The sequence below is a fragment of the Strigops habroptila genome, chromosome 11 (assembly GCF_004027225.2).
Source record: "Strigops habroptila isolate Jane chromosome 11, bStrHab1.2.pri, whole genome shotgun sequence".
Taxonomy (NCBI): domain Eukaryota; kingdom Metazoa; phylum Chordata; class Aves; order Psittaciformes; family Psittacidae; genus Strigops; species Strigops habroptila.
This window is the reverse complement of record NC_046360.1, coordinates 38,488,883-38,545,021: the sequence shown is the minus strand read 5'-3', so window position 1 is coordinate 38,545,021 and position 56,139 is coordinate 38,488,883. Positions and strand designations below refer to the sequence as shown.

The 56,139-nt window shown below is 64.4% G+C and overlaps 3 protein-coding genes across 3 annotated transcripts; all 3 read left to right on the top strand.

Moving 5' to 3' along the window:
* Nucleotides 1-1,688: 1,688 nt before the first annotated feature.
* SLC26A6 (solute carrier family 26 member 6) lies at nucleotides 1,689-7,200 on the top strand. Its single transcript, XM_030501968.1, has 19 exons — nucleotides 1,689-1,743; nucleotides 2,049-2,203; nucleotides 2,468-2,607; nucleotides 2,695-2,805; nucleotides 3,066-3,238; nucleotides 3,325-3,489; nucleotides 3,577-3,729; nucleotides 3,916-3,998; nucleotides 4,086-4,233; nucleotides 4,332-4,445; nucleotides 4,548-4,625; nucleotides 4,754-4,849; nucleotides 4,929-5,035; nucleotides 5,112-5,181; nucleotides 5,333-5,425; nucleotides 5,511-5,615; nucleotides 6,083-6,259; nucleotides 6,386-6,440; nucleotides 6,707-7,200. Exons 2-19 carry the CDS (start codon nucleotides 2,076-2,078, stop codon nucleotides 7,123-7,125), a joined length of 2,415 nt encoding a protein of 804 aa, XP_030357828.1. The 5' UTR covers nucleotides 1,689-1,743; nucleotides 2,049-2,075; the 3' UTR covers nucleotides 7,126-7,200.
* Nucleotides 7,201-7,568: 368 nt separating this feature from the next.
* On the top strand, nucleotides 7,569-15,882 carry LOC115614725 (cytochrome b-c1 complex subunit 1, mitochondrial). The gene is made up of 13 exons (XM_030501964.1): nucleotides 7,569-7,696; nucleotides 8,067-8,207; nucleotides 8,655-8,741; nucleotides 9,697-9,826; nucleotides 10,010-10,208; nucleotides 10,823-10,902; nucleotides 11,050-11,165; nucleotides 11,529-11,672; nucleotides 12,399-12,559; nucleotides 13,549-13,634; nucleotides 14,077-14,165; nucleotides 14,710-14,785; nucleotides 15,620-15,882. Exons 1-13 carry the CDS (start codon nucleotides 7,625-7,627, stop codon nucleotides 15,682-15,684), a joined length of 1,446 nt encoding a protein of 481 aa, XP_030357824.1. The 5' UTR covers nucleotides 7,569-7,624; the 3' UTR covers nucleotides 15,685-15,882.
* Nucleotides 15,883-25,132: 9,250 nt separating this feature from the next.
* COL7A1 (collagen type VII alpha 1 chain) lies at nucleotides 25,133-54,531 on the top strand. Its single transcript, XM_030501966.1, is given in 128 exon segments — nucleotides 25,133-25,307; nucleotides 27,267-27,357; nucleotides 27,470-27,650; nucleotides 27,722-27,881; nucleotides 27,979-28,072; nucleotides 28,158-28,316; nucleotides 28,482-28,645; nucleotides 28,731-28,860; nucleotides 28,944-29,066; nucleotides 29,657-29,806; nucleotides 30,520-30,639; nucleotides 30,739-30,885; nucleotides 31,065-31,181; nucleotides 31,258-31,407; nucleotides 31,589-31,717; nucleotides 31,830-31,976; nucleotides 32,132-32,257; nucleotides 32,328-32,471; nucleotides 32,553-32,678; nucleotides 32,750-32,896; nucleotides 32,973-33,101; nucleotides 33,174-33,320; nucleotides 33,468-33,587; nucleotides 33,674-33,820; nucleotides 33,898-34,034; nucleotides 34,112-34,238; nucleotides 34,318-34,461; nucleotides 34,533-34,693; nucleotides 34,780-34,827; nucleotides 34,998-35,024; nucleotides 35,138-35,182; nucleotides 35,391-35,483; nucleotides 35,622-35,693; nucleotides 35,922-35,957; nucleotides 36,031-36,084; nucleotides 36,282-36,350; nucleotides 36,432-36,545; nucleotides 36,822-36,848; nucleotides 36,965-37,018; nucleotides 37,128-37,190; nucleotides 37,286-37,345; nucleotides 37,453-37,488; nucleotides 37,598-37,642; nucleotides 37,849-37,884; nucleotides 37,959-38,003; nucleotides 38,112-38,147; nucleotides 38,221-38,247; nucleotides 38,347-38,379; nucleotides 38,570-38,641; nucleotides 38,741-38,800; nucleotides 38,905-38,940; nucleotides 39,215-39,295; nucleotides 39,421-39,456; nucleotides 39,524-39,568; nucleotides 39,644-39,715; nucleotides 39,846-39,890; nucleotides 39,991-40,017; nucleotides 40,097-40,138; nucleotides 40,729-40,809; nucleotides 40,948-40,983; nucleotides 41,077-41,112; nucleotides 41,196-41,276; nucleotides 41,418-41,453; nucleotides 41,676-41,747; nucleotides 41,898-41,942; nucleotides 42,116-42,151; nucleotides 42,297-42,332; nucleotides 42,420-42,524; nucleotides 42,625-42,654; nucleotides 42,656-42,660; nucleotides 42,804-42,839; nucleotides 43,007-43,055; nucleotides 43,173-43,208; nucleotides 43,366-43,497; nucleotides 43,609-43,818; nucleotides 43,906-43,941; nucleotides 44,104-44,147; nucleotides 44,278-44,317; nucleotides 44,320-44,349; nucleotides 44,454-44,498; nucleotides 44,641-44,703; nucleotides 44,825-44,869; nucleotides 45,326-45,361; nucleotides 45,566-45,601; nucleotides 45,721-45,765; nucleotides 45,884-45,916; nucleotides 46,071-46,133; nucleotides 46,217-46,252; nucleotides 46,371-46,453; nucleotides 46,533-46,600; nucleotides 46,684-46,719; nucleotides 46,922-46,964; nucleotides 47,155-47,199; nucleotides 47,323-47,367; nucleotides 47,484-47,519; nucleotides 47,626-47,629; nucleotides 47,632-47,685; nucleotides 47,823-47,946; nucleotides 48,040-48,110; nucleotides 48,294-48,329; nucleotides 48,567-48,625; nucleotides 48,755-48,799; nucleotides 48,893-48,928; nucleotides 49,044-49,082; nucleotides 49,169-49,226; nucleotides 49,365-49,436; nucleotides 49,694-49,732; nucleotides 49,734-49,766; nucleotides 49,873-49,908; nucleotides 50,002-50,041; nucleotides 50,044-50,081; nucleotides 50,159-50,212; nucleotides 50,415-50,468; nucleotides 50,544-50,607; nucleotides 50,700-50,738; nucleotides 50,741-50,760; nucleotides 51,001-51,057; nucleotides 51,060-51,119; nucleotides 51,503-51,580; nucleotides 51,659-51,712; nucleotides 51,925-51,973; nucleotides 52,046-52,093; nucleotides 52,249-52,293; nucleotides 52,529-52,618; nucleotides 52,816-52,884; nucleotides 53,226-53,354; nucleotides 53,610-53,789; nucleotides 53,942-54,531. Coding segments are annotated over 127 exon segments (9,144 nt in total). The 5' UTR covers nucleotides 25,133-25,307; nucleotides 27,267-27,275; the 3' UTR covers nucleotides 53,998-54,531.
* Nucleotides 54,532-56,139: the final 1,608 nt, after the last annotated feature.

Genomic DNA, 56,139 nt, shown 5'->3' with positions numbered 1-56,139 from the left:
CGGCGCCCTGAGCAAGGGTCGCCACCAGCCCTCACCCCCCAGCCCTCGGCTCCGTCCTCGGCGCTGGCCTGAGCCCAGCCCAGCCCAGGGCGGCCCCAGGCACCGGCCTCCGGGCTCGGGGCTGGCAGTGCCGGGAACTGCGGGAGCCCAAGGCCGGGGGTGAGGGGCTGCAGCGCAAGGAGCAGCAGCGCAGGGTGGGGACGGGAGTGGTGATAAGGAGGCAGTAAATAGCGCCCGGCGCTATCGGGCGCTATCGGGCAGAGCCTGTGATGGCCTCCGCGTGGTGCCGGGTGAAGGGAGAAGCCACGGGCAGGCAGCAGCCACGTGCCACTGCCTGGCCACAGTGGGATGATGGGCACGAGGGTGGGACGGTGGCACCGGGATGCGGGAAGGATGGGGGGAGCGGGATTGGCCTCACTGCTGACAGACTGAAGGGTCTGAGTGTGGCTGCTGTGGGACCCTGTCGTGCTGTGACCACCGGGAGGGACGGGGTGGCCACGGGTTGTCCCCGCTCTGGCAGCGATGGAACAAGTGGCTCTGACCCTGGAGAGCGCAGTCCCAGTGTCACCCTCTGTGCCTGTCCCAGCCCCATCCCACCACCCAGGGCACCCGGGACTCCCCAGCTCCCATCCTGCCCCCTGACTTCACCCCATACCTTGGCACCACTCAGCCCAGCTCCGGTGCCCGTGTTTCCAGTGCCATGTCCCCATGGGCATGGGCCAAGCGTGACTCAAATCCTCCAAAACTCGTGGTGGTACCAGGTCATGGCGGAGCCCAGGAAGGTGTGATGGGTTCAGTAGGACTCTAGTGCCCGCTGAGGACCTTTGGAACAAGATAACGGCTGGGTCTGTGTGTGCTGTGGAGAGCGGGGCAGTCCACAGGGCGCAGCACACCCGTTCCTGCAGGTAAGCAGGGGTCGGGGCGCACAGAAAACACCCCAATGCCACGGTTGGAGGCTGCGGTGCCTCTCCCTGCCCTGGGCACAGCCACTGCTCCATGGGGTGGGCAGGGGGCACCCGTGGGGGGCACAGGAGGGTGATGGAGGCTCTCTGAGCAGTGCCCTGGGGAGGTGAGTGCCTGGCAGCGGGTACCCAGCAGCAGAACATCCATCCCTGTGCCCGGCACTGGGGCACGGCGGCACCGGCCACGGCTGCCGGCCGGGAGCGGAGACAGTCCGGGATGGGATGTCCGTGAGGACGGTGGTGGCAGCGCCGGGCCTGCCCCAGCCTGGGGAGCCAGCGCAGCAGCAGGGCGCCGCAGCCGCGGGGCTGAGCCAGGTCTCAGAGGTCAGGCTGGTGTTAATCCATGAGGCAGCGGAGCCGGGCTGGCAGCAAGTGGGGCACAGCAGGTCGGAGGGCTGGGGTCTGGGATCCGTGCACCCCACAAGTGGCTCGTGATGCCGGTTGCATGTGGGTGAGCATCTCGGGACCCACCCGCTGGGTCAGCCCCGCCGGCTGGGGGCAGCTCCGAGGCTGTGGGTCCGGGCAGGGACACCTCGGTCCCCCCCTTCCCACCCTGTGGAGGGCAGACCCCAGCCCCGCTGCTCTGTGCCCTCAGCTCACCCCGGTGAATGCAGGGGCTGGGAGGGCGCTGGTGGGAGATGGCAGGCCCATGACGCTCACTGGGGGTTGACATTCCTGCTCCCCTCATGTGTAAAGGGACAAAGTCTGCGGACGGAGTGGCCGGGGCTTTGCTCGGTGGCTGCACTGCGGCACGCGGAGGGGAAGGGTGGTTGGCACCGAGGTGGGTCCTGCATGGGGAGGTGGAGGGGGAGCCCCCCCTGCAGCCCAGTGGGGTGGCGGGGCTGGCGCGGGGCAGTGAGGCTGGTGTGGGTCAGCGGGGCTGGCGCGGGGCAGGATGGGCAGCGCTCACTGCAGGATCTCAGCTCCCCCCTGCCCGTGCACCGGCTGCTGCCCCATTCCCAAATCCCAGCACCCCTGGCCTCAGGGCCCATCCTGGCTGACAGCTCCATGGGGTGAGCGGGGCTAAGGTCTGAATGTGGGTGTGCTGGGGCTGGGCAGGGCTGAGCTGCCCCTGCTGTCCCGCAGTGCTGGCACGCAGAGGGCCGGGTGGCCATGGCAGCGGAGATGGTGCTGAGCCACCGGGCACCCCACGGGGTGCTGAGTGAGGCTGACCTGGAGGAGGTGGCACCGCGGAACCCTCCTGTCAAGCACTCGCTGCGCCACTGCCTCCACAAGAACAGGTAGGACCAGGGGGATGTGACGGGACCCACAGCCCCACGGCCACCAGGAGCCCCGCTCTGGCTGCCCCATCCCAGGGGTGGACATGGTGCGGACCCAGGGGTTGGTTCCCCCAAGCCCAGACACCCATGTCTACACCCTGTCCTCCTGCCTGGAGGGTCACACAGCTCCAGTGGATGGAGCTGGGGTCCCACAGGACCCATTGCTCCCCCCACCGATGTCCCTGAGTGCTTGTGCTCAGCCCGGCTCCGGCTCTGTCCTCACAGATGCTCGGCCTCTGCCGCCAAGTCCCTGCTGTTCCGCTTCCTGCCCGTGCTGCGCTGGCTGCCGCGGTACCCGCTCAAGGACTGGCTGCTGGGGGACATCACCTCGGGCTTCAGCGTGGGCATCATGCACCTGCCCCAGGGTGAGTGGCACCGGGCCCGGGCTGCCGGGGTCCTGCGGTGGGACCAGGCTGGGCCGTCCCTCACACGTGTCCCTGCTCCTTGCCCAGGGCTCGCGTACGCGCTGCTGGCTGGGCTGCCGCCCGTCACCGGCCTCTATTCCTCCTTCTACCCCGTCTTCCTCTACTTCTTCTTCGGGACGTCCAGGCACAACTCTGTGGGTAAGCTGAGCGACCGCCTGCTCCCACAGGGATGGTGGGGATGGAGCGAGGATGAGAGGGGTGAGCCTTCATCCACGGCACAGCATTGCCACATCAACGGTTGGAGGGGACCTTTCTTGTCTTTACCCCTCCAAGAAGGTGGCTGGCCAAACCAGAGCCAAAGCACAGTGGGTGCGCTGTGAGCCCGGCCCATGGGCACAGGTACCTGTGGACCTCAGAGAGCTCCCGGTGCTGACCCTATGCTCCCTGCGGGTCTCCAGGCCCCTTCGCTGTCATCTCCGTCATGATCGGGAGCTTGACAGACTCCCTGCTGCCCAGCGAGAACTTCCTGGAGTCCATCAATGGCAGCAACATGACGGTCAATGAGGAGCGGCGGGACGCTGCCCGGGTGGAGCTGGTGGCCACCATCACTGTCCTGACGGGCATCTTCCAGGTAAGGGGCCCCAGCCTGGCCAGGAACGGGGTCGTTGGTGGCCCAGGGCCATGAGCTGTGCGTCACTTCTGCCTCCTCCCCTTCAGGTGGCCCTGGGCCTCCTGCAGTTTGGCTTCGTGGTGACCTACCTCTCAGACCCGCTAGTGCGCGGCTACACCACTGCTTCCTCTGTGCACGTCCTCATCTCCCAGCTCAAGAACGTCTTCGGGGTGTCCGTGGGCGAGCACTCGGGGCCACTCTCACTGTTCATGGTGAGGGGCTGCTCACCCCCGGGGCTCATAGAGCCCCCACACCTGCCATGGGGCTGTCCCGAACCCATTCCCTCCCATGTCCTCTAGACCCTCATCGAGATCTGCCAGAAGCTGCCAGAGACCAACGTGGGCACCCTGGTGACCGCCATCATTGCCATGGTGGTCATCTACATCGTGAAAGAGCTCAACCACAAGTTTGCTGCCAAGCTGCCCATGCCCATCCCCATCGAGCTCATCACGGTACCGAGAACTCCCCCAGCTCCTGTGGGGACGCAGCCATGGGTGGCCCTGTCACCTCCAGGGTGGGATGGGCTGTGATGGGGTGTGATGGGTGTCTCAGCGAGTGCAGCTCCAGGGCATCCGTCCCCTCCTCCTCCACCCTGGTCCCTGCACAGGGCCCTGCCTCACTCCGACCATCCTCCCCAGATAATCATCTCCACCGGCATCTCCTACGGTGTCAACCTGAACGCCAAGTTTGGTATCTCCGTGGTGGGCAACATCCCCAGCGGGTGAGGGGCCGGCTCTGCAGGTGCTGTGGGGGCTCCACGTGCCCATGGCACCCCTGATTGAGCCCCATCTCCCTGTCTTGGCCATAGGTTGAAGCCGCCCGTGGCCCCTAATGTCAGCTACTTTGGGCAGGTGGTGGGCAATGCCTTCGCCATCGCCGTGGTGGGCTATGCCATCTGCATCTCCCTGGGCAAGATCTTTGCCCTGAAGCATGGCTACAAAGTGGACAGCAACCAGGTGATGGTCCAGCGGGCAGGGCCCCTTCCCGTGCAGACACCAAGCCTGCACATGCAGCGTGGTGCACAGTGCTCCCCGCTGCTGCTCTGTCCCTGCAGGAGCTGATCGCGCTGGGCCTCAGCAACTTCCTGGGTGGCTTCTTCCAGTGTTTCGCCATCAGCTGCTCCATGTCACGGAGCCTGGTACAGGAGAGCACAGGGGGCAACAGCCAGGTGGGTCTGGGCAGCTCCACCTCCTCTGTGGGGCTGGATGAGGCAAGGAGCACGGTGAGTGGTGGGGACGTGCCCCTCACCTCCCGCCCTCCATCTGTGCAGGTAGCTGGTGTCATCTCATCCCTGGTCATCCTGGTGACCATCCTGAAGATCGGAGAACTCTTCCGGGACCTGCCCAAGGTACAACTGGTCCCACAGCCTCTGCACCATGCCCCACCCCTGTGCCCGTCCCATGGCAGGGAAACAGCTAAGGGTCCCCCCTAGACCTGCCCTCGGCATCGTCATAGCTGCAGGGACTTCTCCCCTAGGCCATCTTGTCTGCCATCATCATCATCAACCTCCACGGAATGTTCAAGCAGTTCAAAGACATCCGCATGCTCTGGAAGTCCAACCGGGTGGACCTGGTGAGGCACTGACCGGCGCCGGGGCCCCGTCCCTGGGGAGGGTCCCCGTGGGTGCTGCCGCTGACGTGTCCCCCCTCAGACCGTCTGGATCGTGACGTTCGTGGCCACGCTCACGCTGAACCTGGACATCGGGCTGGGGGCCTCGGTGGCCTTCGGGCTGCTCACCGTCATCTTCCGCACCCAGCTGTGAGTGCAGGGGCCGGGGCCGTGTCCCAGGGGCAGGGGGGGCCCGTGGTGACCGGTCCCCACTCTGCTCCTGCAGGCCCCACTACTCCATTCTGGGGCTCATCCCCGACACCGATGTCTACAGGGACGTGGCTCAATACCAGATGGTAACACACTGAAGGGGGAGAAGCGCTGCTGCAGTGGGGGTGCAGCACCCCGGGGGCTGTTTGCTGGGGAAGAGAGTGGGGCCATGTTGGGCAGGGAGGGAATGGGACCAGAGGCTCCATCCCTGGGGTATCGCCTCCCCATCTCCCTCAGGCACAGGAGGTCCCCGGTGTGAAGATCTTCCGCTCCTCCTCCACCCTCTACTTTGCCAATGTGGAGCTGTACGCTGAGGCCCTAAAGAAGAAGGTAGGAAGGAAAAGCTGCCACCCCACCGTGTCCCCATGTCCCGGCTGCTAGCACCGGGGTGGTGATAGGGCACATTGTTTTGTAGAGTGGCATCAATGTGGACCGCCTGATTGAGAAGAAGAAGAAGGCTCTCAAGAAGCTGAAGAAACAGCAGAAGCAAGCAGAGAAGGAGATGGCAAAGAGGAAAAAGGTGCTTCCCTGCCGCGGGGACTCCCCCACTGCTCCCCTGTGCTGTTCCCTGCCTGGTCCCAGCCTCCTGCCTGTGCATTCACCGCGCTCGGTGTCCCGCAGGTCCCGGTTCAGGCTGGGACACGCAGGTGAGAAGGGGCACTGGGGCAGAGCCGGGCCACGGCGGCACACCCAAGGTCGATGGGGAAAGTGGGGCCGCTAATGGTTAGGTGGCGGAGCCAGTGAGTCATTGGCCATTTAACGGCTTAATCGCAATTAAGAGCAGGAACAAAGGCTGTCCTGGTGCCACCTAATGAGCCCAGCTCAGAGAGGGGCACCGGGAGACGGGTGGGTCTTGACGTATCCGGAAAGAGCGTGAAAGTGGGTGAAGGTGCCCTGGCGCGGCCGAGAGCCAGGGCAGGGTGAGCCGGGGGACACTGCCCGGCCCCCGTGCAGCGAGGCCGGTGTCGTCCCTCCCAGCACATGCAGGATGGGCAAAACGGGCCGGGCGTCGCGGTGATCGAGCTGAGCGGGGCGGAGGGCAGCGCCCCCCCCGCGCCCACCCTGCGCACCCTGGGGCTGCCCCAGCCCAGCTTCCACACCGTCATCTTGGACTTCAGCCCCGTCAGCTTCGTGGACACCGTCTCCATCAAGATCCTGAAGAACGTAAGTGAGGGGCTGGGGAAGCTGCTGGGCCAGGAGCCCCATCCAGGGCACCCCCACGGCCCCGGTGGGGCCCGATGGCTGCTGCCCATCCCTCTTCTCGTGTGGAACGTTTCCTGCCGTTTGCAGATCTTCAGGGATTTCCGTGAGATAGAAGTGGACGTCTTAATTGCCAGCTGCCCGGGTGAGCAACGGCAGTGGCTGCAGAGCCACCAGCCCGTCGGGCACGCCCACCCCTGGGACACCGCTGCTGGCCTGGGGCTCCCTCCAGTGTCCCTCGGGTGTTCTTGGGCAGAGGTGCTGCAGGTTGTTCCACGGACCCAGCCCGAGCGCTGCAGCGCCCAGTGAGGCAGCTGTGTCCCCGCTGGTGGTCCCGGTGTCCCCCGCAGCGCAGGGGGGCCTGGTGCCCAGCCGGGTGCCATAGCCCCGGGTATCTGTCCCTCCACGCAGCGCCTGTCCTCGCCCAGCTGGAGCGGGGCGACTTCTTCAGCTCATCCATCACCAAGCACTGCTTCTTCCCCTCGGTGCACGACGCCGCGGAGCACGCCAGCAGGGCGCAGCGCCCGGCCCCGGTAAGCGCCAGGACTCACCGTCCCCATCTCCGTCCCCGTGACGGATGGGGGCCGCCACGTCACCCCCCGTGTGACCCCGCAGCCGGACCTCAGCACCAGGATGTAGCCCCGCAAGAGGAGGACATCTGCGAAGCCGAGCAGGGACCTGCCACCCTCATGGCCCCGCCAGCCCCGATGGACTCTGAGGGCCGGGGCCGTGAGCTGCCCCCGCCCAGCACCGGGCCCGTCTCTGTGCCACCGCCGGGCCCCGTCTGGGGGCAGCGGAGGGGCCCCGGACCCGGCCGAGGTGCGGGATAAAACCGCCGCGGGTAAATGCGTCCCCCAGGCTCCGTTTAATGCACTTTCCTCAATAAAGGTGACCTCAGGCAGGGCCGCCTGGCTGCTCCCCGCACTGCGGGGCTCTGCGGGGCACGGGAGGCAATGAGGGACACTGCGGGGCACGGGAGGCGCTCGGAGGCACTGGAAGCACGGGGGGGCACCGCCGGCCGGGCCCAGCGCCAGGCCTGACCCTCCCCGTGGCCCCGTTTCACCCGGACCCGCTTCGGGCCCGCGGGGCTGCGGCCGAAGAGGCGGTGCGGGCGAGACCCCCCACCCCACACCCGGGACCCCGCACCCGCGACCCCGCACCCGCGACCCCGCACCCGGCACCGCCGCCGCGCCCTCCCGCCACCAGGCGGCGCCGCCTCCCTCCCGCCCGCCGTCCCACTTCGCGCATGCGTGTCCCCGCCCGGCAGCCGCCGCGCCCCGCCCCTGGTGCCGCGCAGGCGCGGCGCGCGGTCGGTCGCGGCAGGACAAGATGGCGGCTTCCTCGGTGTGCCGGGCGGGCGGTGCGGCCGCCAGGGCCCTGCTGCGGGGCGCGCGTCCCACCGTGAGTCACCGCGGCCGCGGGAGGCGCCGGGAGGCGGGGCCGGGCCGGGCGGTGGGGGGTCCCGCGGGCGGTGGCGCTGCCGGGCCTACCGGCCGGGAAGGTCACGGGGACGCGGCGGCCGGGGCGGGGCGGGGCGGGGCGGGCGGCGGTCGCTATGGAAACCCGGTGCCTGCTGGGGCCGGGGCCGGGCGGGGGGCGGCGGCGTTGCCGGGTACCGCTGCTCGTTTCGAGCCGCTCGGGACCTGCGGAGGGTTTGCAGGCCCCGGTTACCGGGCGGCACCTCCGCAGCGCGGAGCCGTGCGCGGCAGCCTGCGTCCCGCAGCGCTGCCCTGCCCGGGGCGGGCGGTGACGGGAGCCTTTGCGCCTCCAGGCAGCCGCGCTGACTCTGACAAGGAACCGAGGCGCTGCCACGTACGCTCAGACACTCCAGAACGTCCCCGAGACGCAGGTCACCACTCTGGACAACGGTCTGCGGGTGGCTTCAGAGGAGTCCAACCAGCCAACGTGTACGGTGAGCGTAAGGCAGGTTGAGGGCTTGCTTGGAGCAGCCAGCCCTGCCTGCTCCAAAAGCGACAAACCCACTGGAACCAACGCTTTGGCAGAGACCTTCTACTTCTGTTTGCTAACTGGTGGGGCCGATGTAGCAGTAGAAGCTCTAGCCTGGGTTCATATGAAGTCTGTAGTCACGCTCTCGTTCTCTACAAGTTTCCTCAGCCTCACTGTTCTTGTGTGTGTGACCAGGAGGAGTTACACCTTGTACAGAGGGTTTTGTGAGGCTGCTTTGTAAAAAGCCAAAATGTGCACAGGAAACAGTTGCTGGTGCTTGTTCTTATTGTGGTGCTACTGGTACAACGCCTGGGAACAGACTTCTTGTCCCTGCAGTTGTATCTGTGGCCTGAGGCTTGAGCACGCCATTTGTTTCCTCTCGTGATGTGTGTCCCCGATGTCTTTGCCGTAGGTGGGGGTGTGGATCGGGGTGGGCAGCCGCCATGAGAACGAGAAGAACAATGGGGCTGGTTTCTTCGTGGAACATCTGGCCTTTAAGGTAAGGAGCTCCACTGCATCTGCACAGCAGCCCTGGAGAGCTGTTCTGAATACAGGCACAGAGTGGTTTGGGTTGGAAGGGACCTTAAAGATCATCTAGTTCCAAATGTGCTTATCTCTTGAGCTCTCACTTTGGAGGCCGTAGCTGTTAAAAGAAGAGTGTAAATGGGGTCATCTGAATCCCAGAGACTTTGCACATAGTATAGAAATAAACTTCAAAAGGTACCTAGTCTGTGTGATGCTCTTTGTTTGGATATGTGGCAACTTGCAAGCGTGCTTGAATGAATGTAATTGCTATTTATTAGTTGGTGTTTCCCCTCTTAAAGGAAAAAAAGTTGTAAGTACCAAGTGAGACTGAGTCTCTGCTGTGGTTCCGGTCCCCGGCTGCCCCAGCTGCTGTGGAGCACACACAGATGACCACGTTACAAAGCAGGTTAGCAGGCAGAGCTCAAAGCAGCATTTCCTGTAGCCATTTATTTTCCTTTGGTTTTTTTAGTGGACCAGCAAAGTTTAGAGGCTGCAGCTCTTACTGCTCTAACAGTGTGTGTGCTGAACAGCCCTGGGGCAGGAGGCATCTGAGCCTGGGACTTGCTGCCTTGAGTCCAGTGTGTGCCATCATAGGCAGCTGCAGCATCTGGCTTGCTCCTTAAGAGATGAGCTCTGTATTAGAAGTAGTTTTCTGCTCCTACTGATGGATGTGGTCTTCAGCCAGTGTTGTCTCTTAGTGTAGGTCTTCTGCTTCCCTGCTGGGCTTTTAGTGGTCTTTCAAAATACACCTCAGCATCCTTTGGCTAGAGTAAAGCCAAGTGTTAAATCTCTTGCTTTCTGCACTTGCTCTTGCCTTTCCTGAATCATGTGACAGGTTTTAGTGGTTTGGGTCTGTATCGTTCTTTTCCTCGCTTTCGTTCTGCCCGAGAGGGAAGTCTGCTCATTCGTAATTGTGTTTATTCTTTTAGGGCACAAAGAATCGTCCTGGTGCTGCCTTCGAGAAGGAGGTGGAGAGCATGGGTGCTCACCTGAACGGGTACACCTCCCGTGAGCAGACTGCCTATTACATAAAGGCCTTGTCCAAGGACATGCCCAAAGGTAGGGTGGCCGGGGACAGAGTCGCATTTGGAGGTTAAGCAAATGCATGTGCCTGTGTTTCTCTCCCACCGGCATCCCCTCTAACAACAGGCCAGGGGATAAAGTAGCTGAGAGGTAAATTGGAGGTTCTGGTTGGTAGCTGGAGAGAGCATTAGCACAGCTAACGTTGGAAATGTGTTACAGCTGTTGAGCTTCTGGCTGACATCGTGCAGAACTGTGCCCTGGAGGACTCTCAGGTCGAGAAGGAACGTGGTGTCATCCTTCAGGAGCTGAAAGAAACAGACAACAACTTGGAGGCTGTTGCCCTCGATTACCTGCACGCCACTGCTTTCCAGGGCACAGCGCTGGCCCGCACTGTCGAGGGGACCACAGACAGCATCAAGTGAGCATCAGCAGGCTGGGTGCAGCACACAGCCCCTGGGCTTGGTCCTTGGGGTGCACGGCTGCAGCTTGTCAGCAGTGGTGACTGCACGAGGCAGCCCCAGTCTGCACACGGAGGTGATCTGTGCCCATGGGCTTCTCGCTGTGTCGTGGCTGTGCTGCCCCATTGGTGCTGGTGACAGTCACTGTGCCTGTGCACATTCTTTAGAATCCCCTCATGAAGACATGAGGTTGGTGGGGCCAGGTTGAGCCTTCTCCCATACTCGTCTGTTTGATGCTGCTAGAGAAGTTAAGAGCATGGGGTGCTCATTAAAGCAGTGGCCTCGAGCATCCATGCCTGTTAGCTCCATGACCAGGGTCAGCACTCTCTAGGTTGTATCAAAGTCTATCCTTAACTCTCCACCTTGGCCACCGTTTTCCATTCTCTGTTCTGGAATTAGTGCCCAGGGAAAGCACAAACAGTGCAGTCTTGCCTCTAAAAAGTATTGTTATTCCAAACTGAGAGAATCAACAACGTCCCTGCTGTCTATGGACTGTGAACTTGCTTCTCCTAAGCCTCTCATCCCTCCCAGCTCAGAGATGCTGATGTACCGGGTCTCTCGCTGTCCTTTCTAGGCATCTGACTCGAGCAGATCTAGCTTCATATGTTGATAATCACTACAAGGCACCTTGTATGGTCCTGGCAGCTGCTGGAGGTGAGTTGTAGATCCTGGTGATTCGGGGAAGCCTGGGTATTTTCAGGCTGGTGCTCAACCCCCTGTCCCACACCTCTGTAAAATGTAAAATACTGTTAAATTAAGCTGCTTTAAGACTGCGACTCTCTCTCTCTTTCCCATTGCCAGGTATTTCCCACAAAGAGCTGGTAGATGCAGCTAAGCAACACTTCAGTGGGGTGCCTTTTACATACAAAGAGGATGCTGTGCCTGTCCTCCAGCGCTGCCGCTTCACAGGGAGTGAGGTAAAGCTTGAACAAAACAAGCAGCTCTTGCCAAACTATTGACCGAATGTGAAGCAGTTACAGCTGCTGCTGAGAGGAAAAACCTGTTTGTGTACCTCTGAGGAGCTGCTGATGTGGCATCTTGGTAGTGGCCCTGTTCTGTTCTCAGGGCTTATTGCCACAGCGTGTTGGGTTTTAGATGGGACCCAAATCCATTAGAAATGTGAGGCTGTTGCTCACATCTGCTGGAGAACTCATATTGGAGCAGATGGTTTAGCTCAGTAGTGCCTGAGACTATTTAATTTCACTGGGGTAATATCAGGTGCCCCAGTTTGTCAGCCTGGCATTGCACAGGCTGCAGCAAAGCCTCTGCTCATGTTCTAGATCCGTGCCAGGGATGATGGTCTGCCTGTTGCCCACATCGCTCTTGCTGTGGAGGGGCCAGGATGGGCTGATCCAGACAACGTTGTCCTCAATGTGGCCAATGCTATCATGGGACGCTACGACCGCACTTTTGGAGGTGGTAAGGTAAGAGGCTTGTCAGTGTGACAGGGAGAGCCTGGGGCCTTTCAGTACAAGTGTTCTGGAGACCCTAAGTGAAGATACCTTATGCTGTGCTTAGCTCCCAGCTGTGAAGCAGTGAGGAGTCTGGAAAGCAGGGTAGCAGTGTAATCAAGGCTAATCCAGCACAGTTGCTGAGAGGAGGTGCTGGCAGCTGAACTGAACCTTCTCTGCTGAGTTAGGAAGAGGTTTAACCGATGAATTCTCAGCAGCTTATTCCTACCCTCACAAACTAACCATTCAGTGAGGGTGGTGATGGAAGCAGGACAGAGTAGTCTGTAGTCTCATGATGCAAGTTTGCTTTGCAACTGCAGAGCAAGTGGAACTTGTTTAAAACCCTGATATTGCATCCATTCTCATCTGGAATCTGTCTGGCCTGCATTAACTGTGCTAACCCCTGCTACTGGGAGACGTTGCACTTCCCATTTTCTCCCACTCCTATGGTGGTGTGCATCCCACCTCCTCAGGAGCCTGGGAAAGGAAATGGTTTTGCTGGATGGACACTCAGGTCATCGTCTGTGGCTTTTCCACCAGTGACTCCCATCTGTTGACCACATGAAGAGTCTAAATTAAGCTCTCCTTCAGCAAAGTGTTCCACTCTGTCTTGTCTGTGGTCTCTGTGAAAACAGCTCAGTTGGAAAGAATGTGAGCAGTGGGGAAGCTGAAGTGGCTGATGGCATCTGTTGTTCACAGAATCAGTCCAGCAGGTTGGCCACGCTTGCTGTGGAGCACAATCTCTGCCACAGTTTCCAGACGTTCAACACCTCTTACTCAGACACCGGCCTCTTCGGTTTCCATTTTGCTTCGGATCCCCTGTCTGTAGATGACATGATGTTTTGTGCTCAGAGGGAGTGGTGAGTACAAGAAGTTCCTGTTGCAGAACTTGCTCCTCCTGGCACTCTTGTGGGAGGAGCATGTTAGCTCTTCAGAGAGCTGTGTCTCTATGAACTTCATGGTAACTTGCATTCTGGTTACGTGATCCTGTATGTGGTTTCTTTAAATGTCTTAGGATGTGGCTTTTGAGGAGCTATTTTAATCCCCTTAGGGCTCTTCAGGTCTTTGTTCATGCTTCCAAGTATTAGTGCTGAGGCTTTGGGGTTTTTTCCATATACAACTGAGAGCATTCCTTAGAGACAAGGCTTTCCCAGGTGCCTAAAGACATCTCTGTTGCCTTGTTAAGCTTGAGCAAAGCAGGCAGAGTTCTTTCAAACCATTGTGTTGCAGTTGATAAATGCCCCACTGCTGGAGTCATGCCAGTGCCTGGGGGCCTCTGACTGCCCACTTACTGTTTGCATGTGTATCCCAGTGATGGTTCAAGGCTGCATCTGAGGTTCAGAGCTGAGCCATGCTGTGTGTGAAGCAGGTGGAGTGAGCCCTTGCCCCAGAGACATTGCAGTTGGCAGGGAAGAAGGGATTTAGCAGCTGGAGTCCAAACAGACTCTGTGGAGCTGTCTTATTCTTTCAGCATCAGTTTCCATAGCAGCTTGCTATGCTTGGGAATACTGACACACCTTCCTGCTCCTGTGGCAGTGTGCTGCAGCCTGCTTGTCACTGTGCCTGATGGGCGCACCAGAGCCAGCACCAGGGCTGCCCAAACCTTTGCAGTGTAACTCTGTGTAACCTGCTGGCTGACAGCCCCTGCCTATAGGCTTGAGCTCTTGCCTCCTGCTGTTCAGTGCTCCCCAGTTCTTGGCTGTGATCAAGGATGAATCTCAAGCCTGCAGGACAAGTGATGCTGACAGTAGCTTATTTCTGCAGGGCCCGGGAAAGGGAGGATTTAACTTTCTGTTTGAGCAGACAAACGCGTTTAAAAGATTTAGTGGTCGTTCCGTCTCCTCTCCAGGATGCGTCTGTGCACTAGTACCACGGAGTCAGAGGTGGAGAGAGCCAAGAACTATCTCCGGAATGCCATGGTGGCTCAACTGGATGGTATGTTCTGGTTTCTGGATTGCCCACTGCAGCTTTCAGAGGGTCACCTGCCTGCTGGCAGGCACTGGGCAAAGCTTCCCTTCCCCTGCTCCGTGTTCCTCCTCAGTTGTGCAAGCAGCTGACCCCAGCCTGCTGTGCTCCAGGTTAGCTCCCACTCTGTAAACTTCTAGTTATTCCATTGCCGAGAGGGAATAACGTGGTGAAGGTAGAATTGAGACCCTCAAACTGGCCTGCCCTGCCTGGAGCGCTTTGGAGATCAGTGAAGCAATCTCTGAATTGGTTAACTCCTGCTGGAGCTGCTTATAGTGGCAACTGCGAGTTGTACTTCAGTGGGAGCGGTTTAATGGCTGGAGTTTCTGCTGTCTGCTTTGACTGATGATGGGGCTGTGCAGTCCTGGGAGGCTTTCTGCTCTGCTGACCATGTGCTATCTTCAACATCTAGGGACTACACCAGTGTGTGAGAATATTGGAAACCATCTCTTAAACTACGGACGCCGTATCCCTCTGGAGGAGTGGGATGCCAGGATCGCTGTAGGTATCCCTTTGTTTTGCTTGGGGTACCTGAGCACGGTTGGTGTTGGCATTTGCTGGCATCAGTTTGCTGCAGTAACATGAGGGTTACTTATCCCTTAGTGAAGCTGCCTGGAGTCCAGGCAGGTAGCTCACTGGCACTGATATATGTGTGTCAGAATGTGGCACAGACTCAGGGTACCCCATGTCCTTGTGGCTGCATTTGGTCCCTCCCGGAAAGAGGGCATATACCTGAGTTAAGCAGCACAATGTGAAACTCCTTTAACATTTCCCTGGAGGTGGCTTACATCTGGTTTGTGTAATTCTGCAGCCACTGTATCCCTTGGAAGGCTTCAGATTTTGGTCTTCCATGGCCTCACAAGGGTGTGCTGTGTAGACTGTGCAACTGTTCTCGCAGACAGGAGCTGGGCAGTTGGTGCACATGGCCCAAGGGTCTGCCAGTATCTTTTTGATGATGTTGATGTGCAATGGCAACAGTAACTTCCAGCTTTGGGAATGCAGGTCTGCCAGAAGGGTCATTAATTGTTTGTTTGATATTTATTAGGCCATTGATGCAAGAATGGTGAGAGACGTCTGCAGTAAATACATCTATGACAAATGCCCGGCCATTGCAGCAGTTGGTGAGTAGTTGTGGGAATTCGTACATGGGAGCTCAGAAGCCAGGCAGGGGTCAGGAACTGGGTGTTAGGGAGCTGCAGGCAGTTCATGTGTCTCTTCTGGCTGCCTATAACCGCTCTGGCTCTTTGCTGCTCTCTTCCTACCCCTGCCCATCAGATGTGCCAGGGCACAGCGCTTGCCAGGGGATCAGTGCTGCCCGTGCTGGAGGTGGCAGCGAGCTCTGGCTGCGCTCCACCTCTTCACTCGCTGGAGCCCCAGCGCTGGGTGCGGGCCCGGCGGCGCCTGCCCCGTGTCCTTACGCTGGGGTCACGCTGCTTTATGTAAGGGAAGTGAAGGGACCTGATTCCCTTGTGCTGCTCTGGCATGTCTGTCTGGCCAAGGACAAATTCCTCTCTGAAAACCTGCCCGAGCAGCTCGCTCCGCTCTGCCGCCTCCTTCCTGTGTGTTGTGGATTCCCCTCCTCCAGGCAGCTGTTTCCTCTGGCCTTCAGAATGGAGCCGCTTGGAAAAATGAGACAGTTCTTGAACAGGAAGTAGGAATGAACTAGCCAGAATCTCAGTGACTTGGTGGCTCCCTGTGTCGTGCCTGTCTGTGGAGCTGTACTGAGCACTGCGAGAAAATAACTTACTCTGAGGAAACAAGTAACAGTTTCTGTGTCAGGAGATGGTATGTGCTGGTTTTCCTGGTGCAGGTTTGAGGTGTAGTTGCCTGGTTTTGGGCACAGCTGCCCTGGGCTGCGAGCACAGTCTGCTCTGGTGCCGTCTGCTTTAAGACCATGGGAAACTGCACAGGGATTTTAGCTGCGTCTCTGAATAACTCTTGTTCTGTTCACTCAGGTCCCATCGAACAGCTCTTGGATTACAACCGCCTCCGCAGTGCCATGTACTGGGTCCGTTTCTAGGACGTGTCCCTGCAGCGGGAATGGTGAAGCTGTGGACTGTGGCAGGCTCCCTCTGGCTCGGAATGTCTTGTGCACCCAGGGACAAGATGAGTCCCATCAAATGGCTGTCTTCTCCGTGTTAAATGTATAAAATAAATATATCCAGTATGGAGCTGGTTCTGCTGGAGTCAGCTGTGTCCTGCTGGGTCATGTGTGAGACGTTGCTGATCTTGCCAAATCGATGAGTTACTGGACCACAATCTTGATTTGTCAGGGCTCATGCTAGAATGGTGTCTGTGTGTCTGTGTGCAGCACTACCTCCTCTGTCCTGAGCTGGCAGTGTGCTGGGGTAGTCTTGGCTTTAGGCAGAAGGAAATCTTTCCACTGGGACGAGGCTGCCAGGGTAGCTCTGGCTGTTTCACTGTGCCCTTTGTGCAGGCAGCAGCACGGCTGTAGCAGCGCTCTTTGTGCAGACCTAAGAGCAAAGGGCCTCGAGGGGACCTGTGTGCTCGCCTGCTTGTCAAGGAGATTGGGATGTATCTGCGGGAGGTTGGTTCTCTTCCTGCCCCTGTGTGGTGACAGTGTTGCTGGCCTGGCTGTTGGGGACCCTCCTGTTGGGGTGACCACCTCGGTGGAGGGAGCAGGTTGTGCCACCCTTCTCCCCAGTCAGTCACAGACAAAACTGGGTGCTGAGGTCCCACCACCTCTGGAGGCTGGTGAGGGTGTTCAGCCTGGCCCTGCCTGCTCTGCCTCAGGACGGTCGAGGTGGTTGTCAGGATGGTGGGAGAAGCTGGAGCTGTTGCTAGACCAGCTTATGTGCGATGTGTTACCTCTCACCTTAAGCTTCCCAGTTGCCTGTAAACCAGCTCAATAATGAGCAGGTTGAGGTGGAGTATGTTGGGGTTGGTCTCCACATTCGTCTTGCAGATGAGCCTCCATCATCTGTCCAGTCAAACTATGCTGTAATCAAGAAGCTGCTGACTGAAGTATAGGGTGACCTGGCCTATACCTGGAAGATAATCTCTAGGTCTGAACGGCTGGAGGAGCTACCCGGCCCTTCCTGCTTTTCCTGGTGGTAATCTGGTTGGTGCTCCCTTGTTTTGCCTCCGGGAAGCTGGAGCATGGAACAGAAAGGGTGAAACTGAGCAAGGGGGATGGAGAAAAGCTTCCCACCAGGTGGCACTCGCCTGTCATAGCCACCCCTGCAGGCTGCGAGGTACCCCCGGCTTTTCTCTTCGGGATGAAGCTCCCTGGGATTCTCGTCTAATTTCCAGGGGCTGTCCTGACAAGTGGGGTTTAAAAATAGTGTAAAAGTTTCTAGGAGTTAGTCATTACACTGGAGACTAATCCAGTGCTCCGGAGCGTTTGTGCTGAATCTGGATTCTTGATGAGAGAGTCAGCGTCTGAACCATTGCGTGTACCAGGCAAGTTTGAAACTGTTAAATGTTCTTGATGCAATTGGGTTTAACTGTCATCGCAAGCTCTGGCTCGTTACAAGTGCACTGAGGGCTGAAAACTAAACAAGCTCCTGCCTCCAGCCTGTGGAACCAGTAAATGGTTCTGTCTTGGGTTTGTGTCTGCAGGCACACTGTAATCCTCTTTGTCTTCCATTGCTGTATGTTTCCCCCCCCTCAGGTAAGCTTCCAGGGTGTTTTGCAGTTGGTGTGAACACAAGGAAAGGGAGATGTACATCCTTGCCTTAGCATTTCCTGCATGTTTTCTTCTCTGGAAGCATCTGCTTGGGAATGGTGGTTTTCCTTGAGTAATTCTTCAGGCCCTCCTGCACTAGGACCAAATTCAAACCCTTCTGCAACTGCTGCCTTCCAAATTGCTGTTTGGGCTGATGTGGCTCAGGAGCTGTGCTCCGGTGAGTGGCACTGGGTGCAGTGAGGTGGGTGCTGCTGGGAGCTGAGGCTGAGCCGTGCCTGGATGTTGGTGTCTTCTGGCTGCAGTTCTGATGGCACCTGGCCTTGTAGTGCCGGTTGTGTTTTGGTGCTGTGGCTGTCCGTGCTTCCAGAAACATGGATTGAGAGGGTTGAGGTATCATTTCCCCTTGGTAAGCAAGCAGCCAGACTGGGGATCTAAAAGGTGGGGAAGGGGGACCCATTCAGGGGTCAACAGCGTTAGTGCTTGGCAAAGGCATCGGCACCCGGTGCCTTGGTGAGGGGCTTCGGAAGCGTAACCTGGAGCTGGTGCAGATCAGGTGTTTGGCACCCGGATCCCTCGGTGCTGGAGGAGCTGAAGCTCTGGCCTCTGGCAGGTCTCCTGCTGTTCGAGCTGCAGGGGTGTTTCTGTTCCCCCATTGAAGCAGCCCCAGCCCAAGGGAATCCAAAGCAGGAAACGTCCGGCATGATGGAAGTGTCAAACCTCTGCTTTTCCTGAACCTTGGAAAAGTGACATCTCCCGCTGGCCCCCTCCCTGCCCTCGCTGCGGTTCCGCTGCCGGTGAAGGACAGTGGCAGCACGAGAAGTGGGAGCTGGAACCAGCCCTGGGACAGGACAACTCCCCTGAGACTGGAGCAGGCCGGGGTGACCTCCCCAGCCTGGTTCCTGGCTCCCTGGACAATGCGGGATTGTTCAGCGCGGCGCTTTGACCACTCTGGCTTTCAATGGCTGAAGTGTTTTGTTTTGCTGCTTCACTTGGAAGGTTGCTGGGGATCCCATTAGGCTGTGCTGGTAAGCCCAGTCTGGTGTATGAATTGGCCTTTGCTCCCTGCTCCTCTGCTCAGCGCTGTCTTCTCCTCTCCTGGTGAAGTTCCCTCTTTGAAGCTTGCGCTCTCCACCTACCTCTAGGTAATTGCTTTCCCTCCCTGGCACCTTGGCACTGTTAGCTGGAAGAGGGGAGGATTTGGAAAGGAGGATACTGTGCATCGTTGTGTGCGCCCTGGGCAAGGCTCTGCCGCCTGCACAGCACTTGGGTGACTCCTTTCCCCCCATCAAGAGCTATTCTGGGTACATAAAATGCAGCAGTGAACACGGGGAGCACTCGCTGGAGCCCTGTGCTGTGCACTCCAGGTTCCCTGGTTCCCAGCATGAAAAGCTGTCGGAACCGGGGCAGATGTACAGGGTGGATCTGCTGGATCCCTTTGATATGTGAGCTGCTTGTTTGGGATCCGAGTGCCTGCCAGCAGAGGCCACAGCAGCCAATTGTCAGTAGTTGCCTCACCTGAACTAATTACCCACCCTGGAAAGTACAGTTGATACGAATCATGGGTGCTGAGCCAAGCCTGGCCTCGGGGCAGCGGGGAGCTGCTGGGAGGCTTTCACAGCACAGAGAGGCTTGGAGCCGTGCCGCCGCTTGGTGCCAGAGCTCTGGGAGGAGAGCCCAGAGCCCCGGGCTGCTGCTCTGCTGCTCGCTGCCAGGGCAATGGGAGCAGAGGGTGAGCGGGTTTGAGGTGCAGCTCTGCTGGGGGCTGCTGCTGGAGCCTCGCTCTGCTTGGACCCTGCGTGGGGCAGGGACTGACCGAGGCACCGGCGTGGCTGTGACCAGGGATCGTCCCCCCGGGTCTGTGCACTGTGGTTTGCTCTGAGGAGGGCTGAGCTCCCCCGTGGTGAAGTGTCACCAGCAGGGCTGCAGGATGGCACAGGGCACAGTCGCAGGCTCTGCCCATCCGTGCGTGCACCAGGAGAGAGGAATGGTGAGCAGTGGTGTCTGGAAGCGTACCCAGAAACCCTATTTGGAAAAGGAAGTGGCTCATCCAAAGCTTTAGTGTATTCATTGTGTGGCAAAGCAAGGGACAAAGGGCCCATCCAGGCCTGACTGCCAGCCACAGCCAGCCCGGGCTGCCATGGACACGGGGCTGCAGGACACCTCCTCTTTGTCTTGCCTCTTTCTTCAGTGGTGTGTCTGGAAGGGGCGAGTCCGAGCTCTGAACACCCTCATTAAAAGCTGCTTTACCCCACACGCCATCCAAAGAGGATCAGTGGTTCTCACGTTCCAGCTCTTTCTCCCTTCGTTACACGTTTTCCTCCCTCAGGGCTCAGAGATTTCCAGTGGGGCTGCCAGGGCGAGGTTCAGCTTTGCTGCCCATGGAACCTATGGCTGGGGATGCCCAGAGGAGCTGCTAGAACCATCGTGCCTGGAGGAGGATCTGCTCAGGTTCCTCCTTGCCCAGAGCTGCTGGGGGCGACCTGAGGAGCTCTGTGAGAGCAGGAGGGGTTTTATTTGTACAAAGAGGTGTTGGCAGAGTGGAACCTGTGCTGGATCCACCAAACGCGCTGGAGACACTGCTCCTGCTCCATGTCCCACTGCCGTCGCTGAGCCCCGGCCATGTGCTGGGGCTATTGAAGGCTCCATACGCTGCCTTGGTGTGAGGAGCCAGTGCAGGAGGCAGCGCGGTGAGTCCCTTGGTGCTCCCTTGGTGCAGGGGATGTGCTGCTGTGCCCAGGGGCTGGGTGTGCGGGTGAGCCCTGGGCATTGGCGTCCCCCCTTCCCCTGCCCCGCTGCTGCGAGGCAGGAGGTCCCACAGCCCCAGCTGCTCCCTCATCCCCTGCTCTGTTTACAGTTGTTCCAGATGTGCAGCGCTTGGCAGGAGCCCCAGTGACACAGAACACGGCATCCTGCCTCTGCCTCGCACGCATGGCGGTGACTCACGGTGACATTGCCCCAGCTTTGCTGGGGAGGACGGACAGGGACGAGGAGGTCCTCATGGTCCTGGGTTGGTGACTCCCGGAGGTGGCAGGTGTCCAGAGACCGGCTCCTGTGCTCCTGCCTCACCTATGACAGCAAGGAGGGTGCAGCGGTGCTGGTTTTCTGCAAGGAGCTGGAACCTCTGAGCCCCCAGTCGTTGTTTGTGGGTGCAGACTGTACCCCGTCCTCTGCAGCATCCTCACCGGGCTGCTCAGCCCCCCCCGCAGCATCTGCCCCGCGTCCCTTGCGTGCGGTGTCCGTGTCCCCCCGCCCGTGCCACGCCGGTGACGCGGCCGTGCCGCTCCGTGGAGGTATGAAGTCATCGGGGGTTCCCATGGTGACAGACTGATCCTCCCAGGCCGGGCGGGCGCTGCGTCCTCTTTGTGCTGCTCTGCGGAGCTGGGCTCCGCGCCAGGGACCGGGGAGCAGCGGCTCGGCCTCAACAGGAGAGCCCTGGGGACAAGTCTGGTCCTGTGAACCGCACCGATCCCTCCGGAGCGCGGTCCCCCTGCACCCACCACAACGAGGGGTGCTCCTCCTGCAGCCCCCAGCTTCCTCACCACCCCTGCAGGCCGTCATCCTTCCCGTGGTGTGTAGGACACTCAGGGCAGCATCCTGTGGCTGCTGGGGACACAATGGTGTCCTGCAGGTAAAGCAGCTTATGCCAGTTCTTCCAGATTGGATATTAGGAACAATTCTTGACAGAAAGGGCTGACAAGCGCTGGAACAGGGCTGTGGTGGAGTCACCATCACTGGGGGGATTTAAAGGACATGTAGATGTAGCACTTGGGGACATGGTTTAGTGCTGGAATGGGCAGTGGTGGGGAACAGTTGGACTCGATGATCTTAAGGGTCTTTTCCAACCTAAATGCTTCCACCATTCTATGCCCCACGTGCCTCTACCGGCCCCCAAGACTTGCACAAGCCCTGTCCCAGCAGCTGCAGTGCGACTGTGGCTCTCCCGTGGTGCACACCCTGCTCCGTGCCCCTGCCTGGTGCCGGCTGTGCCGTGTCTATGTCCCCCCCCGGCACAGCGTGTGCCCACGGTGCCGCCCCGCACGGCTCCCACCAGCCTGGGGGCGCGGGTGATGCTCCTCTTGTGCAAGGAGCAGCCAAGCCCATGGAGAGCAGGACGGGGGCTCTGCCATGAGCCCCCCCAGGGGTTCACAGTGAGCCCTGGGTCGGCTTAGGGCGTGTGGGTGCGGGTTGTGAAACACGGAGTAGAGGCAGGAGGAAGCATTGAGCAACCCCCGGCCTCCCGCTGCCAGAGCCACGTCCCGATGCTGCTCCCGCTTCCCCACTGTCGCATCCAGTGAAAGCGGAGCAGGAAGGGGGTGGCTGTTCCCTGGCACAGGGCTGTGGGGTCTGGCTCTGGGGAGCTGGGGAGGGCAGACTCCTGTCGCTGGTGGCTGCTGTGCTGGGGCTGGTAGTGCCCATGGCCGCGCAGCAGGAGGGCCGGTGCACCCCCCATCAGTGACTGCTTGCTTCCATCAATGGGAAAGTCATGACCATCCACAGTGAGCCCCGGCACAGCAGCAGCATCCCAGAACAGTGCTTCAGCATGTCCTCACTCCGTCCTTTGCGGTTGGGATAGGGGCCCCTGAGGGATGGCTCCTTGATTCCTCTTGGCAACGCTCCTCCCCTGGGAATACAGCTGCCCTGAGCCACTGCAACAGCCTGGGAGGCAGTTGGAGGGAGGAACAAATGCTCCATCCCCATAGAGCTGCATGAACCCCCATGAGGAGCAGCTTCTTGTGGCACAGCTGGTGGCATCCCGGGAACGGCTCCAGCTTCCCAGGCCCGAATGCTGCCTGCCCTTCCTCCTGCTGCCGGGCGAGCGGCTGCTGCTGCACCCGCAGTGTCCGTGGGGCAGCCTGCAGCCGGCCTGGATGGGAGCCCCTTCCCAGCCCTGGGAGGAGAAGGAGCTCAGTGTCAGGCAGCTCTTGTATCTTGCCTGTCTCCCTCTGCACTGGGGCTGAGGCAGGAGGGATGGGCAGCCATGGGCTTCAGAGGTGCTGCGAGGTCTGGGAGCTTCTAGGCAGCTTGTCCCCATGTGTGACAAGAGCTGCTGTGCCGGTAAGTGCCCCAGCTCTGCGGACCGGGCTCCATGTGCCGGGCACCTCCAGATGCTCAGTGTCTCCCTGCTCAGCCTGGTATGAAGCAGGAAGTGGTGGCACCATCCTGCGCACGGTGCTGGTGAGTGTTCCCCTGAGGTCCCCGGGAGCAAGGCCGGACTCCTGCCTGTCCTCCTGTCCCCTGGGAGCTTTGCTGTGCACTGGTCCCTGCGTTCCCACCCTCTCCTGCGTCCCCATCCTCGGGGACAAGCTGGGCTTATTTTACAGAGCCTGGTCCCTCCTGTGGGTGAGAGCAAAGGGGAGCAGCTCGTGCCTCCGTCGCTGGAGAAGCTGGAATCCTGCTGGATGAGCCAGGCTGCCTGGGTGGTCAGTGCAGCACGCAGTGCATCACTTCAGTCCCTGCCTGTCCCCTGCCTTCTCCAGGTTCCTGATACCCAGCCCCAGCCACTGTGCAGCCTCTCTGGGCACCCCAGCATCGCCCAAAGCCAATGGAAATGGCTGGTTAACTGGGAGCTCTGGAGCCCTGCGCAGCACTGCTGGCTCCTCATCCCACTGCCATCGTCCTCACCATCACCCTCCCTTTGTGGCTCTGTGCTGTTGCAAAGTGCCACCACCCCGGTCACTGCCTGGCTTCCCTCTCCCCCACTGCCCCTGGGAACCAGCCCAGTCCCTGTGTCAGGCTGACCCGGGCTGCCTTCTGCCGCCTGACCCAGCCAAGGGGTGTCACCATTCCCTCTGGAGTCCTGTCCACATGGACAGCAGGGCCTGGCCACAGTCCGGCACAGCTTCGTGAGGTGCTGGTGTGTGGCCATGCTGGCAGCAGCCTCCAGACGCAACAGTTTATGGGCAGGAAAAGCTTCCCATCCCTCTGCAGCGGCTGGGGGGGAGCTGTGAGGGATGAGGGACCGCTTGTCTATCATCACCCACCGGATCCTCTGTGGTCCCTACAGCCAGGAGCATCCCCAGTGCCACGGGGCAGAGGGCAGCTCACTAGGCATGGCTTCACCCTGATGTGACACTTTGCTTACTTCTCCTGCAGGGATGCAGCTTTGGGCCGCAGCAGGATGGGGATTGTTGCAGGAGGTCCCCTCTGGTGCTGAGGAGCTGGGGGGCTGCTGTCTGTCCCTCCAGGGGGGCTGGCATGGCCATCTTCCACCCCAAGCCCTTGGGGCAGGTCAGCAGGAGGTAAGGGGTGACCAGTTCCTCTCCCTGGCCCATTTCATGGCTCCTGGGCTTGCTGGGGAGCCCCCTGGGGCAGCAGGGAGGTCCTCAGGCCACACCATGAGTGTGATGCTGACCCCCTGCAGTGCTCTCCTGGAGCCGGCTGGTGATGGCAGTGGGATCCCGGGGTGCTGGGGCAGGCGCTGGGTGCCGTGGTGGGGAGCTGGCGGTGCCTGGTGCTGGGAGACATTCCTGGAGCGTGTCCCAACCGGCCCCGCGGCAGGCGAGGTTGGCTCCGGCCGCTCCTCCTCCCCTCGCCCGCCGCGGCGCCAGCCCCGCTGCTCCCTGCGCCCGGAGCCCCCCATGTGAAAGGGCCCAGGGAGGGGGCAGGTCCCCTCCAGCAGCCCCGGAGCTGCCCCGCGCGTCCCGCGGGCCGGGGCCGCGCAGGCTGTGCCGGAGCAGGGAACGCTGCCGGACAGCGAAGGGCCAGGACACTAAAACCCTGTGAGGGCTGTGCCGAATCCCGGCCCGTGCCCAGCGCCGCGGGCAGCGGCTGCGGGATGTAGGGCAGCGGATGGGGTGCGGGACCCACGGCACCGCGGCTGCAGCTCGCGTCTTGCGGTACCGCGTCTCACCGTGTCTCACCGTGACTCACCTTTCCTGCCATCCAACGCAGCTGAAACCTCACCTGAGGGTGCAGAAAACACCTTTTCTTCTTGTTTCCCACCGCGGCTGCTCACCTAGCAACGCAGGGCAGGGAGAGGCTCAGCCCCAGGCTTCCCCCGTGCCCGTTCTCAACCGGCGGGGCTCGGGGAAGGGCCGATGGCTTTCTGGGATGTTCCTGGAGGGATTGGCTGCAGCAGCACCCAGTGAGTCACTCGCACCTGGAGCTCTCCCGCTGCCGAGGCTCTGTCCGTGTGCCGGCGGCCGCGGATTCCTTCCCGGCCCTGGTATGCTCGGGGAGCCGGGAAGCACCGCAGGGGGGAGGCACCCTCGTGTTGGGGACCCAGCACTCTGCGTGCCCCCCTCCAGTGCCAATGCAAGGGGGATGCTGCTGGCACGATGGTCAGGATGCCCCTGGGATGCCCATGGGAAGGCAGAGACCCCGGCATGGCTGCAGAGTGTGGCTGCTCTGGTGCCCCCGTGCCCGTGGTGCTGCTGGCCCCAGCACTGCCCCGTTACAGCCCGGTGACCCCCGGCCGCCCCTGCCCTGCCGCCGGCACCACGCCGTGGGACTGCTCCGCCAGCTCCGGGCCCGGGGCCAGCACAGCGCCTTGGCAGGCCGCGCCACCCCCCCTGTAGCGAAGCCCCTTGTCTAACTGGGACAGGCCATCCTGCCTTTATTAAACGAGCGCTGGCGGGAGCAAGGTTTGGGGATGGATGGTCCTGTCCTGGGGATGCCGGATCCATGGAGCTGGGGCAGGAGGGGGAAAGCCGTAGCCACGGTGAACTTTGGAGCCACCGGCCAGGTTTGGGGGCCGGGGCTGGGGCCTAACGAGAGGAAGGTTAATGAAGAGGAGGGGATGCGCTGCCTGCTGCGCCTTTAAGAAGAGCGGGGGCATCGCCGCCCCTCCCCTGCTCGGGAGCTGTGTGTGCCTGGGAAAGTTGCCTGCAGCCGGCCCCGGAGCATCTTTGCTCGGTGGCAGGTGGCCCTGCCCCGGCTCCCCATCCCTGCGGTGGCCCCGGGACCCCACTGCCGCTCCTCTCCCGCCCGCAGGAAGATGCCCCCGGAGCTGCCCGTTGCCTTGCAGGGAGCTGAGGGGAGCCAGGAGGGCGCAGGTACGCGGGGTGCTGGGGATGTGGGTGACCGAGGGGATAGGGGGAGGTGGCACATGGGGCACATGCTGCTGCCATGAAGCAGGGTCAGCCACGGGTGAGCACAGGCACCAACAGTAGGATGGGGTGCAGACGATGCACCCCAAGGAGCGCTGTGGTCTCATGGGTGTCCTGGGGACGAGGGGCACCCTGAGGGGTCAGGGGTGCACCCTGGGCCGAGGAGGACCCCCAGGGGACAGTCCCACCAGGCACTGGGTGGGCAGAGGGAGGCCAGGGCAGCGCAGGTCCCTGCCCACCTCGCTGGGCATCCTCCCAGCCAGTTGCAGTCACACCACCGGCGGCTTCCAGCGTGTTCATTGGCTCTGGGCTGGGTCTCGGCCACTGGTCTGCGCTGGTGGCTGCTGGGAGGTGGCATCCAGAGCAGGGCAGGAAGATGCTCCTGCTGGCTCCAGGGCACTAACTGTAATTGAGCCATGGGTGCTGGGGTCCCATGAGCTGTGGGTGCAGGAGAGGTCCTGGCCGAGGCCCGGCCATCCTGCAGCCTCATGGGAGCTGTGCTCGTGTGGGGAGCAGCCCGTCTCCACCACCGTTGGTCTTCCCATGGCTGGTGCTTGGAGCCAGGCTCTGACCCGGAGTGGGCCAGGGGCTCGGGTCCCCACAGCAGCTCCATCCCGCTCTGCCCGGGGCCAGGCAGTGCCCCGAGGTCCCCGGGAGCACATTACATTGCCCTGAGGTGGATGGAGGTGTGTGGCCGGCTCCCGGCTGGCGGGTCCCAGAGCTTCTGGGACATGGAGGGTGGAGCCGCTGGAGGGAAAACTGCCTTGAGCCTCAGCACAGCACCGAGCCCAGCAGGAACCCCTCCGGGATCCAAACCCCCGCCCCCCCGCAGCCCCCAGCCCCTGCCCGGGCTGCAGCAGGGGTGGCACTTTGGGGGGAACAGTTCTGGGGGGAAGCCCTTTTTTGGGGGGCCGGGCTGGGCTGGGCGGGGGCCGCGGCGCTCCCGCTTCCCCCCCCGGCACCGCGCTCCGGGCCGCCCTCGATAAAGGGGCGGGAGCACCGGGGGCCGGTACGCGCCGGGACCGCCTGCGCCCGGCTCGGCACGGCTCGGAACGGCACGGAGCGGCTCGGCTCGGCGCAGCGCGGCTCGGAGCGGTGCAGCCCCGCCGTGGGTGAGTGCGGGCGGCCGCGGGGGTCCTGCCGCAGGCGGGGCGGGGGGGGCTGCGGGGCAGGACCTGACCGATCCCCCCCGCGGGCTCTCGTTCCCCCTCCCGCGCCGGGCGCGCTCCTCCCCGGTTCAACCGGACCGCGCTGTGCTGGGCTGAGACCTGGTGTGGCCATCGCAGTGGTGTCAGGCCGGGTGCCCCGCCCGGCCGCAGCCGTGTGCGCGGGGAGCGGCGGGGCTCGCCCACCCTGGCTGCTCTGGAGCACCCCGCGCTCGCCGCCTGCACCGGGGGTCCCCGCGGCAGGGCTGGGGGCTGCGGGGAGCTGCTGCCGGGGCTGGGGCAGGCAGGCAGGGAGCTGGGAGCAGGCAGGGAACAGGCAGGGAGCGGGAAGGGCTTGTGGAGGCAGAGCCCGCGCACACCCTGGGCACGGCTCCCCGGGGCACCGGGCAGCGAGCGGAGCCCGGGCCCCCCACACGCTGCTGTTGGGGCTCCCACCCGGGCAGGGACAGGCAGCAGCTGCCCAGCAGGCACCGGCACCTCCCGGCCTTGCGTATGGCACTGGGAGCTGCTGGCTGTCCCTCTGGCATGGGGACATGTGGTGACATGGCCAGGCATGGTCCTGCTGCCCTCGCTCAAAGAGGGCACTCTCTCTGCTCCATGGGGTGCCAGCAGTGGCACCTTGTCCTCCTTGTCCTGGCACAGTGTGGAGCTGGCATCTCCCCGGTCCTGCTGCGCTGTCACCGGTGTCCCCAAGGCTTGGGCTGGTGTGGGGCAGTGGTAGCATCCTCCTCTCCCACAGGCTCCCACGATGAGCAGCCAGCTCCTACTCCTCACCATGCTCCCTGCGCTCCTGGGCCCGCTGGCTTCTGCAGAGCAGAAGAGGAGCCAAGGTGGGTGCTGAGCACCAGGCACATGTGGTGGGCGAGGGGCCAGCACCGCTGTGCGGTGGTGCCAGCCTGAGCACGGAGGGGGGCAGCCCTGAGCACTGTCACTGTCCCGCAGCGGTGTGTGAGGATGTGCTGGAGGCCGACATCGCCTTCCTGGTGGACGGCTCATCCAGCATTGGCAGGAACAACTTCCGCGCCGTCCGCACGTTCATGGAGGAGCTGGTGGTGCCCTTCGTGCAGGCGGTGGGCGAGAGGGCCGTGCGCTTCGCCGTGGTGCAGTACAGCGACGAGCCGCGGTGAGCCCTGGGAGGGGGCACGGGGGCAGCAGGCGGTGGGGACGGGAGGTGACGTGTCCCCTGCACCCCAGGGTGGAGTTCTCCTTCTCCCAGCACACCAATGGCACCAGTGTCCGGAGGGCGATCCAGCAGCTCAGCTACAAGGGCGGCAACACACGCACCGGTGCCGGCTTCCGCTACGTGGCTGACAACTTCTTTGGTCCCACGCAGCTCCGGCCTGGGGTCCCCCAGGTACGGGCTGGGTGGTGGCCCTGGGAACACCCAGGGAGGGACGCAGCAGGCCTGTGGGCCCTGGGCTGGGGCTCATGGCTCACCTCTGGCCCCCCAGATCTGCATCCTCATCACGGATGGCAAGTCCCAGGATGATGCTGAGGGGCCGGCAGCGAAGCTGAAGAGCCAGGGCATCAAGGTCTTTGCCGTCGGTGAGTGAGGCTTCGGCACCAGACAAGAGAGTCTCCTACTGGGTTCAGGGTTCCTGCCCTCATCCATCATCTCCATCCCTGCCAGGAGTCAAGAATGCTGACCGCAAGGAGCTGATCCGCGTGGCCTCGATGCCCACTGATGCCTTCTTCTTCTACGTTGGTGACTTCAAGCTGCTGGGGACGCTGGTGCCGCTGATGACACGCAGGGTGTGCACGAGTGTTGGGGGTACCCTGCGCACGCTGGGTATGGACTCCTGTCTTCCTCCCTGGGTGCACCCTTAGCACCCATCCTCCCCAAAATGCCCTCCTGGCCATCCTGTGCCACTGAGCATGTGGCTGTGCCACCCTGGCAAGCTCTCCCTGCTGCCCCATGCACGCTGGAGCTGATGGCCCCCATGCTCCCCTGCAGATGGGACAAGCCACACTGGCCCTTCAAACCTGGAGTTCCTGGAGCGGGGCCTCGACCAGCTGCGGATCCGCTGGACGGCGGCCAGTGGCCCTGTCACTGGCTACCGGGTGCAGCGTGTGCCGCTGACTGGGCTGGGGCAGCCGGTCGTGGCCGAGAGGCAGGAGGTGAGGCTCCCACCCGCCTGCTTGGGGTCCTCGTTGCCCCATGCGTGGCCTGGGGATAGTGAGAGGTGACACTGTCCCTGCCCAGGTGAGCCTGGGGCCGCGGGAGACCAGCGCTGTGCTGCGAGGGCTGCGCGTGGGGACCGAGTACCTGGTCACCGTCACTGCCCAGTACGCCAACAGCGTCGGCGAGTCCGTGTCCGGCCGAGCGCGCACCCGTGAGTGTCTGTGACCACGGGGATGGGGACGGGGGCAGGTGACCCGGGGATGGGGCTCACCCCTGCCTCTGTGTTGTCCCCAGAGAGCCGGGCTGGCTCTGTGCTGGATTTCCGCGTGTTGGAGGCTGGACCGACGTTCCTGCGGCTGGCCTGGCAGCCCGGTCCCGAGCCGCCCCAGGGCTACAGCCTCAGCTATGGTGTGCAAGGTGAGGGATGTGCAAGGTGACAGGCGTGCAATGTGACAGACGTGCAAGGGGAGGGCATGGTCCTACAAGGGGACGGTGCTGCCTGGATGCCTTTGCACTGCCCCATGGGCCGGGTAGGACATGGCAGGGTGCATGCATGGAGGGGTGTGTGCATGGGGATTGGTGCAGGGAGCGCATGGCCAGAGCACCATGCCTGCTGGTGCACGTGCTGCGGGGCGCACGTGTGTGCAGAGCTGTGGGGGCAGTGCGTGTGCTCCTACACCCCGAGGCTCAGGAGTGTGATGGTGTGTGCACGATGGCCGGTGCCACGCGGCGTGTGCCTGGTGCAGGCCGGGGGTGCCGACACATGCGTGTGCCTGTGGTCGCTGCGTGTGGGGGGTGCCACCCCTGTCCCGCCGGGCCCCGCTGCAGCTGCACACCTGCAGCCCCTCCCTGCCCCACGGCGCTCGGGGTGCCCTTGGCTGCGGTCCCGGCCTCTCCCCGGCTCCCCACCCCTGGCACCGCCTGGCACCCCAGGGCAGGCTGCGGACACCCCTTCGCTGCCGGCATGGAGCGCACCGGGCCCCTGCCCACCGCAGCCTCCCCACCAGGAGCAGCCCAAGGGCAAGAGAAGAGCCTGGGGGCCAGCGCGCAGTCGGCCACGCTCAGCAACCTGCGCCCCGACACCGAGTACGTGGTGACGCTCCGGCCCCGCTACGCGCAGCAGCCTGCCGGCCCCAGCACCCTCACCGCAAGGACACGTAAGCACCAAGCCCGGTCCTGGGGTCACGTGGGATGGGGAAGGGTTCCTGGCACAGGGATGAGTTCCCACCACAGGGACACCCTTCCTCTCACCATGCCCCATAGGGATGGAGTTGCCTGGCCCATTGCTGCCTGGGGTGGCCAGGATGGGGATGTGTGTGAGCATGACTACAAGGTGATGGTGATGCTCTGAGCCCCAGAAGGTGCTCCCAGGGGCACTCCCGAGCCCCTTCGCCGCCTCCTGGGAGTGTTTCCACCGGAGCTTCCCCCACGTGATGTAAAAATGTCGACTGAAAAAGTGCAGTTTTCATGAATTCAAGCGCTGTGCTCTGCGGGAGGAAAACGTGGTTTCTGCAGGGAGGAGGGTGGTGGCAGCATCCCCTGGCAGGAGCAGAGGCGAGCCCCTGAGGCAACACCTTTGCAATCCTCAGAATTGGCAAACCAATTCCTCAGCTGCCCCAGGCTGCTTTAACCAGCAGAAAGTATTTAAGGCATTAGGAGGAAGGTGTTGGAGCTCCAGTTCACTGGAGCCGGGCTGCTTTGAAAGAGCCACCCGGGCGCAGGCTGCCCTGGGTGACCCCGGTACAGTGCAGCATCCATGGGCAGGGGCCAGGGGGTTTCCCATCCCCGGAGCAGGCGAGTTTCTTGGTGCTTCCCCCTCTCCCCTGCCCCACTGTCCTGTGGGGAACCCCACGGGCACCTCTCGCTGCAGGGCGCCCGGTGGCCGTGCAGCACTTGGCTGTTCACAACGTGTCGGCACAGAGCATGCTGCTGGCCTGGCAGCCCGTCAGTGGCGCCACTGGCTACCGGCTCTCCTGGGCCACCCTCGCAGGTAGGTGCCTGTTCCTTGCGCCCCTTGTGCTGGTGGCCGCAGGGAAGGGGACAGGAGGGGGCAGTGGCACCCTAAGGGATGGCTGACCGGCTCCCGCAGGGCAGGACAGGCACAGGGTGGACCTGGATGCTGGGCGGACGTCGCACATGCTGGGGGGGCTGCAGCCCAACACTGACTACGTGGTGGCCGTGGCCCCACTCTTTGGGCAGCTGGAGGGACCCACGGCCACTGTGCGGCAGAGGACGGGTAGGTGCTGGGTATGGGGGCTGCCACCCCACCCCTGCCCTGGTGCTGTTGCCATGGATGAGGGGGGACTCTCCCCATGGCCCTGCACCACGGTGATGCTCCTTACCCTGCGTTGTGCGGGGCTGGGGACATGCCAGCGGGGGCACGGGGCAGCCTGGCCCACGGGGTCCCTCTTGCAGAGGCAGGCACAGAGCAGATGCTGCGGACGAACATCCTGGGCCCCACATCCATCCAGGTGCTGTGGACCAGCGCCCGTGATGCCCGTGGCTACCGCCTGGAGTGGAAGAGAGCCACAGGTAGGCTTGGGGTGCCCCATCGCCCCCCCATAGACCCCCTGTGCCAGCAGCTTGCAGTGACCCCCCCTCCCCGCAGGACCAGAGCCCCCCAGGACAGTGTCGCTCCCCAGCAGCACCAACACCTACCAGCTGACGGGGCTGCAGCCAGGCACCGAGTACCGCATCACCCTCTACACGCTCTATGATGGCAGGGAGGTGGCCACCCCTGTCACCACCTTCCAGACAGGTGAGTGATCGCTGGGGGTCCCCTGGGATGTCTCCTACCCTCCCAATCCAGTGGATAGAGGGATGTCCCATGTATTGCTCATCCCGGGGACTCCTTGGCCATGAGACCCCAGCTCTGCAGCCGTGTCCCGGAGTGATGCTGGGGCCGTGCTGCAGCCGTGCCTCACCGCGTCCCCTTGCAGACGTGGAGGTGCCCGTGGGAGCTGTGTCAGACCTGCGGGTGCTCGAGGAGTCGAGCCGGTGGCTGCGGCTGGGCTGGACGGGCGTCCCCGGCGCCACCGAGTACAAAGTGGTGGTGCGCAACAGCCAGGGTGAGTGGGGCCGGGTCAGCCTGTGGCAGGGTGAGCAGGGCAGGGTGCAGGCAGCACCGAGGGCCCCGGCCGGCCGGTGGGTGCTCAGTGTCGGCGGCTGTGCTCCCTGCAGACGGCACGGAGAGGACAAGGCGTGTCCCCGGCAGCCAGACGGTGCTGGAGCTGGGTGACCTCCGCGAGGGCATCGCTTACCTGGTGCGTGTCTCGGCAATTGTGGGCAGCCGGGAGGGCAGCGCGGCCATGCTCACTGTTCGCCGCAGTAAGTTCCTGCCGGGGTTTGGCACCGGGATCCCGGTGCTGTGTGTTCACCCCCCAGCATGCTTTTGCCCTCTGTCCCCGTGCGGGGTGCCGGTGCGGCCTCAGGGCCCCTCTGGGCACCCCGAGGTGACACTGTGGTGCCGTGGGGCGGTGCAGAGTTCCCGGCGGTGGGCAGCGTGTCGGAGCTGCGGGTGATGGAGGCGGGTCCCAGCCAGCTCCGGGTGACCTGGCGGGGGCTGCCGGGCGCCGGGGGCTACCTGCTGACCTGGCGAGGCAGCAACGGTGAGTGCGGGCACCGCGGGAGGCGGCGCAGTGGCCCCAGAGCCCTTCCCATCCCAGCCGTCCCCCCTAGGTGTGGAGCAGTCCCGCTTCCTCCCTGCCGACCCCACCGCCTTCACCATTGAGGGGCTGCGCGCCAGCGCCGTCTACACCGTTAGTGTCTCTGCCGTTGTGGATGGGCGTGAGGGCAGCCCTGTCACTGCCACGGCACGGACCGGTGAGGTGTCCCCCTGCCCGTTAGTGCTGGCTGGTGCCGCTGGCCGCCAGCCCCAGTGACATGGTCCTCTTGGTGTCACAGCACCCGAGCAGGTGGGGACGGTGTCGCGGCTGGAGGTGCAGGCATCCAGGAGCAACGTCGCCCGCGTCACCTGGGTCGGTGTGCCAGGAGCCACGGCTTACCGCGTGGTGTGGAGCCGCAGGGATGGTACCGTGGGACAGGCACGGGGATGGGCTGTGAGGGTGGTGGGCTGGGGGCTGACCCATGGTCCTTGGCAGGGGGCTCGGAGAGCAGCCGCCACGTTCCCGGCCACACCAGCTCCTTCGACATCCCTGACCTGGAGGGAGGTGTCTCCTACACGGTGAAGGTGACGGCGCTCATCGGCAACCGCGAGGGCAACCCTGTCTCCATCGTCGTCACCACCCGTGAGTGCTGGGGCAGGGGCAGCACCCGGGGTGGCACCGGGCACCCTGCCCCTAACCCTGCCCCTCTGCCCCACAGCGGAGGCAGCGCCGGTGCCCCCCGTCAGCAGCTTCCAGGTGACGGAGGCCTCAGAGCACCGGCTGCGCCTGGCCTGGGCGCCGGCTGCCGGCAGCGCCGGGTACCGCCTGGTCTGGCGCCTGGCTGAAGGTGAGTGTGGCCCCGGCCCCCTGCGCCCCCCGGTCCCCCCATGCACACCCTCACCCCTCTGTGCCCGTGCAGGAGGGCCCCAGCGCAGCCACCAGCTCCCGGCCACCACCACCACCTACGACCTCGCGGGACTGGAGCCGGGACGGCGCTACCATATCAGCATCACCAGCCTGGCTGGCGGCCGGGAGAGCGAGCCGGCCACTGTCACCGGCGTCACCAGTACGGGACTGTGTGCAGGGCATGGGGAGCCCAGAGGGGCACCAGGACTAGGCTGCGCCTTGGGCTGGGGAATGCGATGGGTGGGGAGTGGGAGCAGGCTTGGGGCCGCCCCATGGGGCTGGGACACACTCCTCCTCTCCTTGGCAGCTGCCCTGGGCCGTGCCGCCAGCCTACGGGTGACAGAGGTACGGAGAGACTCGGTGACACTCAGCTGGAGCCCGGTCCCTGGCGCCTCCAGCTACATCCTCTCCTGGAGCCCCCCCACGGGTGAGACGGGCGGGTGTCCCCGGGCTGGGCAGTGTCCCTGCGGGTCTCACCGTCCCCCTGACCCTGACCCTGACCCTGGGTGGCAGCGGGCAGGGAGACGGGGCGCACGCTGCCCGGCACTGCCAGCTCCCAGCAGGTCTCGGGGCTGCGCCTGGGCCAGCGCTACACCTTCACCCTGCGCCCACTGCTGGGCAGCACACCCGGTGCTGAGACGTCCGTCAGTGAGCGTACAGGTACCGTGGGGTCACCATGGAGCCGGGCTGGGCTTGTCTCTGCTCCAGTGGCCACTTCATCCCCTCCCTGTCCCCAGTGTGCAGGGATGCCCGTGGTGACATCGTGTTCCTGGTGCACGGCACCCGTGACAGCTCCTCTGGCGCTGACGCCGTCCGCACGCTCCTCTCCAACACTGTGTCTGCACTGGGGCGCCTGGGCCCGGAGGGCACCCAGGTAGGGGCTGTGGTGGTGGTGGGGCCTGGGGTGGCACAGGCGGGTTGTGGTGCCCACTGCTTCCTGTGCCCTCGCAGGTGGCCCTGGCCACGTACAGCTACCGCAGCCTGCCCTGGCTGCTGCTGAACCGCTCCAGCGACCTGCCCACCGTGCTGGAGCAGATCCGCACCATGCGCTACGAGGAGCCCAGCGGCAACGCCATCGGTGAGGGGTGGCACTGGGAGCCAGGCAGCGCCGTGGGACCCTGCTGACCACCTCTCTCCTCTTCCCTCTCCCTCCCTAGGGGCAGCCATCACCTTCGCCAGGACCTACCTGCTGAGCCCTGGCGCAGGGCGCCGGCCTGGTGTGCCAGCCGTGCTGGTGGTCCTGGCCGACAGCCCCTCCGGGGACGATGCCATTGCTGCGGCCAGGGATGTCAAGGCTGGGGGTGAGGATGGATGGATGGGTCCCGCAGGGTGCGTGGCAGATCCGCGGGGTGCTGAGGCTGCTCTTGGCCAGGGGTCCAGGTGCTGGCGGTGGCACTGGAGGGGGCAGACCGGGAGCAGCTCCGGCGCATGGTGACCGGGCAGGACCCGCGGTACATCTACCGCGGCGATGGTGCCCTGGCTGAGCTGGAGGGAGAGCTCACCGATGACCTCTGCACCATCATCTCGACCAGGGTAAGGGGCTGGGGTGCGGAGGGGGAGCAGCCCCGTGGGAGCTTCTCATGCCCCTGGGCTCATACAGGGTTCTCTGGTCTTGCCAGCCGGAACCAGAACCAAAGCCAAAGCCCTGCACCGTGCAGTGCCCCAAGGTGAGCACACCCACCCCATGCTGTGCTGTGCCATGTCATGCTGTGCCATGCTGTGCTGTGCCACAGGGGCTCAGCAGGGATCAGGGAACCCCAGCTCGCTGATGGCAGCAGCACAGTGTGGAGCTGAGCATGGGGATGCAGCCTCTAACCCCTGCTCCGTCCCCTTGCAGGGCGAGAAGGGAGACCGTGGCGAGGCAGTGAGTGCTTTGTGTCCCCCACCCCAGCTGGTGGCTCTGGGGGGTGATGTGTCCCCCAAACCCTACTCACGCCAGCCCGCAGGGGATGCTCACCACTGGCTTTGTCTCTGCAGGGACCACAAGGACACACGGGGCCACCAGGCCCCCCTGGACAGCCGGTAATATCCTGATGGGGGCAGCTCCCTGGTGTGGGGCAGTGACATGATGCCCGTGTTCCCTTGTCCCCTCTTGTCCCCTCTTGTCCCCTTGTCCTGCGGGCAGGCTCTGTGGGGCAGGGACCTGTCCAGCCCTTGCCGTAGGGGTGGATGGGGCACACCTCTTGGCCATCACCCACCACCCAGCCCATCCTCTCCGCTGTCCCTCCAGGGCCGCCACGGGCTGCCGGGACCCCCGGGACCCCCAGGACCACAGGGTCTGCCTGGAGTGAGCGTAGAGCAGCCAGGCAAGAAGGGGGACAGGGTGAGTACCCCCGAGCCCTCACCCCGGGTCCCTGGGCACAGCTCTCTGCCCCTGGTGCAGGGACCAGCACTGCACTGGGGGGGTTCCAGTAGTGCCCGCTTGCACCAAACGCTGGCACGATGCTCCTCTCTCCCACAGGGATACCCTGGAGCTGATGGGACACCAGGAAGCCCCGGCCGCCCTGGGAACCCTGGATCACCCGGCCAGCCGGTGAGTGCTTGTGTCCCTTGTGTCCCCTGCTTCGTGGTGGGCTCTTCCACTTGTCCTGCCCTTTGCCCATGCCAGGGGGTCTCTGTAGCTGGCAGGGTCACTGCTGTCCCTGTGTGTGCCTCAGGCCAAGTGTGACTGTCCATCCCTGCCTCGGCTGGAGCCCCCCTCCCATCCCCGCCCTGCTGCTGGCAGGGACATGCATTCACCTCCTGAGCTGTTGTTTTCCAGGGCACCCAGGGCGTCCCCGGCCCCCGAGGGGATCCCGTGAGTACGGCCCCATCCCTCCCCAGTCCCGCTCCCTGCCCGTATCCCCCTCACTCTTGTCCTTCCTTCCCAGGGGACGCGGGGGCCGACGGGGCTCCCTGGCCTGAAGGGGGAGAAGGGAGAGCCGGTAGGTGATGGGCAGGGGCTGCCCTGCAGGGACCCTGGTGGGGACATCTCAGCCCCTGGCATCTCCTGGCACTTGGTGTCTGGTGACTCCAGGGTGTCCCCATCTCCCTGCCGGGCTCCCGGCCTTGTGGCCCCATCCTGCGCTGGGGACACAACGGGGACATCAGGACACTGATTCTTGCTCCCCTCCTTGTTCAGGGAGAGCCCCGGGTGATCACGGATGTAGGACAGGGGCTGCCAGGCCGGAAAGGGGAGCCGGGCACGCCGGTACGTGTGAGGGGTCTCTGCTGCACCCCGAGCCTGTGCCGCAGCCCCAGCCCCAGCTAATGGAGCATCTCTGTCCCCCAGGGCAGCCCTGGCCCCCCCGGCAGCCCTGGCACAAGGGGGCCCTTTGGTGACCCGGGGCCGCCCGGTCCGCTGGGACCCCCGGGGCCACCGGGACCTCCAGGAGAGTTTGTGAAGGTACATCCTGCCCGTGCTGCGTGAGGGGGGCATGGGGTGGGGGCGAGGCTGCTCCCCCATGTGCTCCCCCGCTCCTGCCCATGGGCTGTGTCCCCACCAGCCGTGTCCATGCACACGTACACATGCATGAGCTCTGGCACTGGGCAGGGTGGGGAGAGGCACATGGCGTGCACGTGCCTTGATGCCACTGATGATGGCAGAACATCCCCCTTCCATTCGAGGAGGAGATGGGAAGAGCCCAGACCTGCCCTTACTTTCTTTTTGATGCCCTTGTAGGGGGAGAAGGGTGACCGAGGAGAAAGGGTGAGTGGCTCCACATCTCCCTGGCTCCTGTGTGCTCCTGGACGGGGGTTCCCTGGGTACCAGGAAGGACTGAGCCCTCTGGGGCTGTTCACAGGCTCTGATCACTGTCTTTGCAGGGCCCTCCTGGGCTTGTAGATGGGGCAGCACCTCGAGGGGAGCCCGGGCCCCCGGTGAGTTCAGCCCCATGGCCAGCAGGGGTGGGAGAGGGGAGCAGGGCTGCGGTGGCTGTGTGTCACCAGGGCTGAGCTGCATCCGGGGCTGAGCTGTGCTCTCTTGCAGGGCCTGCCTGGGGACCCTGGGCCCCGGGGACCTGCCGGGCCCCCTGGCCTGAAGGGAGAGAAGGTAAGAGGGCAGTGGGGATGCTCTGGTGGGGCTGGACCCCGCACCACTCCCCATGCCCATCTCACGGGCATGGCTGTCCCTTTCCCGATCCCCAGGGCGATGGCAGCGAAGGTTTCCCAGGGCCGCCCGGCCGCCCCGGGGACCCAGGAGACCGGGTGAGTTTCCTGCGAGAGGGTAAGGGGCAGAAGCTGGCCTCGGGGGCTCCTGCTCCTGTGCATGTGCCCTGCCACAGCAGAGGTGACATCTCCATCCTCCTTTGCAGGGTCCCCGGGGACCACCAGGGGAGCAGGGCAGGAAGGTGAGTGATGCAGGGACCAGAGGGATGCTCCCACCTTGCCTTTGGGTGCTGTGACCTGTGCCATCCCCATGGGTCCTGCTGCCCCTGATCCATCTTCCTCCTGTGCCAGGGAGACCGTGGCGCGCCGGGCGAGCTGGGAGAGATGGGCGAGAAGGTGAGACCGCGCCGGAGTGAGACTGCGCCATTCGGCACCATCGGCGGGTCCTGGTGTCCCTGAGGCCCCGCGGTGGCCGTGCCAGGGGGTCACAGTGGGAGCCCAGTGGTCTCAGATGTGCTTTGGGGCTGGGTCAGCGAGTGGGGCAGAGGCGGTGGGGTGGAAAGGGAAGGCTCCCTGAAACCCTCCTCTGCTTGGCTCTGCAGGGGGACCGCGGCGCGCCGGGCCCTGAGGGCGAGAAGGTAGGTGGGCTGGGGGCTGCAGCCGCGCGGGGTGATGCCTGCCCCTGACACCTCCTCTCCCTCCTGTGCTGCAGGGCGAGGCGGGAGCCCCGGGGCGCCCAGGGCCAGCGGGCAGGGAGGTAAGCTGGGCAGCGGCCGTGGCGCTGAGGATGTGGCACCACCGGAGCTGCCATGTCCCGGCACGTATCCCGGCACTGCCAGCCCCTGAGGTCTCTTCTTTCCCACAGGGAGCTCCGGGACTGGCTGGACCACGGGGGGAGAAGGTGAGGAGGGGGTTCTGGGGGTGGTGGGTGCGGGCAGGGCGGGCAGTGATTCAGGGTGTCTGTGTCTCCGCAGGGTGAGCCGGGACCGCCTGGGAAGCCGGTACGTGATGCTGCCCGCGGGTCCAGCGCTGCCTGAGCCAGCCCCGGGACAGGGACCCGCGGGCAGCGCCCAGCACCGTCCCCTCTGCTTCTCCTGCAGGCTCCCAGCGTGGCTGGTGTCGGAGGAGAGAAGGTAACACTGCCCTGGCCATGCCCCCAGCCCTGTGCCCTGCCCCGGGCATGGCTCGGGCTGGGGAGTGGGATTGCAGAGCTGGGCATCCACCCGAGGGGATACCGTGCTGGTCCCCAGGCTAGGCTGTGCAGTGGTGGAGAGAAGGGCGATGGTTTGGGGGGGGCTGATGGTGCCATTTCATCTGCTCCAGGGCGACCGAGGCTTCCCAGGACCAGAAGGACCTCCTGGCCCTAAGGGCGATGCAGGAGAGAAAGGCACCCGTGTGAGTACCCCTGGGACTGGGGGACACGGAGGACTCAGCACAGCCCTTGGGCTCACGGTGCTCCTGCCATTGCTCCAAGCTGCATGTCTCCGTGTCTAGGGTGCCCCTGGGCTGAGCATCACCGGGCCGGCTGGCCCCAAGGGCGAGCAGGGCGATCGGGTGAGTCTGGGTGCTCCCGGGACTGCGGCTGGTGGGGCTCTGCCTGGGGCATGGGGCTCTGCCCCACTGCCTGCTGACACATGCTCTCCCTCCCCAACAACCAGGGCATCGCTGGCCTCACGGGCAGGAGCGGCCCGAAGGTAACGTTGCTGCAGGAGGCATTGCCTCTCTGCCTGTCCGTCCCCCCATTCATCCATCCCCCCATTCATCCATCCCCCCATCCATCCATTCCCCCATCCATCCCTCCATCCATCTCTCCATCTATCGGGCTCTGCAGGGGCCCTCCCTTCAGGCCATGCTGTGATGCTGTTCCAGGGAGCAGAGGAGTCCATGCTGAACTCCTTCTCCCCCAGCAGCCCCCATGCTCCCCCCATGCTGCCCTGACCCACTGCCCCTTTCTCCCCCCTTGCCTAGGGTGACCCGGGGGAGCCAGGGGAGAAGGGGGAGCCGGGCCGAGCAGGCACCCCGGGGCAGACCGGGCAGCGCGGCAAGGAGGTAGCGTGGGGCCAGGGGGCTGTGGGGCTCCGTGGCCCCGCAGGGGTGGGGGGCTGGCGGGGAGCAGGGGGACATTGGTGACTTGTGCTTTATCCCCATCCGGTGCCCGCTGACCTGTGCCGCAGGGAGAGCGCGGAGAGAAGGGTGATGAAGGCACTCCGGTAAGTGAGGACACCCCAGGACCGCGGCCCCCTCCACTGCCCCACACTGACCCCTCTCTCCCCGCAGGGTGAAGCAGGGCTGCCCGGCAAACCCGGAGACAGGGGCCTGCGGGTAAGTGCGGCGCTGGCAGGTGCCCGGTGGTACCAGGGGGTCCCACTAACACCCCCCCCTCTGCTCCCCACCCAGGGCCTGCCTGGCTACCGCGGCCCCCCTGGGGAGAAGGGAGACTCAGGGGACCCGGGTCCTGAAGGCAGGAATGTGAGTACCCCGTGTATGTGTGTGTGCCCACTGCCCCATGGGCACCCACCGCCCCACACCCCCAGGGGTCCACTCCACCCCATAGGTCCCCCATTCTCTCCTCCCCTCACCCCTTCCCTCTTTCCTGCAGGGCAGCCCCGGAGCACCAGGGAGCAAGGGTGACCGTGGGGAGCCGGTGAGTGACGTGGGGCCACGTGCCAGCCTCCCCGGGGCCAGCCCCCCCCGGGGCCACACCAGCTCCCATTGACCCCCTTCTCTCACCCTTCTTTTTTCAGGGGCTTCCCGGCCCCCCAGGACGATCCGTAAGCTCTGCCCCCCACCCCCTGCCCCTGGGCTGGTACCTGGCCCCGTATGCTCCAACAGCTCCTCTCTACCCCACAGGTCGATGTGGGGCTTGTAGGAGCGGTGGAGAAGGGTGAGAAGGTAACGAGGGGGTCCCCTGGGGTGCTGGCGGTGCCGTGCCCCTTGCTGTACCCCCCCGGCTCTGCCTGTGCGCTGGGATCCCGGTGCACTGAGCCCTCCCTGCCCAGAACAGCCCCCGCCATGGGGAGCTGATGGGCAGCATCAATGGGGCACATGGGATCCGAGGGGCACGAGGGCTGATGCTCCTGCCCGGTGCAGGACTGAGGTCCTTGAAGCACCCCCCATGCTCACGGCTTGGGGGTCCCGCAGCAGAACCCCGCGCTCAGGGTGTTCTGCTCTTAGGAGGCAGCTCAGGCTCGGGCAGCCCTGGCCCTGTGCTCTCTGCGGACCAGCGTGGTCCCGGCCGGCTCCTGCCCCAGCAGAGCCGCGCGTTGCGGTTCTTCTGCAGCCGCTACGTGCCCACCCGGGGGCTGCGCCGCCCTCCGCAGCCTCCGCTCAGCCCGTGCCTCTGTGCTGAGACCCTTGCTGCTATCCCGCCCTAAGCCGCTCAGCACGGGCTCAGCACGGGCTCTGTCGCGGCTCTGTCGCGGTTCGGCACAGGCGCGGCACCGGGGCAGGGCTGAGCCTCTGACCGTGCCCTTCCCTGGCAGGGGGAGGCCGGGGACCCTGGAGAGGACGGGGCGAAGGGTGCCCGGGGCGACGCTGGCTCCCCGGGGCTGCCTGGAGAGAGGGTAGGTGCTGGGTCTGCGGGGCAGGAGGTGCTGGGACACAGCGGGGGGGGGGGGTCCTGGTGCACAGCGGTTGGTGGGGAGCACCCAGGACCCCCTGCTCCGTCCCCCGTGCCCCACTGCTGAGTGTGTCTCTTTCAGGGCGTGGAGGGCCCCCGTGGCCCCCCCGGTGCTCGGGTGAGTGTCTCCTTCCCCGTGGGGCCTGGGGTGGTCTTTGTCCTGCTCTGCTCCCACTGGGGGGCTGCTGCTCACTCCTGTTCCCACCCGCAGGGTGACCCCGGGGACCGAGGCCTGCCGGGAGAGAAGGTGAGCGGGTGGGGGCTGGGGCTGCCCCACGGCACCCCCGTCCTGCCCCACGGCTCCAGCCCTCCCACGCTGCTCTCTTACAGGGGGACCGTGGCCCGCCGGGGCTGGATGGCCGCAATGGGCTGGAGGGCAAACCAGGACCCGTGGGTCCTGCCGGGCTGCGGGTGAGCATGGGGCAGGGCAGGGGGCTGGGGGGCGATGGGGCAGGAGGAGCTGCCCTCGGACATCCTCTGCTCCAGGCTGGGGACGCTCGTGAAGGGCTTTATGTCAGAGGTGTCCCCATCCTCACCTCTGCTTGTCTGCAGGGAGACCCCGGGAAGCAGGGGGACCCCGGCCGGGATGTAAGTACCTCAGGGAGGGTGGGTTTGGGTTGTGCCTCTGATGGGGCCATCACGCTTGCAAGGGGCCGATGTCCTGTCCCACGCTCCCTGGTCTGGGGCAGCACAGTGGGACTGTCCCCTGCCCCCAGCAGTGTGCTGCTGCCCAGAGCAGATGGGTGCCCTGCCACCCTGTGCTGCCACCCTGTGCTGCCACCCTGTGCTCCCCATCCCCTTTCCCTGCAGGGGCTGCCCGGGCTGCGTGGGGAGCAGGGACCGCCTGGCCCTGTGGGACCCCTGGGACTACCTGGTGCCCCTGTAAGTACCAACCACGGGGGCACATCCTGCCCTGTGCCCTACCCACTAGATCCATTTGCCGGGGCTCACCCTGTGCCCAGACCCCCCTTCCGAGGACCCTGGGTGCTGGGGGGCAGCACAGGGGCTCTCACTGCCTCTGCTTCCCCCCAGGGCAAACCCGGTGAGGATGGCAAACCTGGCCCCAGCGGCAAGAACGTGAGTAGGGGGAGCAGGGCTCGGGTTCAGGGCTTGCTGGGGGTCCTGAGGGCTGCTGATCCCCCCAGATGGGGGTTGTGGCAAAGAGCCCCCACACCCTGAGCTGTGCCCCCATTCCTGTCCCTGTGCTGGGGTGTTCAAGTCAGGCACTGACTGACAGCCTGTGTCCCCAGGGAGAAGATGGGACACCAGGAGAGGATGGGAGAAAGGTGAGGAGCCGAGTGCCAGCGGGTCCCTGCGTGGTTCCTGTGTGCTCCCCACACCCCCGGTGGCTCCTCCCTGCCTGGCTCCAGAGCATCGTTTTGGGGCATGTAGATGGGGCAGCATCCCTGTAACTCCTTTCCCCCTGGTTAGGGAGACAAGGGTGATGCAGGACCCCCTGGCAGAGAGGTGAGAGCAGCGTGGCGATGGGGGTGCTGGGTGCTGCCGCACCGAGGACAGACCAGCACCCAGCGTGGGTGCCCCTGCTCTCTGCAGGGCCGCAGCGGTGCCAAGGGCGAGCAGGGGGACAGAGGTGTGCCAGGGCCCCTCGGCCCCCCCGGCCTTCCTGGCATCCCGGGGCAGGTCGGGCCCCCAGGACAGGTTTGTAACACCCGCGGTGCCACCCATCACCGGACCCCTCTGCGGGGCACTGCCCCGTCCGTGGTGCGGGGTGACAATGTGTCCCCTCTGCGTCTTCCAGGGCTCACCAGGACTCCGAGGGGCGGCTGGACCCAAGGTAGGTGTGCTCCTGCCCCAAGGCAAAGGACTGGGGGCCCTGTGCCAGAGGGGATAAGTCCTTGGTGTGATTCCCTGTCCCGGGCTGGCAGGGCTGGACCCCAGTGCTGGCTCTGCCCCACTGATGCCTTTGCTGTGTTTCAGGGGGACCCAGGGGAGCCTGGGCTGCGAGGGGAGCCGGTGAGTACCCAGCACCGAGCCGGACACCCTGCCAGCACCAGGGTGGAGGCAACCACAGCCCCAGCAGTGTTAACCCTGAAACCTAACTGAGGGGCAGCATCAGCACTGCTCACCTCACCTACTGCCACTACGTACATCTTCCCATTCCCTCTTTCCTGCAAACCTAGGGGCGACCTGGCAGCCCTGGAGCACGCGGAGACCCTGGGGCTGCCAGTGGTGAGTCCCCCTGAGCTGCTAGGGCTGGGATGCCAACACCGGGGGACGGGGAAGCCTCCACGGCCCCCGTGGTGGGAGCAGCAAGTCCTGCTTCGTTTTAATGTGTCTTTATTGCAGAACGTGGAACGCAGCCTGGAAGCGCTCGGCATCAAGGTGTGTAGTCACCGGCTGTGGGGCTGGGGGCTGCTCCTGGCACACGGTGGCCGGAGGGGACATACGGGAGGTGGTGGGAGACGGGGGGGGGGTTGGTGGGGCTGCTGTGGCTGGGTTGCTCTGACCCCCTGCCCGGTGGCTCTCTCCTTCCTCCCAGGTCTCATCCCTGAAGGAGCTCACGGGTGCCTATGACGGGAGCTCGGACTCGTTCCTGCCGGTGTCGGAGCGGCTGCGGGGCCAGAAGGGCAGCCGGGGAGAGCTGGGCGAGAGGGGGCCCCCGGGCCGGGAGGTGAGCAGCGCTGGGCATGGCCATGGAGCCGGCCCTGCCCAGGATGCTCGGGAAGGGCTGGGTGTCCCCGGCGCAGGGCTGGCTCCGGCAGCACGGTGTTGTGTTTTGCAGGGCTCCTTGGGCTTCCCTGGCGAGCGAGGACCCAAAGGTGACAAGGGGGACATGGGTGCCCCCGGCCCTCAGGGCCCCACGGGCCGCGCTGTGGGTGAGCGGGGCCCCGAGGGGCCGGTGGGGCAGCCGGGGGAGCCGGGCAAGCCGGGCATCCCCGGGGTGCCAGGCCGGGCCGGGGAGCTGGGGGAGGCCGGGCGGCCCGGAGAGAAGGTGAGTGTGTGGGGAGGGGGGTGAGGGATGTGACAGGGTCCGGGGCGTGGGGACAGCCCCGTGACGGCCGCCGCGTTCCTTTCCCAGGGTGACCGGGGCGAGAAAGGTGACCGGGGCGAGCAGGTGAGATGGGGAGATGGTCCCCTCCATCCCTGCTGTGCTGTGGGGTTTTGGGGGGCAGGGGGATGCTCTATGGGGACCAGGAGTGGCCACACCAGGGTGGCTCTGCTCCCCTGTGCCCTGCTGTCCCTTTGATGCTCAACCTATTTTTCTCCCCCCACCCAGGGCAGGGACGGTTTGCCTGGCCCCCAGGGCCCCCCGGGCCCAAGGTAAGTATGGGTGCTGTGGGGACCATCGCCAGGGGTGCTGCCTGCACCTCTGGGGATGGACAGTGCCCTGGCAGGGGGACCTGGGGAGGGCTGTGCCTGGGTGCTGGCCCTGACTGTGCCCTCCCTGCAGGCAGAGGTGGTTGAGGGCAGCCTCATGGGCTTCCCGGGCGAGCGCGGCCCCGTTGGACCCAAGGGAGTGAAGGTGCGTGGATGGGCAGAAGGGAGGGGACAGCCAAGGGCACAGTGTGACCGAGGGCAGTGGTGGGGCCATGGGGGATGATGAGTTCTGTCTTTTCCCCAATGCAGGGCGAGCCGGGAGCTGAGGGCGAGCGGGGACCCAAAGGAGATAAGGTCTGAGGTCGTGAGTCTGCTGCTGCCAATGGGGCAGCCCCACAGAGCACAGCCCCAGGGGGGATCACTGCTGGGGACACCCCGCTGCGGGGGCAGGAAGGTCCCTGCCTGTCCTGTGACCCTGTGCCTGTTCCTGCTGCAGGGCGAGGGTGGCTCAAGGGGAGAGCGAGGGGAGCCCGGCGAGAAGGGCAGGGACGGTGCCCCGGTGAGTGCTGCACTGTCCCCTGCCTGGCACTGACCTGCCCCTGCCTGGCACTGACCTGCCCCTGCCTGGCACTGGCCCGTCCCTCTGCCTGGCACTGACCCGTCCCCATCTCTTGCTCCAGGGTCTCCCAGGTGAGAGAGGACTGTCTGGTCCTGAGGGGAAACCGGTGAGTGGGGACATGGTGAGGGGATGTGGGCTGGGACAGGGGGAAGGTCCTGTGGTCCCACACCAGCTGCCACTGGCTCAGCATATGAGCACAGGTCAGGGGGCTGGAGCAGCTCTGCTCTGGAGCCAGGCTGAGAGAGCTGGGCTGGGGCAGCCTGGAGACGAGAAGGCTCCTGAAGGGGAGACCTTAGAGCAGCTCCAGTGCCTAAAGGGGCTCCAGGAAACCTGGAGAGGGGCTTTGGACAACGGATGTAGGGACAGGCCAAGGGGAATGGCTTTAACCTGCCAGAGGGGAGACCGAGATGGGACCTGAGGAAGTTCTTCACTACGAGGACCCCCCATCAGTACCCCGGGCTGTACTGCACACGGGAACGGGGAGCACCCCTGGGGACAGGCAGGGCTGTTTGCGGGTGCTGGGTTCCTGCTCTCTTGCTGGCTCTGATATGGTTCTTTGCAGGGTGTACCAGGCTTCCCCGGCGTGCTGGGACGCCCGGTAGGTGTCTGTGCCGCCCCCACGTCACTGTGACCCCCCACACATCACTGTGTCCTCCCTCATGTCACTGTGTCCTCCCTCCACTTGCTGTGGGTGCTCACAGAGCTGCTGGCACTGTCTGGGTCTCCTCTCCCAGGGGACAACCCATGCACCCACTGGGGAAAGCCCATCCCCACAGTGACCTCCATCTCTTCCTCCCTTCAGGGCAGCCCAGGAGACCCGGGACCCCCAGGACCTCCAGTAAGGACCCACCCTGTGCCATGCACAGGGCACTGTCATGCAAAGGGAGGGCATCAGCCAGGGCGGGCTGTGCCACCAGCAAGTGCTGCCCCAATATAACGTCCCCTTGTCCCCCGTAGGGCAGCGCTGGCCCACCGGGAGCCCAGGGCCCAGCTGGCAGCAAGGTATGGCACCGGCATCGGCACTGGCGCTGGCATTGCCAGTGGCAGGGCAGGGACGTGGCCATGGCTATGGTGACTGGTGGATTGAGTGATGGGGCTGATGTGGGCGCTCTCTTTGCAGGGTGATCCAGGGGAGCCTGGCTCTGGCATCCGGGTGAGCCCTCATCCCCTCCTCATCCAGGCCCCCAAACCCATCTGGACCCCCCAAAACCAACCAGCCCATCGTGCACCTCTGGTGGGGTCAGCCAAGGTCCTGGCTGTGTTGGGGCAGCGTTCCGGCCCCTCTGACATCCCTGTTTCCATTGCAGGGCCTGCCTGGCCCCCAGGGCAACATAGGGCTGCCTGGCCCTCCCGGCCCCTCCGGCCCCGGGGTAGGTATTTACAGCCCCCCCGACCCACCCCATGGCTGTTCCTGGTGGGCTCCCACTTGATTCTGCTCCCATCTCCCTTGCAGGGCCCACCGGGTGTCCCGGGGCTGCCAGGGCAAGTGGTGAGTGTCTTGTCCCCCCTGTTGCCCGGCTGCGCTTGGTGCTTGGTGCTCGAGCTGTGGGGGGCTATGGGGGGGCTGCGGGACCCCTGTGGCCCAGCTCTGGTCCTGCTGCCTGCAGGGGGAGAGCGGGAAGCCGGGTGTGCCCGGGCCGGGATGGCGTGCCAGGGAAGGACGGTGGAGGCCGGGATGCCCGGGAAGATGGTACGTGCCTGCTCCTGCCCCAGCGGGACCCCGCACTCAGCTGCGGGGTCTGTGCCTGAGGCTTGTGCTGCTTGTGCAGGGGGTGCGGACCTTCGGGCCCCGCTGGTCCCAAGGGAGAGCCAGGGGATGCCGGAGCACCAAGGGCAGGTTGAGTGCAGAGCTGGAGCACTGGGATGAGGGGAGCATCCCCACACAGCCCTGCTCACCTGCCCCCTCTCTCTGTGCCCCAGGCCATCGCCGGCCCTCCCGGTGCCAAAGGGGAGAAGGTGAGGAGCTGGGGTGCATGGTGGGGGGACCCCCACCTTTGGGTGCTGCCAAAAGGCACCGGGGATGGGGTGGGCAGGGGTTTGGTACCTGATGCTGGCATGACTGAGCACCCGTGTGTGCCTGAGCATCTGTGTGGTACCCGTATGTGCCTGAGCACACGTGTTACCCGTGTGTGCCTGAGCACGCGTGTGCTGGCTGCAGGGCGAGCCGGCGCTGCTGGAGGGTGTTGCTGCTGGGAGAACCCGTGAGTTGGCCCCATCAACCCCCCCATTAAACGTCATCCCCCCCATTAAAACCTCATTCCCCCCCCATTAAACCTCATTCCCCCCCCCATTTAAACCTCATTCCCCCCCCATTAAACCTCATTCCCCCTGCACCACCCTCCTGGGGGCAGAACAGCCCTGTGCCCCCCCAACCCCACTCTTCCCCAGCAGGGCTCCAAGGGTGACCGAGGCTTGCCGGGCCCCAAGGGCGAGAAGGTGAGTGCTGCTGGGGGGGTGGCAGGAGGGGGCCCTGGGGCTGCCTGGCCACAGTGCTGGGATCCAGACACAGCCCCGTGCAGCACCTCATGCTCCTGCTTTCTCCTTGTTTCTCGCTGCCAGGGGGATCCAGGAAGATTTGGGGAGCCAGGAGATCCTGGGGAAGATGTGAGTAGGGTCTCATGGGGTCAGGGGTGGATGCTGGGGCTGGTGGGTGCTGTCAGAGGACCTGTGCCCTTGTCACCTAACGCCCAGCCCTTACCGGTGGCTTTGTGTCTTCCCAGGGAGCCAAAGGGTCCTCTGGAGCCAAAGGGGAGAAGGTGGGTGTCCCCTGCTCCCAGGGGCGCTGCTCTGGGTGACATGGTGCCCCTGGCACACTGTGCCTGCCGGCCAGGGGACGTGCCCCACGCTCTGTGCCCCACACAGGGATCGCCAGGGATTGGCGTGCAGGGACCGCCGGGACAGGATGGGCCGCCGGGTTTGAAGGTAACCCCCGTCCCCATGTCACCCCGGGGCATCATGTCCCCAGTGCCCCGGTGCTGCCCTGGCTTGGCCGGCCAAGCGGGGAGCATGCTCCTGAGGGGCTCTTTTCATGTGCCACGTCTTTCTGCTCCCTGCTCTAGGGTGAATCGGCTTGCCAGGACTACCAGGACCCCGGGCTTAGCTGGCATCGCTGGGACTCCAGGACAGCCGGGGCTGAGAGGGGACAGCGGGCAGCCTGGCCCACCGGGCCCCCCAGGAGAGAGGGTACAGTGGGTGACCCTGGAGCCCCGGGCAGTGGCAGTGGGTCCCTGGAGGCCCCAGCTGCGGTCCCTGCCACGCACCCCTGTTTCCCTACAGGGTTTGATCGGCTTTCCCGGGAGAGACGGCACCCCGGGAGCACCAGGACCCGTGGGCCCCCAGGGCCGGCCGTGAGTGTGGGGCTGCAGTGCATGGGTGCCCGTTGGTGTGGGCAGGGTGATGGGCACCCTCCCTGCACATTCCACCCGGGCTGGGGCTGCCTTGGGTCTGGTGTGGGAGCCCCAGGGTGCTTCATGTGGTGCTCCGGCATCGCCTTCCTCCCATGGATCACTCACCCCTCTCCTCTCTTTTAGGGCATACAGGGGGCTGCTGGCCTGAAGGGTGACAAGGTAGGACAGGGACAGTCCTGTAGCACAAGGGCTGCTCCTCCTGGGGGTGTCCCTGCTGCAGTTACCTCTGGGGGATGCTTGAGCCCACTCTGGATGGTGGCACATTGGAGCCTGCTGTGCCCCTGGCACCCAGGGAGGTGGCCAGGGACGGTGCATGGGGTTGTCCAGTGCCACGGGGGGCGCACGGCGCGACTGGGGGCAGCAAGGGCAGGGCTGAGCTCTTGCCTTCCCCTGGCAGGGGCACCGGGAGCTGGGCTGCCGGGGGCCAGAGGAGAGCGCGGAGACCCGGGCCGCGGGTAAGGTACAGGCACAGCCCCCGTGTCCCCACCACAGCCCCTGTGCCCCCAGGCGAGCCAGAGGCTGTCCCTGGGGGGTGCTGGGTGCCCCCATTGCAGACCCTTCCTCACATCCCTTTCTTCTCACAGGGTGAAGACGGGCGCCCGGGGCCAGAAGGGGACCGAGGGCCAGCGGTAAATACCTGCCCCCCCGGCTGCCCCCACCCGGCCGCCCCCAGCACCCCTCTTCTCTCCTCTTCTCTCTTCTCTCTCCCGTCTCTCCCACAGGGCTTGCCAGGGAACCGGGGGGAGCGCGGGGACAAGGTGAGGGCTCTGGGAGCTGGGGCGGTGAACGATGCACCCCAGGGATCAGGACTGGGGGTGCTGTCACTCCCCACCAGCATCCTCACAGCATCTCACCATCTCCCTTCCTCACAGGGGAGACGTTGGGGCCCCCCAGGGACCCAAAGGAGACAAGGTGAGTCCCTGGGATGGGGGCAGCAGGAGGAGGGCAGCAGCACTGACCCACTGCTTACCCCATCTCTGTCATTCGTGGCTGTGCAGGGCGATACTGTGGTGGTGGAGGGGCCCGCTGCGGGCGCGGGGCAGCAAGGGGGAGCCGGTAAGAGCTGTCCTGTCCTCCCTGTTGTCATCTCCCACCCCATGCCCTGCCCAGGGAGGTCTTGTTCCTCCCCATCCCAAATGTGTATCTGAGCATCTCCCCATCCCCTGACCTGTCCCTGTGTTTTTCCTTCTGCAGGGAGACCGTGGCCTGAAGGGCACAGAAGGGGACAAAGGGGACAAAGGGGAGCAAGGCATGCCCGGAGAGAAGGTACAGGGCTGGGGGGCTTGTGTAGGGCTGGGGGCTGCTGGGTTTGGGACCATGGAGGGCTGTTGATGGACAGAGGGATCAGGGTGTGATGGCATCCCTATGCCCATGTGCTGGTGCATGTGGGCACCCTGACTCAGTGCACCCCAGCAAGGGGAGCTGCTGGAGCCGGGTCTTGGAGGTCCCTGTGGCTCCATGGGGCTGTGCCGTGGCCAGAGCTCTCCCTCCTGCCCCGCGTTGATCTGGTCTCTGCTTGCAAGGGGACGAGGGGGGAGCAAGGCGAGAAGGGCTCCACTGGCTTCCCGGGGGGCACGCGGCCCCGGCGGGCAGAAGGTGAGGAGCTGGACACCCCCCGCTGCTGGGGGTGCTGGGGAGCGCTGCAGGGTGCAGCGGGCACGATCTTCTCACCTGCCCTGACTGATGCCTTTTCCATCCCCAGGGAGAGGTGGGAGCACCAGGAGAGCCCGGCGAGCCGGTGAGGAGCCGTGCCTCGGTGCCGCTGCCAGCCCATGGTGACAGCCCCTGGCAGGACAGGGAGCAGACCCCCATGCCATGTTCATTCCTGCAGGGCCAGCCTGGCCGCGATGGGATCCCTGGAGCCCGTGGGGACAAGGGGACATGGGACCCCTGGCAATGCGCGGCCTCAAGGTGGGTTGGCCTCTGCCCACTGTCCCAGCCAGGACCCACATCCCCTGGCACGGCTCTGACTCCCCTTGTCCCCACAGGGTGAACGGGGCATGAAAGGTGCCTGCGGCCTCGATGGGGACAAGGGTGAGAAGGTGAGTGTGTGCCCAAGGGCGCTGCTGGAGCCTGGGTGCTGCCCGGAGTCTGCAGCCCTCCGGATGCCCTGCGCCAGCCACTGGGAGCAGGGAGATGGCTGCAGCTGGACCTTGGCCCCGCGGTGCGGGCCGTGGGGGTCCCTCCTGTGCTGCGGGGGGCACAGGACCGACCACCCTGCCCCTGTCTGCCTCTCTCCTGCAGGGCGAGCCGGGGGTGCCGGGGCGCTCGGGGCTGCCCGGGAGGAAAGGCGAGCCGGTAAGTGCTGTGCTGGCCCGGGAGGTGCGGGAACGCGCGGCTGGTGGCTGACAGACACCTCCCTGTCATCCACAGGGAGAGCTGGGGCTGTCCGGACCACCCGGCATCCCCGGCAAGGAGGGACTCATGGGGCCCAAGGGTATGTACATCAGGGCAGTGCTGGGAGAAGCTGGGCTGGCACTTCAGCTGCCGGCTGCCTGTCCCCGCTGCCTGTCCCTTCCTCTTTGCAGGGTGACCGGGGATTCGACGGGCAGCAGGGAGCCAAAGGAGACCAGGGGAGAAGGGAGAGCGGGTGAGCAGGCTGGCGTGCGTGGCACTGCCTTGCTTTGGCCAGGATCAGCCTTGGTCAGCAGCACCTCAGAGCCCAATGCTCCCAGAAGAGCCGTCCAAGTGCTGCTCTGAAATACGTCACTAAAGTGACAACAAATCCCCTCCCTTCACAAGAAGGCACCGGTGCTTTGGGGTGCCCGTGGTGCCTGTTCTGGGGCTGGGGGCTCCAGCACCACCAGCCTCACCCCCTGCTCTCCTGCAGGGTGCCCCGGGTGTCATCGGTGGCCCCGGTCCCCGGGGCAGTGACGGGTGCTCCGGGACCCCCCGGCCCTCCCGGGAAACGTTGGCCCACGAGGTCCTGAGGGCATGCAGGGCCAGAAGGTGAGTCCCCACCACCGCAGGTGGCTGGTTCCCCTCTGGGTGCTGTGGAGAGGGGAGGTCTTGTCACTGGTGCAGGTGAGGGGTTGGTGTCATCAGGAGCCGTGTCCCAGCTCTGTCCCTGCCCTGGGATCCTTCCCTTGTGTCCCCCTGCCCAGGGAGGGGAGCCTGAGGGGTTGGGGACACTGCTTTGTGCTGGGGCTGGGCTGGACCCATCCTCATTCTCATCCCCATCTCCATCCTGTCCCTGTCCCCATCCTTGTCCCCATCCCCACCTGCCCAGTTGTCCCGTGGTGCGGGGACCGGGAACGCAGCACATCCATGGCGCTGGGTGAGCAGAGGGGCTCCAGAGGCACCAGGCAGGTCCTGAGCTGTGTCCTTTGCAGGGGGAGCGAGGCCCCCCCGGGCAGTCGGTGCCGGGGGCCCGTGGCGTGCCCGGCATCCCCGGCGAGAGGGGACAGCAGGTTGGTGAGCGGGTCCCTGCGCTGCCCGGCCAGCCCCCGCCGGGACCAGCCTCCCACCTCCCTCCTGCTTGTCCCTAGGGCAGTCCCGGCACCCAGGGGCAACGTGGGGAGAAGGGGGAGCCGGGAATGACGGTAAGAGCCAGGATCCCAGCCTGCACTGGCTTGCGGTGCTTGGGTCAGCGGATGGGATGGGGATCCGGGGTGCTGGATCCATCCCACTGCTGCCATTGAGGGGTTTCCCCTGCTCCGGGCTCTGCTGGGGCTGGGGAAGAGCTTTTTCCTCCTCTCTAAACTGCACCATCCCCGCTGTGATGTGGGTCCTTTGCCCCTCTTGTGCCGGGCAGGAGGAGGAGATCCGCGCCTTCGTGCGGCAGGAGATGAGCCAGCACTGCGGTGAGCATCCCCCCTGCCCCGGGCTGGGCTCTGGCCCCACTGCCCCTGACCCCAGCCCCATCTCTCCCACAGCCTGTGGCGGCCGCTTCCCGCAGCGCCTGGACTCGCGTGAGCTCTCAGGTTGTGGCTTTCCCTTCCTACCCCCTGCCCCTTGCATGTGGCAGCGCAGGGGTCCCAGCACCCGTGCGTGCCACCGGTTTTGGGGGTGCTGGAGGCAGCTGGGACCCCCTGAAACCCCCTGGGACCCCCTTGTGACCCCCATGGAACCCCTTCAGCCAGGGCCAGCACCAGCGTGGGACCATGTACAGGGAGAAGGGATGGTGCGTGGTGCCGCAGGGATCCCCAGCTCAGGATGGTGCCAATGGGGTCTGGGCACTGCTGGGGTCTGCCTGACCGGGAAGGGACCACAGGGACTGTGCCCATCCGCGCCTGGTGCTGGAGCTGGGGCAGGCGGGCTGCAGGGGCAGGGCTGCTGCAGGGGAGCGGGGGCTGGAGCACTGGGGTGGAGGGATGGAGACAAAGGGGCTGGGGTGAGGTGGGTGCTTTCTCCCCAAGGAGGCTGGGGGGCTCAGGCCAGGAGCAGCTTCCGCTCTGCCCAGGGAGGAGGAAGGAGCATCCGCCAGGACAGGGACCGCAGCCAAGCAGGTGATGGAGAACCCAGAGGACATACAAGACCTGGCCCCATGGGGACGTGTGCCTCCCTGTGCCTTTCCTCATCCCCATCCTCATCTGATGGGCTCTGCACTGGCAAGGGCTGTTTTCCCCCTGGGAAGCAGGGGAGATGCACCCCACTTCCCCTTGCCTCGTCCCTGATGCCTGCACCATGTTCTTCCCCATCACAGGGCTCTTTCCCACCCAGCCTGTCCCTGCAGTCCCTGTGCTCAAGTTGTCACATGGTGAGGAAGAGGAGGGTGAGTGTCATCCCTGTGCTTTTAGGCCCTGGCCCCTTTTTCCCCTGCTCCATGTGCGTCACGTCCTGCCCCCCACATCAGGCACTGAGGGATAACCCACCAGTGCCCGTGCTGCTCGTCCCGGCGGCTCTCGTTAAAGAAGGAGGCAAGGAGAGGGCAGCAAGGAATGCGTGTGTGCAGGCATGCACATGTGTGTGCTGTGTGTGTGCAGGCGTGCACATGTGTGTGCTGTGTGTGTGCAGGCATGCACGTGTGTGCTCTGTGTGTGCAGGCATGTGCAGAGCAGCACAGGGGGGTGCAGGGGCAGGAGGGTGCTGCTGACAGCCGGTGCTGTCTCCCAGGGCAGCACAGACGGGTCACACTCGATGCTGATGACCTCGAGTACGACAGCGAGTACGGAGAGGAGGAGGAGGAGGAGGACTACGACGAAGTCCCAGAGATGGAGGGCTCAGAGCAGCCTGTGGTGGATGGTGAGCTGCTTAGGCAGAAGCTCTTCCCTGTGAGGGTGCTGAGGCGCTGGCACAGGGTGCCCAGAGAAGCTGTGGCTGCCCCATCCCTGGCAGTGTTCAAGGCCAGGTTGGACACAGGGGCTTGGAGCAACCTGCTCTAGTGGAAGGTGTCCCTGCCCGTGGCAGATCATGAGCCGCAGGAGGGGTTCCCATAGCCCCCAGCAGAGCAGAGGGGTGTCCCCTCTGCCCCCCTCAGCGCGGCTGTTTGCCCCGCAGCGGAGCCCTGCAGCCTGCCGCTGGACGAGGGGGGCTGCCAGCGCTACACGCTGCGCTGGTACCACAGCCAGAGGGGCGCCGAGTGCCGGCCCTTCGTGTACAGCGGCTGCGGCGGGAACAGCAACCGCTTCGAGAGCCGGGAGGAGTGCGAGCTGCGCTGCGGGCGGCGCCGCGGGGCAGGTACGCACGGCACGGACCGGCACGGCCCGGCACGGCACAGCGCTGGCCCTGGCGGCATCCCCAGCCGGTGCCGTGGGCTCAGCCGGTGCAGAGCTGGGGGGATGGTGCTGGTCACACACCTTGGCTCCCGCACCCCGGATCTCCCTCCGCAGGTGCCCGTGGTGATGGTGCGGAGCGTGGCGAGGCAGGAGCACAGCCAAAGGCATAGCACGGGCTGCGTCCCACAGACAGCATCCCATGGGCAGCATCCTGCAGGGAGTATCCCACAGGCTGGGCTGTCCCGTGGCAGATCCGGCTGCCGCCTGCCCGGGGCTGGGCTGCTGCAGAGCCGGGACCCCCGGCAGGAACCTGGTGCTATTTCTAATGTGTCTTTTTGCTGCTCATGGGTTTTTCCTTTCATATCAGTTTTATTGCCTGTTAAGGTGAAATTTGTATCAACCTTTATTCACCCCCTTTCCCACCTGGAGCTTTCCGGGGCTGTTCCCAGTGTGGTTTTTAAGTTATTTGCTGCCGATGGGATGGTGCTCGGCCCCGTCTCCCTCTCTGGTGGCCCAGGAGCAGCGCTCAGAATGGGCACGGTTGGGGTCCCCTCATCTAACACCCTCCTCCCTTTCCCTGTCTCACCCAGACCCCAAACGTCCCCCACTCTCTGCCCACATCCCTGGGCCAGGCGCTGCCTCCCCCCATCCCTCATCCCCTCCCTGTAACCACCTCCATCTGAATAAATTTCACCTTAACCTTAGCCGGGGTCTGGTTCCCTTTTTGTGGCTGCGATGGTTTTGGCAAAGACCTGTGGGGAGACCAGAGGCTTTCTCCCTGCAGTACTCCCCCGCTCACACCTCTGCCTTTAACGCAGGGGGAGTCAACACTGAGGAACCCCTGAGGATGGGTGATGTTCGAGGAGGTTCCTGGACATGTCCTGGAATTGGGGACCTGCTCTTGAGCCGAGCATCCCCCTGCTCCCCCAGCGGGTGATGCCCATCAGGGCTGGGGTCCCCCCTCCCCAGGCACCCCAGTGCCCCGTCCCCATGCCTGGCACGTGCCCGGCTGACGCAGACGGGGCCGTGACCCCCGGGCCGGGCTGTGACGTGCCGGCACGTGGGGCTGCGGTGCTGGCGGTGAATCAGCGCCCGCAGCTAATTCTGGCGGCTGGGTGGGAGGTCCTGGCGCAGGGACAGAGCTGGCACTATCTCCTCTCCTGCCACCACTGGAGGCTGTGGTGGGACGGGTCACCCTGCGGCCAGGGGGAGGGCGGGACTCCCAGCAGCCTGACACTGTGCCCTGCACAGTGCCCTGCGCACTGAGCGCCCACCAACTCATCTCACAGGTGCCTGCCCAGCCTGAGAGCGCCTGTGTGCTCCCACAGCCTCCATGGGGGGGACTTTGGGGCAGAATCCTGCTGTGTGGGGCTAACACCTACAGCCTGCTACCCACTGCGTGGCTCCAGGGTTGGCACAGAGGGGAGGTGACATGTCTCTTGGTATGTCCCCATCTGGCCATGGCCGGGGAGTCACCAGCAGACACCTGGGATCCTGGTGTGGCGCAATGCCCAGGGCTGGCAATGCCACCAGCATCTCGGCTCTCACCTCGGCGGGACATGCTCGTGTGCTTTCTCCCTCCCTTAAGTGCTCCCCCGAGGCTGGCAGGAGGGGGAAGGCTCGGTTAGACGGAGTCAGATGTTAAACAATGACCCTTGATCCACCCCAGGTTCCTGGAATCCCCCCCCCCAATGCACTGATGGAGCTGCGAGGGGGCACCCACCCACCCACGGCCTGGGATGATTTCATCCACTATTAGGCAAAGTGTATTAATAACGTCGTGTCCGTCCCCCCCCCCCCGCGTGTCCCCGTCACCCCTCGCGGGTGGAGCTGGAGCTGGGGCAGGATAAGAGCCGGGGCTTGGCAGGGAGCGGGGCAAACCCTGGTACCCACCCTGGGAGCTGCCTGAGCACCGGGGGCTGAGGACCCGCTGGAAATGGTGAGGTGCAGCTTCCTTCCGGGGGTTCCCGGGGGGCGAGGACCTGGGAAATGGGGTGTAGGGGGTGGGATGCTTTTCCCTGCTTTTCCCAACAATTGCCTGCTTTCCAGTGAGTTAAACCCCCTCCAGCTGCAACTTCCAGAACTTTCCGAAGGGTTTTACCCTGGACATGGGGTGCAGGAAGTTGGATGCTTCTTCTACTGCCCTCCTTCAGCTGGGAAACCTCTCTAGGTGACTGACTTGGTGATGAGGCAGCCATAGGGCAGGATTTGTGAGCAGTGCCCCAGCATCCACTCTGACCCCCAACCCATGCTCAGCACCCAGACCCTCAGCCCACAGCACAGCACCCTGCATATCCCCGGGGTCCCCCTGG

What these genes read in the sequence shown, in the direction of transcription:
- LOC115614725 (XM_030501964.1), top strand. Translation starts at nt 7,625, where the DNA reads ATGGCGGCTTCCTCGGTGTGCCGGGCGGGCGGTGCGGCCGCCAGGGCC. An exon ending in TGCGGGGCGCGCGTCCCACC is followed by an intron (nt 7,697 to 8,066) that starts GTGAGTCACCGC and finishes TTGCGCCTCCAG; the next exon opens with GCAGCCGCGCTGACTCTGAC. An exon ending in GCACTTTTGGAGGTGGTAAG is followed by an intron (nt 11,673 to 12,398) that starts GTAAGAGGCTTG and finishes TGTTGTTCACAG; the next exon opens with AATCAGTCCAGCAGGTTGGC.
- SLC26A6 (XM_030501968.1), top strand. Translation starts at nt 2,076, where the DNA reads ATGGCAGCGGAGATGGTGCTGAGCCACCGGGCACCCCACGGGGTGCTG. An exon ending in ACGTGGCTCAATACCAGATG is followed by an intron (nt 5,182 to 5,332) that starts GTAACACACTGA and finishes CATCTCCCTCAG; the next exon opens with GCACAGGAGGTCCCCGGTGT. An exon ending in CCATCAAGATCCTGAAGAAC is followed by an intron (nt 6,260 to 6,385) that starts GTAAGTGAGGGG and finishes TGCCGTTTGCAG; the next exon opens with ATCTTCAGGGATTTCCGTGA.